This window comes from Monodon monoceros, unplaced genomic scaffold (assembly GCF_005190385.1).
Source record: "Monodon monoceros isolate NGI ecotype Baffin Bay Population unplaced genomic scaffold, NGI_Narwhal_1 Super_Scaffold_6, whole genome shotgun sequence".
Classification (NCBI taxonomy): domain Eukaryota; kingdom Metazoa; phylum Chordata; class Mammalia; order Artiodactyla; family Monodontidae; genus Monodon; species Monodon monoceros.
Window position 1 is genome coordinate 79,858,728 of NW_021703783.1, and position 52,888 is coordinate 79,911,615.

At 38.9% G+C, this 52,888-nt stretch overlaps 1 protein-coding gene across 2 annotated transcripts; it reads left to right on the forward strand.

Annotated features, from left to right (window-relative positions):
* The first annotated feature begins 8,109 nt into the window (after nucleotides 1–8,109).
* NR1H4 (nuclear receptor subfamily 1 group H member 4) lies at nucleotides 8,110–48,707 on the forward strand. 2 transcript variants are annotated; one of them, XM_029206369.1, is made up of 9 exons: nucleotides 8,110–8,240; nucleotides 13,912–14,277; nucleotides 28,685–28,825; nucleotides 30,768–30,901; nucleotides 32,401–32,499; nucleotides 32,825–32,924; nucleotides 37,942–38,088; nucleotides 45,472–45,585; nucleotides 47,543–48,707. In XM_029206369.1, exons 1-9 carry the CDS (start codon nucleotides 8,132–8,134, stop codon nucleotides 47,779–47,781), a joined length of 1,449 nt encoding a protein of 482 aa, XP_029062202.1. In that variant the 5' UTR covers nucleotides 8,110–8,131; the 3' UTR covers nucleotides 47,782–48,707. The 2 variants fall into 2 exon arrangements, with proteins under 2 accessions (XP_029062202.1, XP_029062201.1); XM_029206368.1 differs by having other exon boundaries at nucleotides 28,685–28,837; nucleotides 47,543–48,158.
* The last annotated feature ends 4,181 nt before the right edge of the window (nucleotides 48,708–52,888 follow it).

Sequence of the window (52,888 nt, forward strand, 5' to 3'; positions counted from 1 at the left end):
CACTCTATATTAATATATCAACCATGATTGATGATGCTAGTGAAAATGCAAACACTTGAAATTCACAAAATTCAATGTGTTAAGACACGATCCCCTATTTGGTTGCAGAAAGCCCTGGGAGACATTAATCAATAGCTTATACGATTACCTACCAGTCATTAGCTTTAGTGTGCAATGATTTATCAGGTCATTTCCAAGGAGGGGTCATTATTTTATTATCTATTTACATGTCTACCAGCCGCCATTCAGTATAAGAGTATCTAAGGACAGTGACTGTATTTTATTAATCCTAGTATGTACTTGATAAATAAGAATCAAATAATAAATAATAGAGGGAAGGAGAAAAGAGGTTTAGGGGAAAAAGAGATGTTTATCAGTAACTCTCAGAGAGATCAAAGGCAGTAGTTATTATTTATGCAATGCTAGTTCTCAGACATACTTGCTACATCTTATTCCTTCCAGTTGGCTTCTCTTCATCCTGTGGATACAGTCAAGGGCAGTGGGACACCTACCTCCTGTCTGGACACTTGACCATTTGCTCCTGGCCTACCCTTCTATGGGTCCTTAAAAAAATCAATGTATGGACATCTTTATAATTTGTGACCTATCCATCAGAACTCACAGGATGATTAGGACTGTAGGTGCATATCACAGAGTAAAGAAAATTACTCTTGAGATGATTTTTTTCACATATAAACTCCATTTCCTGCTCTGAAATTTTACAGCTGCATCTTAAGATCTCCAAATCTAAACTCTGGTGTCATCATTATTAAACAAATCCATTCAGCTCTAATTTGTATACACATCAAGAGGAAAGGGTAAGATCTTTCTTACAAACTAGCCCACTTTAAGCAAGCCCATCAGGTTGAACGTTGACCTCAGTTGTCAGGAGGTGAAAAGGATGTAAGTAGATAGAGAAAAAATTGTGAAGGAGCTGTCAAGTTAGAAGCATCAGAAAATGATTGCTAAGGAAGCACCGTGGTTCATGCTTTCTCTCAGTGGTGCTCTTGCCTCATCCCTCCTTTGCTGGACCACATTCTTACACAGTTTCCTAACACTTCTTTTAAGGCTTCTTAGAATATATAGCACAAGATGCATACTCTGCAATGCATAGCTGTTATTCCCAGCTGGAGCAGTTTCCTCAAATCTTCATCTGGTCCACCTCTCTTGGGAAACTAATCAGAGCCATGTGACCATTGGGACTCCTTTTCCTCTTCCCCATTAAGTTCTAGAGCCAGGTCAAAGCATTTTTTTCCCCACGCCTCTTTCCCCCAGGGGAAAACATACCTGCACTAAAGGTCCACCAAAGGGGAGGACAAAGAGTATTTTGACCCCTTTATTCCTCCTGCCCATCTTTTATGTCCTGATGACACTGATGGAGTCTATGGACCTCCTACCCTGAGCTTAGGGTACAGAGCTCCAGGGAAAGGACTGTGGTTCATGGATGAGTAGCCCACAGTGCCTAACTCACCACTCCTAGATCTTGAGATGTGCCCGAGATTCAGAAGTGTTAACCCATGGGCTCAATTAGCCAGAGAGCTGTACTCTTTTCCAGTGGCCTAAATGTAATCAAAAACAGCCATCATGTTGTTATAACAAGGGCAAGTGAGGTTTACTGTATCGCATGTGGATGGATATAATTTCTTCCAACCAAACATTGAACACTGACCATGTGCTGGATGTTAGAATAAAGCAGGGAAGAAGACAGGAAAAGAAACAGGCAAAGGAATGAGTAAATGAAATAATATCAGGTAGTGGTAAGTGCTATGGAAACAACAAAGCAGGGTGATGTCACAGTGACTGGAAGAATGAGGCTGCTCTAACCGGTGTGGTCAGGGGAGGCCTCTGGGGAGTTGACAACTGAGCTGAGAAAGACAGAGCCAAAGAGAACATTCTAGGTGGAAGAAATAGCAAATGCAAAGGCCCAACGTCTAGAATGACTTGGAAGGGCCTTGTCTTCTCATTTTTATTTAGGCAAGTCGAAAGAGTCTAGAGAACTGGCTCTGGACCCCATATTTCCATTACTCAGCACTGGTAAAAGGAGATTATTAGGCTGGGAATTCTAGGACAACCTAGAATTAGCACTTGAGTCCACAAATTGCTACAGTTTTCATGTCAGGAAGTGGTGATTTGGACCCAGTGGTACTCACCTGACATGACATGACTTTCAAGGTGGTCCTGGGCATGGTCCCCCTTCCTGCAGGTTACTCTAAATGCCATAATTAAATCCCAAGACACTGGGATTTAATTTAAGACATTGAGAAGGTGACATAAAGATTACTCAACAAATACTGATGGGCACTCACTAATGGGCAGTGGAGACACTAATGACCTCTTGAGTGAGGCCTTTCAGCTGCTTCTAGAGAGGGCTGTGGACCCCTCACTCTCTAAAGGCTTTGCTCAAGAAGGGGAAGCATCTCCACCCGTATAAATGGTTACCCTGAAAAGCAGAGTCTGAGGCAATGACTTGTGTGCAGACAGTTTATGTGAGAGGTCATCCCAGGGAGCAGAAGCAAAGGACTGGGGTGATGAGACAGGGAAGGAGGGAAAACCAAGACGAGATGAATTATGAAGATCGCTGCTGTGGGCGATTCCACTGGGAGAAGCCGAAAGAATTGTCCACTGAGGCACCGGGCATGGGGGCAGTTATTAACCGACCTCTGGCTCCCGTTGGTTGAGGGTCGCCCTTGGGGGCATTAACTTCCCTGCACTTCTGGGCTGTGCTTCTGCTGCTCCCAATGGAATCAAGCCAGCTGGTCTCCTGTGGCATTGGAGAAGCTCTGGGAAGAAAGCAAAGAGATGTGCAGCAGAGTGCCAATGTGAAGTGAGTCTGAGTTTGCACGTGATTATCTGCTACAGCTGCAGCTGAAATGAGAGGTGGGTCCAAGGATGTGCATCATCACCAGAGGGGCTGCCACACAGTATTAATGTGATTTCCCCCCAAAATCAATTGGAATGTTTAAAGGAAAGCTAAGATGGGTGGGGTGGTAGGTGAGGGGAAAAGGTGGAGATTTGCTCTATAGCTCTGTTTTCTTAGGCTGGCCCTTGTAGAAAAGAAGGAAAGAAACTTAGAATAGAATTACAGAGATGGGGCTGGAGTCACCTTGTGAGGTCCTTTAACTTATTCTGCTGCCACACATCCCTAACAAATCCAGATGGGAATCTAGTTCATTGGTAACTCAATCCACATGCAGAATGCAGGATGGAAGGACATGGTGACCTAAGAGAGACAAGTCTGCTTTCCTTTGGGAGATCCTGAGAGCCAGGAAACTTGGTCAAAGATTAATTTAGTGGGTTAATAAAGGCTTCTCTGATGAATGAAGAAGGCAGGGTCTTATGCAATTAGTGTGTAATAAAAGGTAATAATGACAAAGTCCACAGCTTCCATGGTTTAACATAGTGAATAGGTAGAATGTGGCATGTTAATTAAAATCTGTGTATCCTTTTAGCAAATTGTGGTTTAAGAACTAAAAAAAAAAAATCACAGAATTTTAAAGACTCAGTAAGTAGAAAAGCATTCTAGTAATAGCACAGAATAAGCAAGAAAAGGTACAATCTTATGTTCCCGTACCAAATGTTTCCAGTACAATGGGTCCAGTTCCTTTAGCTTGGTGATACTGGGAAACATTCAATGAATGTGAGTGGAAATAAGCAATGAAATTGAAAGAAATAAAGTCTCAGTTGCCTCTGAGACTCTCTAAACTTCAGTTTTCTCCCCTGTAAAATGGGAATAATAATGACATTCACTTCACAGTTTGTTGGAGGATTGAATGGCTGTGTGGAAAGCGTTCTGTAAATCTCAAGGCATCATAAAGCAGTATCTCTACTCCAGGGTTTGAAATGTAGTTGTTATTATTTAAGTTGTTAGAATGATAAACACCACTCTACTATTAAAGGGAGGAAGTTCTGTTAATCTTATCATTGTTGAGTGCTAAGAATTTTCAAGGAGCCAACAAAAACCAATAATATGGAACTAAATTTCTGGGTGCTCTAAGAAAAAAACACATGTTCTATCTCACCTTGGCATTACAGCATTGCTAACAACAGCTATGGAATCCACGTTTTTGTATAACTTTTATTTTTGTTTCTAGTAGTCTTTCCAAAGCCCCATTCTGAATGAGGCCTAGCAAGGGGCAGGAGGGCAGATTCTATATAATCCTATTCACTCGCGCTTCATTTCCTTTAGCTACTTCTCATAACGTTATGCTTTTCTCAGCTGTTGATGCTTATTTTCTCTGGGTAGCTTTATTTTTATTGGAATCTGGTTCTTGCCTATGTCTTTTGCTTAAATTAAAAGAATCTTTCAGATGTTACAGAATCAGCTGGATGTTTTAAAATACAATGAAAGGTCTTGAGATGCAGGGTTGTGTAATATTTCTGACATTTGATTTCAAGTCTTTTTCCATCGCACTGAGTTTAACACAAGTAAATATAGTTCTGACTTGATGGGCCAATCAAAGCCAAAAGTTTCCAGAAGATGGAAAGATACCGCTGTCTCAGACAAAATGGAACGTTGCTTTAGCATAATTTAAATATTTTGTCACTACCATTTCTTATCCATATCTCTTCCACAGATTGAAGCAGCCTCTAAGGTTTTTTACTAATTCCCTGTGGCTTTGGTTTTTGCTCTCCCAGGATTCTCAGATGTGGTGCTCTTGTTAGTGAGGTTAAGAAATGGGAGAAGGAAAAGAAATATCAGAAGAGCCTTTCCTTATGACAACATAAATTACTGCTTCTTTTAGATGGGGCATGCATAGTTTGGAAAATGCATGCAATGAGGTGCATGTTGGCCAGCTAGTGGGCAAATCCGTTGCCATCCAGAGCATGGCTCTCAACCTTGCAGGCTAAGAAACAGGTCTCAGGGGCTCTCAGAATAACCAAACTGAGAAAGGTTGACTATGAAAACAGACTGCAAATTTATACATTTACAGTGATAAAAAAAATTGGGATCATAACAGCTACCATTTCTTGAGTGCTTTCTATATGTCAGGCGTCATGCTAAGCACATTTTACATTTGTTAGTGGACTCTCATTCGATCCCATCTCTGCCATTTACTGGCATGTGGTCGTAGGCAAATTCTTTAACTTTGTGCAAGTTACTTGTCTTATTTAATAGAATTCTCAGAAGAATGCCTGGCACATTGTAAGTACTCTGTAACTATTTGCCATTAATATTAATTCTCATAACACTCCTATAAGGTAGATACCATTACTATTCCCCTTTTACTGCTGAGAAAATGGAGATTTAAAGATGTTAAAGAATCTGCTGAATTTCCATAGATAGTAAGTAGACAACCAAATTATGGTCAGGATAAGAAATCGGAATTGGATGATTACGGATTCAGGTTAAGAGAACACTCCTGTTCACCTTCTCAGTGGAGAAGGCCTTTCCAGTGAGATTGTTTCACTCAAAGTCTGTTAGCCAAGTCTATTCTCAGGGACAGTTCTCAGAAAAGCATTGCCAGCATTTGCTCTGGGACTTCCCTAATTTTTATAGCATCATATCTAACGCCCCTCCTTGCCGTGACTGACATTTTATTCACTTTGCCCCAAGTACCGTCTACAACGGTGCTGTCCAATAGAACTTCCTGTGGTGATAAAAATGTTCCAGATTTACTTTGTGTAATGCAGTAACCACTAATCACACGTGGCCACTGATCGCTTAAAATGGGACTAGTGTAACTGAGGAACTGATTCTAATTTTACATAATTTAAATTAACTTAAATTTAAGTAGCCATACATGGTTAGTGGCTACTGTTTCAAACAGCACAGACTTGTAGGAGAAAAATGTACCTTGGGAAAAAAAAATAGCACGAAGCAGTTGGTCCTCACTGCAAAAGAAGCAAAGGGATTCAATCAGCCTGATTATGAGAACATCCTGTGTGAATTTCACTCAGCAACAAGGGTCTCCTGGATCAGGTAAATTATCCTGCTCATTTCTTTTTTAGTATTGAAGTTTCTGAGGGCAACAGACAGGCTCATCTGTCTGACCAGTGAAAAACTCAGTAGAGAATTCTTGAAATATAAAATTCAGAGATAGTTTGTCCTGGTTCTTAGCCTTTGGGTAGCTCTTCCAGCTTAGAGTCCCTCAAGGCAAGTATAGCTCTTGGGTTGTGAGGAGGGGAGAACGAGGTCAGAAGTAAACTGAGGATTGAGAACAGCTTTGCAAATGGTGATTCTTGGTTGAGCAATCAAAGCTGAAATACACCTAGGAACCATCACTCTTTCCTTTTTCTTGACAATTAGGGCAAGTGTGCTTTAGTTTTTCCACCACAAGGTTTTGAGTGAGAAGACCTTGGTTAAAGCCTTTGCTTCATCCCTTAATAGCTGGGTGACTTTAGACAAATCATTTAACTTCACTGAGTTGACCTTCCATGTCTGTAAAATAGGGTAAGAGATAGTGGGCATCATAAATTATAACTTCCTCAAAGGGTGCAAGTAAGGATCAAATGAGATAATGCATGTAGAACCACCTTGTAAACCCGTAAAGGCTGTAGAAATGGCTTAGCAGTGATTATCATGTTTATATAGATCACATTTGCCTTTTAAAACTGCTTTCACACTTATTATGTGATTTTTTTCTTCACAACGGGTCCATGAAGGAAGTAGAGCAGGAATTATTATCTCTGTTTTACCATCTGTTGATGTAGACAAATGAGGTCTGCAGAAGCTGAGAGACTGTCCTAAGGTGACAGAGTGTATTTGGTTGCATTATCCCTAAGCTCAACCCTGGACCTACTGAGTCCTATTCTGAAGCCCTCCCTTCCAAAAAATACCCAACAGTCACAAGCTTGGTATCCACAAGTTATGCTGCAGAAATTATTCCTGCTCAGGAAGCAAGCCACCCTACAACAAGAGTCCAAGGCTAAATAATTATAATATCAGTATGATGATGGTGGGTAGCCACACACTCTGCTAAACATTTAATAAATATTATTTTATTTAATCCTCATAATAACTCTATGAGGTTGCATGATTATCAGTCCCATTTTACAGATGAGGAAATTGAGGCATAAAATGGTTCAGCTAGGGGCAGTACAGCAATAAAGACGCAGACATAGAGAATGGACTTGAGGACACGGGGAGGGGGAAGGGTAAGCTGAGACGAAGTGAGAGAGTGGCATGGACATATATACACTACCAAATGTAAAATAGATAACTAGTGGGAAGCAGCCGCATAGCACAGGGAGATCAGCGTGTGCTTCGTGACCACCCAGAGGGGTGGGATAGGGAGGGTGGGAGGGAGACACAGGAGGGAGGGGATATGGGGATATATGTATATGTATAGCTGATTCACTTTGTTATATAGCAGCAACTAACAGAACAGTGTAAAGCAATTATACTCCATTAAAGATGTTAAAAAAAGAAAAGAAAATGGTTCAGGAGTTCGTCCATGGTCTGCAGAGCTAGTGAGTGCCAAGGGAGCCTACATGTATTAGTTTGCTAAGGCTGCTGTAATAAAATACCACAGACTGGGTGGCTTAAATGACAGAAATGTATTGTTTTACCATTCTGGAGGCTAGAAGTCCAAAATCAAGGTGTTAGCTGGGTGGGTTCTTTCTGAAGGCTGAGAGGGATGGATCTGTTCCTGGCCTCTCTTCCTGGCTTGTAGATGACTTTTTCCTTGTGTATCTTCACATTGTCTTTTCTCTATGAGTTTCTGTCTCTGAAATACAAATTTCCCGTTTGTATAAGGACACCGGTCCTATGGGATTAGGAGGGGACACACTTCCACCCATAACACTGGATATAAACCCAGATTAGTTTACCTCACGCTGTTAAGTATTATGCTTTAATGCTTCCTGACATTACAAAATTATATCAATCTGTATCCTTTTGAGAGGAACGAATGTCAAGACGTAGAACATGGCATTTACCCCCAAATCCACTTTTAGAGCCACTGAACAAAAATCTGTCCTCTAAAAATTCCTAAATTGGAACGTGCTCCCCAAAACTGTTTATCTAAGAGCCTGGTTTCCAGCTTACTAGGCAATTTGGCATCGAGGACTTTTCTCATAAACATTTACAAATATTCTGCTCGGTAATGAAGTTAATCAGTAAACCCCACAACCTCTGGCCTCTGTCACTCCTTACCTAGTCTCATTTTCAGTTGCTGTGAGTAAGCTAAGAATGGTAATGCAGTTTCCGGAGTTAGAAAATCCAGGTCAAATTAGTCCTTGTCACAGCTGCACGTCGTTGGGATTTGCCATGGAAATGATGAGCATGAAGCCTGCTAAAGGTAGGCGGAGGTTCTCAGATGCTGGCGGTGGGGCTTCTGCCACTGGACTGAGGAAACATGGGGCACTTTTGCTTGAGATTCCAGTAACAGATCTCTGTCAAAGATGGCTCAGTCAGAACCAGAAGACTGGGGTGAGAAGCTGGGGTGGTGTGATTTCTATAGGGTTCCAGGCAGGTGTGTATTTCATTGAGACTAAATCTAAGTGTGTTTTCCCTATAATTCTTCACTGGATAGTGTGTAAAATTAGCACCACTCTTCCAAGTTAAACACTAGGCAGTTCTAGCATTAATGCCTTGGACACTTGAAAAAACCTTTTAAAGTACATGATTTCATGCAGTGTTTTTAAAATGGCAAGTCTCAGATCCCAGTGGGTCATGATATCTATTTTGTGACTTGTGACCAGCATTAAAAATTTAGAATAGAATAGAATAGGAATACAATAGAAATGTCAGAGTGCCCGTCAAGAGGTAAGGATAAGTGTTATTTCACGGAAATTTTGTTTCAATTATTTATACATATGTATAAGTGTGTATGGGGTAATGATATAAGATTTATTTCAAACTATGCATTGTGATGAGAAAAATAAAAAGAGATAAAAAACATTAATTTACTGAACTAGTTTCACAGTAGATTTCTCCCAATAGTCAATGGAAAATCAGATAAGTAAAGAGTTTACCCTTAAGCCCGCTTTGTTTTCTCTGAAGTAAAATATAGATTATAATTAAAACATAAACAGTATAATATAATGTTGTCTGTTTTAATATTTTTTTCAGAATAGAATCTTACCTTTTGAATTTCCAGCTAAAAGTGAAAGTCAAATTATTTTCATAATAATTACAATTTTGAACATATTTCTGGTTGTAGACTTGGCAGCACGTTATTTTGTTTAAATGTGTTGTTTAAAAATGATTGACACTGTATTTTTTTAAATTAATTTATTTATTGATTTTGGCTGCGTTGGGTCTTTGTTGCTGCATGCGGGCTTTCTCTAGTTGTGGCCAGCCGGGGCTACTCTTCCTTATGGTGCGTGGGCTTCTCATTGCGGTGGCTTCTCTTGTTGCAGAGCACGGGCTCTAGGCGAGCGGGCTTCAGAAGTTGTGGCATGCAGGCTCAGTAGTTGTGACTCACGGGCTCTAGAGCACCGGCCCTGTAGTTGTGGTGCACGGGCTTATTCGCTCCACGACATGTGGGATCTTCCTGGACCGGGGTTCGAACCCATGTCCCTTGCATTGGCAGGTGGATTCTTAACCACTGCACCACCAGGGAAGCCCCTGACACTGTATTTAGAGATGGAAATTAGTTGGAAGCCTGCGGAAGTAAATTTTCCATCGTTTCAATTTAATAAGCATTTATTAAAGATTTACACTGTGTCAGGCTTTTTGTAAGGTGCCAGGAATGAAGGAGAAAAGGGAATGTAATACATAGTAATCTAATGTATTCCCCAGGAGTTCACAGACTAACCACCACAACAAAAATGTATTGAGGGGCTTCCCTGGTGGCACAGTGGTTGAGAGTCCGCCTGCCGATGCAGGGGACACGGGTTCGTGCCCCGGGCCGGGAAGACCCCACATGCCGCGGAGCGGCTGGGCCCGCGAGCCATGGCCGCTGAGCCTGCGCGTCCGGAGCCTGTGCTCCGCCACGGGAGAGGCCACAGCAGTGAGAGGCCCGCGTACCGCAAAAAAAAAAAAAAAGGATTGAATGTTTATGCTTAGGCACTATGCAGTTTACATTCTTTGTCTTAGTTTATCTTTATTGCAACCTTTCACCTAGATACTATATTTTGTTTCAATTACTATATTATCCCAGCTTTTCTTTAAAAAAGTTTTATTGAAGTATAGCTGCTTTACAATGTTGTGTTAGTTTCTGCTGTACAGCAGTGAATCAGCTATAGGTGTGCATATAGCCCCTCTTTTTTGGATTTCCTTCCCATTTAGGTCACCACAGACCACTGAGTAGAGTTCCCTGTGCTGTACAGTAGGTTCTCATTAGTTATCTATTTTATACATAGTAGTGTATTATATGATCCTGGCTTTATAGAGGAAGGAACAGAAGCTTAAAGAAGTTCAATGTCTTTCCCAAGTTCACACATCTAGCAAGTTGCAGGCGAACTGAATCCAGGTTTGTCTACACAGAAGTGCTTGTAATGAGTATGTCCTACCACCTCAAATGATATAGCATGAAAGATAAGCCTGTAAACCAACAAAAATGATGGTACATGCTTCTGAGTGCTGCAGTAGAGTGTGTACAGAGGGTAGGAGAGATTAATTCTACCTAGGAAAACTGGGACAGGCCTGACAGAGGAGGTGATGGGTTGACAAACCAGGTGGGGAGAGGCACCAACATCACAAAGGCCTGGCACCAGGAACGGCACACAACTTCATAAACCAAGTCATATCGTCTGTTAAGAAACCATGGATTAGGAAATAAAGGAAAGCCGAGAAGGCAATTTTTCCATTCATGAAACATTTCAACAAACATTCATGAAACATTTACTAGAATCAGCGTTGTGCCAGGGATGAAAAACTGGATATAATCTGAACCCTTTATCGGGCTCATCAGAAACTAACTGTGGGTTTATGAAGAAGTGCCATCCTTTGTACGTGAACCTGATTCTCCCATTTGGGTACACAGTGTTCTGGTCACAAACTCCTTAGAGCTGCGCTGTCGGATATGGCAGTCATTAGCCACATGTAGCTATTTAATTTTAAATTTTAATTATTTAAAGTTACATAAAATGAAAAATTCATTTCCTCATTATTACTAGCTATGTTTCAAATGTTCAATATTCCATATGTTTAGCGGCTACCATGTTGAAACGTATAGAATGCTTGCATCTCAGAAGTTTCCCTTTGATGGTACTCCTTTAGAGAAATTATTAAATGCTGCCAAATGACCCTCTACCCAGAAAAATGTTGCTTCCCTTTACAGGGGGTCCCAGCCTCTCCTGGAGTCCATTCAAGTGTTCGCATTTAAGAACTCTTCACTAAACTCCCATGGAGAATTTCTGTTATAAAGAAATCCAAATTCTCCTATTTCTTGATAAACTGATTCTTTAAAAAATCACTCATAAATTGCATTAAAATAGAAATGAATTTACCTTTTCCGAAAGTACACTCTAAAGTTGACCTACCTTTGCCCTCTCCACATCTTATGCTCTGTCAGAAAATTCTGTATTTGCTTACTTGGTTTTATCCCAGCCCTTGACATACTCCCACCCCTCCCCACCCCAAACACACAAACAAGAGAAAGTCTGGGGCCTCTTCTATCTGTTTTCTGTCTGTCACTGTTGTGTCCTCGGAACCTAGGACAGTGTCAGGCAAATTGTAAGTGTTCAATATATTTATGAGTGAAAGAAGTATCCTATAATTTATAGCATCAAAACAGACTGATGTGTATTAATATTTACTAATTAACTATCATTACAATCAAGATTTTGCTAGGTTCTTTAGGAAACAAACATGTCTTTTTATGGCACTCCACTTATCAAAACTTTTTCTCAGAAACTGTATCTTATACTCAGAATTACCTTATGAGATAGCGAGCCTGGGTGTTAGTAGCCCCATTTTACAGAAGAAACAGAAAAATGTTAGGCAGTTGTTCAAGGTCTCACAGTCAGTTAATGGAAGCTATTCTTGTCCCACCATTTTGGAGGATGTTGTCCATGCTGGGGTTTTTTATTGTAAGTTGCCTGTATATTTATTGTCTCTACTCTGTGGAAATTTGGTGGGAACACTGTGAAATACTAGAAGTGGATGTGCTTTGAGAATAGAGGCATTATTTAATAATATTGTGTACTGATCTCATAGTCTTACCCTGTTTTGTGTTGTTTTCATATAGTAGAATTGATGTCTTTGTGAAAGCGTTCCATTTTAATTGAGATGATTCCAGATATTGATAACATGATTTGACTTGAGTTGGGACTCCATTGTGTCTCTTGACTATTAAAAGATTTTTTGAAATAATGCTCGGAGACCTTGGAATTGTCTTGTGAGGAGAAAACAACTACACATTTCCTTAGATTCTACAGAATCCAGATTCTCTCATTAATTGATTATGTGACTTCAGGCAAGTTGCTTAACTTTACTAGACCTGTAGATGGAGAGAAACTGGGGCTGGGGGTGGGGATGGGAAGTTGAGTGAGGGTAAGATGGGTCGGAGGATAAAATCTAGATGAAACGAATGATTTTAATGCTTTTAGCTCTTTTCAGTTGTATTCACTCCAGAAATTTGAACCATATTTAGTTATTAAATAGATCAAGATTTTGCTCATATTTTAGCTTCTCTTTTTTCTGTAATAATTCCATATTTTTATATTTTTCCATTTTGCAGTCATAAGACAAAGCCCCATTGACAAAATTTTTTGACTGTCAGATATACTGACTCAGTGCTGGTTTTATATGGTTAAGTTGGGCATGAAAGAAACAAAATTGATTTTGCACAGATATTGTATCCTTTGTGTTCCGTCAGTGATTTCCTGTATCAATGCAGAAAGCATTTTATTTTAAACAAACATTTAACATACATATTCTCCACTTTGCGTTGTAGAAAGGCCCTGAATTCTAATGCCCATAAACTGTTGGTCATACACTTATAGAGGTTTTAGACATAAAGAAGAACTATAACATCATGCAGCATGGAGTCTTCTCTTTACAGATAAGTAAAGGGAGGGCCATGAAGGGTAGATAAGTACTATACAACTGGGTTCAGACACCCAGGGACCTAGGTTTAGGGAAGACTTCCCAAGAGAAGCTATACTTAAAGGGAAATTTAGAGGTAAGTGGAGAATAGTGAGATAACGTTCTTGGAGGGGATGGCTGTTGAGGAAAGTTCCAGGCTCAGGAAACAGCATGTGGGAAAGGTCCTGAGTCTGGAAGCAGCAAGCCATATTTAAGGAATATGGAAGTCGGAACATGGGAAATGGCTGGAAAAGAAAGAAAGGGTAAGATCATGCAGAGTCTTGCAGGCCTAGCTATAGGTTACCTGAAAGCGGAGGCATTGAAGGGACTAACAAACTCAAGTACAGAGGGAGGAAGAGAAAAGCTTTAAAGCATCACAGATTTGAAATTATCGCAGAGAGGAGCAATTCAGCACATGGGCTTTGAAGTCAGACTCAAAGTCCAAATCTCAGCTACTTAGGTGTGTAGGAATAAAGTTGCCTAATTACTCTGTGCCTCTGACTACTCAATTTTAAGTGGGGATAATACCGTTACCCACTTTATAGGATTTTGTAAGACAGAAATGACAAAAGATAGCATTTGTATATATGCCTGTCCTTTATCTTTGTTTTCTGTGGATTGTTGAATGTTTTCCATGTTGAATAGTTTTTTTAACTTTCCTTTTTTCTTTTTCTTTTAAACATTCTTGTTTGTTTTTCTTTTCTCCATGTTGAATGTTTTCTTATTGGTTTGCAAAAGCTCTTTACATGTGAATGATATGAGTGTTTTGTCTGTCCTCTATGTGGCAGATATCTTTCTGAGCTTTTAACATTGTCATTTAATCTGTTAATAGTTCTTTTACTGTCAAAAAGTCAATTTTCTATTAAAATTTTAATGTAAATATTCAAATATTTCAATCTTCCCTTAGAGCCTATACTCCTAACCATATGCTAAACTGCCTCTCTTATTTATAGAATGATGATATTAATTCCAGTTTTGTTATCACTTTTGTTCAGGCGTACTAACAGAACAAGCAGCAGGTCCTCTGGGACAGAATCTAGAAGTGGAACCATACTCACAATACAACAACATTCAGTTTCCCCAAGTTCAACCACAGATTTCCTCATCTTCCTATTACTCCAACCTGGGTTTCTATCCCCAGCAGCCTGAAGAGTGGTACTCTCCTGGAATATATGAACTCAGGCGAATGCCTGCTGAGACTCTCTACCAGGGAGAGACTGAGGTAGTGGAGATTCCTGTGACAAAGAAGGCCCGACTGGGTACATCAGCAGGGAGAATAAAAGGAGATGAGCTATGTGTTGTTTGTGGAGACAGAGCATCTGGTTACCACTATAATGCACTGACCTGTGAGGGGTGCAAAGGTAAGCCTCTTTTGGTTGGCAGTTTTCTCCTTATTAAAGTTTTTCTCTACTGGTTGTTGAAATCCCTCAAACTGGATTCTTCCCTTCTCCCAAATAACTTCCCATTTTCTCCTCCTCTGCTCTTACTTCTTCCTACATCTTCTCCTTCATTGGGATGACATAGATTTCTAGGGAAAGCTTATTAGAGTATTTAGCTTGGATATAAGTAAACTTTTTCCTATTCACAACCTCACACATAGTTAGAAGGCATTTATGATTGTGGGTTTTGTTTGTTTGTGTTGTTTTTTAAAAGAAAGAGAAATTGCTGAACTCATCTCTTTTAAAATTAAGGTCAAGGACAATAAGATTTTATTCAATAGATATTTTAACATACATTTTCGTGTACTCTAGTTAATTGAGAAAGAGACAGAGGAAGAAAAACAAACAAAAGAAAACAAAAAGGAAGTAATGATAGCCTATATTCAACAAATATTTCACTTAGCAGGAAAATAGATCTGTGAGCAATTCTGTAGGGGAAATCAATGACATTGTAATCCATTTAGGATGGATAAGGTATAACACATGAAACATGAAGATGACTCAATATAAAGCCCTATGTGATCATTCTCCCGATAAGGACACAGATGATAAGTTTGTAAAATTTGAGAGGAAAGAACATAATGGACTAGTAGGTTCATCTATTTATTTTTGCATTTGTTCTTTCAACAAATATTCATGGGATGCCTACCATGTATTAGGCACTCTGTTAGCTTCCAGGACTTTGAAAGCTGATAAAGAACTGTCCCTGGAGCAGAATCTGTTGAATGGCGAGCCAGTTTGGTGTTCCCAGATGCCAATGATTGCCATAAAAATAAACAGAGGACCCAGCCACGTAAGAATGGCTCTAGGACATTTCAAACCTTTGAAAGTTCAAGTGATCAGATTGTCTAAAATTATATTAGTCAGCTCTTTAAAACTTGGTGTGATTTCATTAGATTTTTTAAAAACAAAGTAGTATTTATGCCCCAAATTTAAAAATTAAAACAGATCTATAAAGAAAATTTCAAAGTTCTCGTTTACGGCCTTTAAAATACCCTTATCCGTTTGTGGAGAGCCAAGTCTATATGGGTAAAAGTTACATATAAATTCTTTGAAGACATAGACTGTGTCTTCTTCAGCTCTGTTACACCTCATAGCATCTAACACAGTGTCTGGTACATAGTAAATGTGTAAATAAATAAAAGCATAGTAAATTTGGAATGCCATAATGAAAATCCATGCTCATCGCTTCCTAGCTAAGAAGGGGTGTAGCTTCAAATCTCCTGCTTCTAAATCTAACCCCAGAGACTCTATTATTAACCACCAAATGATGATTCTGCTCTCTGAGCTATTGTTCAAGGCTAATATTGACTAACTTGGTAGCCAAAGGAAGAGAATCAAGTGCTCCATTTAGGTGTCAAGGTATTGGTATTATCCAAGCCAAGGGGATAAAACCTTGAAGTTAGTAACCTGGGCCAGCTCACCTCCTTACAGGTGAACGCTGGAGTGAAACCTGGTCCTCCTGAGAATTCCGGGGCGTGGCCGAGTGAGTAGAGGGAGACCAGAGTGCCGTAGACAACCCTAAGAAACAGCGACTCAAAGACAGGCAGAGGATGAGAAGCCCATAAAGGATAGAAAATAGAAGTCAAAGCTAGGAAGCTACTAGGCAAGTGCAGGGTCAGGAGACCAGGGGACAGAAAACTGGTCTAAGGAGAACCGGTCCTCTGGGGAGCTCAGGGAGGAAAAGCTGGATCTGAACATAGGTATATTTTTAAAAGCAGAGAAAGGCAGGGCTTTTTCTTTGATTTTGATTTGAGACTTTGCCCCCATGATGACAGCAAAAGGACAAGAGTGCAAGAGCAGATGAGATACAGCCAGGCAAGGGCCCATGTTCTACATCAGGGTTTGGCAATTGTTTTCTGTAAAGAGACGGATAGTAAATATTGTAGGCTTTGCACCATAGCGGCCTTGTTGCGATTACGCAACTCTGCAAACTCAGCCACGTAAGAGTGGCTTTACTTAGCCTACAAAAATAGGCAGGACAATAAAAAACAGGCAGTGGGCCAAATTGGGCCCAGGGCCTAGCTGTAATTTGCTGACCCCTGGTCTAGACCAATAACTCTCAGAATTAACTGGAAACTATGCAGTGAGAGAGCACAGCACTCAGGGTATATATGCAAGAAAAATAACCTTTTTTGTATAATTGGATTTAATCCAATTTCAAGCCCTGGTGGAAACTTTATTTCATCAATTCAGGATGAATCTACTGAGTTTTCTGGGCCCTGGAGGTGGGGCTCTGGTTCTTGGTGCCGTTAACATACTCCAGCGTCTGTTGAGGGCTGTTCTCTCTGGTCTTCGCTCACCAGTGGGAAAGGTCTCTGAGGTGCTATCCTGGCATCCTGAGCACACCCTTGCTTCCCATCTGGCCCCACCGGCTTCCCTGCTGCTCAGATGGGTGGGCTCCTGATGCTACCGCACTGTCACCTGGAACGCCTGGCTGCCCAGGGAAACCACACGGCCACGTCATCCGTTCCTGTGCCTTGTGGGGTGCAGGGAACCCCAAGGGCCTCCCCTGACTCTCCCCAGGAAAGAGCACAAGAATCCCTCTCTTCTAGGATTTCTCAGTGATGTGGAGTTCCCATAAGCTTTCTGCAAACCCAATCCCAGGACTCAGTCTGAGGATTAGGGGGTGGGAGGGACAGAGTTCAGGACCTTCTCGTGTACTTAACACGTCTTAACTCTTTGGTTGTCTGCCTCTCCCAATTTGGGGAAATTTTGTTAGTGTCTGGGATCTTGGGGCTTAGGCTTTGGTGACTGAAAAGCCAATAATTGGCTCCTTTGTGCTTTTTAGATGTTCTCTAGAGAAAACAAATGGAAATCATTCTGGCTTAGTAAATGGGGAGGAAGTACAAGGTGCTGCCACAGCAAAACCATGATCCTGCTTGCCAGCAGAGACAACAGAAGCGCAGCTCTTTCTTCACTTCCACTTCTCAAATATCTTACAAGGGCGCCTGTTTGGCAGAGCTTAAATTGTATCTACATTTAGCAGCAAGGGAGTCTGGGAGAGATTGTGTTCAACTGTCCTGCCTTCACAGTAGAGGACGCACGAATCCAACTAGCCAACCTCAGTTGACAGAATACGTAACTTCTCTGAGCCTCCAATCTGTGAATTAGGAATAATATCTATTTTTTACAGGGTTCTTGTGAGGATTAAATTAGATTTTTTTATGTAAAGATCCTGGTAGCTCTCTTGCCTTAGGACTTCACTGCAGATCCTTCATGAATGTAATACTTTAAACACACACAGACACACTCATACATACCCACGAGAAATTTTTTCTTTTTTTTGGTTGCTCTGTGTCTTAGTTGCGGCAGGCAGGCTCCTTAGTTGCGGCTGGCAGGTTCCTTAGTTGTGGCATGCGAACTCTTACTTGAGGCGTGCATGTGGTATCTAGCTCCCTGACCAGGGATTGAACCCGCGTCCCCTGCTTTGGGAGGCGGATTCTTAACCACTGTGCCACCAGGGAAGTCCCAATTTTTTAAAACTTAAAAATAAAACAAAGACCACGGTTAAACTTCCTGATTTCACTGGTCTCTGTTTCTGTTATAAATACTTTAATTTTTCTTAAGGTTTTATTTGTTATAGGTATTTATGGCATCAATGAGATAAATTTTGATTTTTTTAAAAAAATAACAACTGCAGAACACAAGCATAATGCCAAGTGACAATGAGAGCTATTTGCTCAGCACTAGATTAAATCGAGAGCTGTCCCTCCCCCTCGGTTATCATTGTAGAGCATATGGAAATATGCTAAGGTCTGGATGAATTTTGATTCAAACCTCAAACCTCAACTGAAAAACTGATCTGCATCTGACTGGATATTTCAAGTGGCTGCACTCCCAAATAGGTCAATGTCAATGCCACTCACAACCGTCTCCATGCCAGGAAAGAATGGTAGAACATTTAAAAGGCATTTTATGAGCAAATGGGGGACTTTTCATCCTTTGGAACATATTTTTATATAAGATAGTGAACCAGCATTAGACTTAGTTCTGAAGTTTTAGAAAAGATTCTAGAATTATTGAAACAATTGTGACATGTAGGATAGATGTAGCGAGTTTCCAACAGGCCTTTGGTTTATGGGTTAGAGCTGAAGTGCCCTGACTTACTTATAAACTTACTGCAATCCTATTTGATTTTGAGGTCTGATTTTATAAAATTTAATAATGATCCCAATGAACTCTATAGGTCAAATTATCTTAGAGTGTGATTCAAGGGGTGGGGATTAAACGATTTCACTGCATTGGAAGACTTTTGTTATAAAAGTCTTGGGAAGAGTAGGACTCTGAAGGCAGATAACCTGGATTCCAACCCCAGCTGATTCTCTTCCAAGTTACTTAATGTCTCTGGGCTTCAGACTTCGTACCTGTAAAATGAGGATAATAATAAAGATGAGGAGGAGGAAGGTGAGATGATGGCAATGTGATGATGATAGACAGAGAAATAGCATACATCAAGGGATTATTTTGTGCAGGCTTTATTAGGAGACTTTACATATACTAACTCATTTCATCTTCAAGAAAACCCTTTGAGGTAGATTTAAATAAGGTAATGTGTGTAAAGTGATTATCATAGTCTTTGCCAATAGGAAACCCTCAATAAATGTCTGCTATTATTACTATTATGATTGGGTTGTCATGAAGAAAAAATGAGACATTGGTGGGGTTTTTTTTGTTGTTGTCGTTCTTTTTATTTTTTTATTTTCCTTTTTTTTTTTTCACAACTCACACACACACACTGTATTTTATTTTTACAAGAGATAAATAAACTGACACCAAGCATTGTAAAGGGATGACCACAACAAAAGCAATGATGATTGCAATTACCAAACATGAAACACATTCATACTATGTCATAATATTGACATTCAGTCCAGTAATCCACCACTCTAACAGCTTTTTTACTTTGCAGTGAAAATTGATTTGTATATTTTTGCCTCTGAGTCCTTGTGGGATTTTTTTTTTTTTATTCAAACAGAAAGTCACAAAAATTATAATCATCCTCAACAGTTCACTCAGTCCCATGTAATTAATTTTTTTTTCATCTTGATCTTTTGTTAGCACTTTTACGAATTCATCAGCTTTCCATTAGAGTTCTGAAAATGCTTATTCATTCAGTTCAGCAGTATAGTCAGTTACCAGAAACCTGTACTTGTCAGTCTTTTCCATGAATTCCTTGAAGATGAAACCCTTTTATAGGAACATTTTTGTGAAAGCTTCAGAGTATACCCAGAACTGTCTGTAAATGACAAAAGACTTAAAAATGACCACGGTTAAAGATGTGATGAAAGTTCATAATAATGCAATTGACAAGGAAATTTAGTTATTTCAGAGATACACATTTTAAAGTACTAACTAGAATTATGACTTATATTATACAAGAACATATAAGATTTTTAGAAATTTCATGTAATGTCTGAAAGATTTATATTAACATATTTCCATATAAATAACCCAAAGAAAGTTTAGTATTAGTTGTTTTTTGTTTGTTTGTTTGTTTTTTTATACTGCAGGTTCTTATTAGTCATCAATTTTATACACATCAGTGTATACATGTCAATCCCAATCGCCCAATTCAGCATACCACCATCCCCACCCCACTGTGGTTTTCCTCTCTTGGTGTCCATACGTTTGTTCTCTACATCTGTGTCTCAACTTCTGCCCTGCAAACTGGTTCATCTGTACCATTTTTCTAGGTTCCACATACATGCATTAATATACGATATTTGTTTTTCTCTTTCTGACTTACTTCACTCTGTATGACAGTCTCTAGATCCATCCACGTCTCAACAAATGACTCAATTTCATTCCTTTTTATGGCTGAGTAATATTCCATTGTATATATGTACCACCTCTTCTTTATCCATTCGTCTGTCAATGGGCATTTAGGTTGCTTCCATGACCTGGCTATTATAAATAGTGCTGCAATGAACATTGGGGTGCATGTGTCTTTTTGAATTATGGTTTTCTCTGGGTATATGCCCAGTAGTGGGATTGCTGGATCATATGGTAATTCTATTTTTAGTTTTTTAAGGAACCTCCATACTGCTCTCCATAGTGGCTATATCAATTTACATTCCCACCAACAGTGCAAGAGGGTTCCCTTTTCTCCACACCCTCTCCAGCATTTGTTGTTTGTAGATTTTCTGATGATGGCCATTCTGACTGGTGTGAGGTGATACCTCATTGTAGTTTTGATTTGCATTTCCTAATATTAGTGATGTTGAGCAGCTTTTCATGTGCTTCTTGGCCATCTGTATGTCTTCTTTGGAGAAATGTCTATTTAGGTCTTCTGCCCATTTTTGGATTGGGTTGTTTGTTTCTTTAATATTGAGCTGCATGAGCTGTTTGTATATTTTGGAGATTAATCCTTTGTCCGTTGATTCGTTTGTGAATAGAGACATTGTTTTTAAAACCTCCAGCTCTGTACCTGGCACACCTTGAGTGCTCATAAAACATTCGCTATTGTTGTTTTGTTGATGAATTCCTATTATTTTATCATCATTATTCTTCTCTTCATCCAGCCCCCTTAATTTGGATCATACACTATTTTCAAAACTATCTCTCTTCCTATTAGTTAACTAATTAAGCCTCTAGCTGCTGGGAGTTTGAATTAATTAATTCAATTTTTTTCAGTAAATATAATTAAGTACCAACTATATGCCAGCCGCTATTCTAAGCCTACATGATACAGTGGTGAACAAAACAAAATTCCTGCTCTCACTTTCACCATTTTAAAGCAAAGTAGGAAAACAGTTTACATAATTGAGCTAAAATAGAAAAAAAGAGAAACCAGTAAAACAAACAAACAAAAAAGATTAAAAATACAAAAGCAATAAAATGGTATCTAAAAGAACATATAGAAAAAGGAAACGATAGAAGGGTGATTTCCAATGAATAAAAGTTGATATATCAAATAAATATAGAGCAATGATATAAGACAAACTGAAGACAATAGAAATTAGATTTAAATAAGAAAAAATGTTTAAACTAAATATATAAGCAATATATAAATAGGAAAGTAGCGACTAGAGGCCACTAGTCAGTATAAGCCTCCAGCTCCTGGGAGTTTGCCTACCTGGGAGTTTAAACTGCTGTTAAGGGCCTGAAAATCCCAACCCCTGCAGATGTTACCCTTGCCCTCAGTCTCCCAAGGATACCCAGTAGGGGTGAGGGTGTCCACGGATTTTTGCTTTCAACTCCTTTAGACAACTTCATCACTTGAACATTTTGTCAAAGCAATGAGTACATGTCATTCGAAAGTCAAACGGTAGAAAAGCCCCTGCCCAACCATTTCTGCCCCAAGTCCTGTTCCCCAGAGGCAACCACTGATAACCACTAGGGGTTTTGTGTTTTTTGTGTTTTGCATTTTGTTGTTTGATCATTTGGATAGGCTTTATTTCCACAGAACCATCTCCCCTCCTTACAAACACAGAATTAAAGATATAGAGAAGGCATACAATTTTTAAAATAATATTCCTTTATTATACTTTTCATATCCATGGAATTAGTAGTAATGGCTCTCTTTTATTTCTGATACTAGTAATTTGTGTCTTCTCTCTCTTTCTTGGTTAGCCTTGCTAGATATTTTTCAATTTTATTGACGTTTTTGGAGAACTAGCTTTGGTTTCATTGATTTTCTCTGTTGTATTCCTATTTTCTTTCTTTTTTTTTTTTTTTGTCGTACGCGGGCCTCTCACTGCCGTGTCCTCTCCTGTCGCGGAGCACAGGCTCTGGACCCGCAGGACCAGTGACCATGGCTCAAGGGCCCAGCCGCTCCACGGCACGTGGGATCTTCCCGGACCGGGGCACGAACCCGTGTCCCCTGCATCGGCAGGCGGACTCTCAACTACTGTGCCACCAGGGAAGCCCTGTATTCCTATTTTCAATTTCACTGATCCTGCTCTAACTTTTATTACTTCTCCTCTTCAGCTTACTTTGGATTTAATTTGCTCTCTTTTCTAGTTTCCTACGGTGGAAGTTTAGATTATTGGATTTTATGTATTTCTTTTCTAACGTATTCGGTTAATGCTATGAATTTTTCCTCTGAGTACTGCTTTTGCTATATCCCCCAAATTTTGATGAGTTGTATTTTCATTTTCATTTAGTTCATTTCTACGTTTTTCCTTTGATAGCCACCTCCGTATTTTAGATGTACTTTATGTGTAGCATTTCAGAAACACCTTGTTACTGAAACAGGTAGGACTAAGTGTAAAACATATCATATTTCTCTATTTCTGTAATCAAATTTAATCTTTCCCAGGCTCATAATCCCCCTGGCTGATGAGAAATTCCACTGGGGATATATTTGGGGATGCTCTTTTCCCCAGAAACATGCACAAATCTCAGGGGTCTTACACAGGGGGGAATATTTTGGTACTGGTTGGTATGCTCCTCGTTCACCTTTGAATTGATCCCTTGAGAGTGGACAACTCAGTCACCTTTTGACATGGGTATTTTATCTCAGGGTTTCCAAGGTCATGTTATTAGTATCTTCCTGTCCTCATCTCAGAGCTATCCCATTAGAGATTTGTCACCTCTCTAGAGGCTGTTTATGGGTGCTGGTCCAATACTCAGAGAACCTGTGAGACTCATCCCATTCTCAGGCTCTGGTGAAGTTCCCCAAACCTCTTTCCAGCTAAGCTGCCTCTGCTCCCCCAACTCTAAAAGCATTGACCTCCGCCTCCATCATCTTTGATACGATGCAGTGTAACCCTTTCAATGAGGGGTTGAAAACAAAAGCCCTATCCGAGAGTTATCTTTATCTAGAGGTAAACAACTTCAGGTTTTGTCTTAGCAAGTGAACATAAAAAGATGGCTACCCTCTTGGGATGGGATAGAAAAGCAAAAGACAACAAAACAGCAACCCCAAACCCCAAAACAATAGGACCAAGTATAAATCACACATGAATCACTTGATAAATCATCCTTTACATTAAAATTCCTAAAATTGTTGAAAAATACACATTTATGGACTCAGACAAACTGGGGAAAATAATGATTCTCAGTTATGGGCTGGACAGTTTCCACTGGAGACTCTTTATTTCATTTATCCTTATAGTGGCTCCTTGAGATAGTATTATCATCTCCTTTTTCCAAATAAAAATACCAACACTCAGAAATTCGCCCAGATCTCACAGCTATGAAAGAATGCAGTAGAACTGGTACTCAAATCTGCAGGACTCTTTTGTTTGTTTGTTTGTTTTGCAGTACGTGGGCCTCTCACTGTTGTGGCCTCTCCCGTTGCAGAGCAACAGGCTCTGGACGCGCAGGCTCAGCGGCCATGGCTCACGGGCGCAGCCGCTCTGCGGCATGTGGAATCTTCCCGGACCGGGGCACGAACCCGTGTCCGCTGCATCGGCAGGCGGACTCTCAACCACTGCGCCACCAGGGAAGCCCAGACTATGTTATTTTAATGAACTTTTATTTCACAGTATTTTTTTTTTTCCTAGAGGGAGTATAGAGGTTTGATGAATGCCCTTTGACTACTAAGTTGTTTGTTGATTTGCCTACTTTGGAGTGACATTAGGCAACTTCCAAAAATAATTCAAAGTCAGTTCTTTTTAAACTTATTTAAGAAAAAAAATTAGAAATTATAGTGATAAAAGTAAGTGTTGGAAAATCAGGTAGACTTTTTTTGTGGCTCCCTAACAGATAAAGGGGGAAAAAACCTTAAAAGCAACATTAACAAGAGCTAAATAGTCAAGAATAATTTTTATCAACTGCATCTCAAAAGTTTGAGAGTTTTTTGCTTTTTCAAAAACAACGACCTAAAACAGCTCCTGCCGGGCGATCAGGAGTCTATTACTGAGTTCTAAAAATTTCAGCGAACAACTCAAAGAGAGGAATTGAGATCCTAAAGCCCAAGAAACTGTGTGATGGAGACCAAAGCTTACCTGGTTCAGTATGGGCAGCTGTTCTGTCTAGTTTGTGCTACTTTGCAGTTTTCTACCAGCGAGACAGAGGTGGAGCAGACATCTGGAGTGGGGAGGGAGAACAGGATGTTTCTGAAGAAGCTTTGGAGATAGGGATGAAACTGTGGAGCACTTCACGTGCAAAATGGGATTTGGGGAGATTAATGTCAAAAGACAATTTTTAGGAATGTAATCTCCTAACTAGAAGGACAGCATAATATAGTGGTTAAGAGCATAGAGTATGGAACTGAGCCTATCAGCGTTCAAATCTGAGCTCTACCATTTACTATCTGTAGGACCTTGAGCAAATTACTTAATTTCTGTGTAACTCAGTCTCCTTACCTATAAGAGAGAGATAAGACTAGGTCTACCTCATAGGAGTGTTATTAGTGTTAAGTGAAACGCCATATGCAAAGTGTTTAAAAGTGCCTGCTACAAAATAAGTCCTGTACAAGTGGGTGGTGGAGTCCTTTTTATTCTATGGTCTGCTGAGGCAGAACTAAAAGCTGACTTTCTTTAGGCCATATTGGATGTTAAGATAACTAATTCCCCAGTCCTATGTGTTTGTTGCTGTTTAAAAAGTCAGGAGACCCTTAGAGGTTGAAACATCAACCAACATTTTATTGATTTCAAAGTAATGTGTGGCCTACTGTCAGTCCCTGGAGTCCAGTATGTGCATGTGTGTCTGTGTGGGCACGTATGTATGTATGAGTTGGGAGGAGGGTATGGTATGGGTTCTATCTGTATAAAGAAGCAGAAAAGCAGGATGTCCAATATTTTGCGTAACTGAGGGATCCATTTTACCATCCTATAGCTTATTCGCCTGCCACCCCAGGAAGCCCCCTAGCGCTACACACTCCCCTGAGGGCAATGCCAGCCCTGTCTATTCATCTTCGTTTACCAGGGAGCCTCTGTTCCTCAGTGAATTTCCTTTCCATTCATTTTCATATGACTTTTCTGATATGGGCATTGTTGAATATGCACTAGAGGCAGAGATATGTGTACGGATTGATTTGCATAAGTATAAATACAGTGTGTGTAGCCTTATTTAAATGATAGGATGATAACATTGTGTTGCCACCTCAGAGTGAAAGCTAATTAATTCAGCTATTGAGATGATAATGATTCCTTTCTCAGTTAATACCAGAGCAAAAACAACCTGCAGAATTGTCCTAGCACTGTTCCTTTGACTCATCCTGGAATAAGGAATTTTATTTCAGTTCATTATTGAGCTATCAATATCTATCATGGTTTTAGAGGGAACTGTGCCTGGGAGGGGCTGAAAATTAGTGGGAAGATTGACTCAAGTAAGCTAAAGTGGTCATTGAGATCAATCATTTGGTATCAGGAAAAAGTTCTTTTTTTCTTTTCTTTTCTTTCTTTCTTTTTTTGTCTGTAGTTTCTTTTGAATTACACGATGTGGTGTTTGCACTCCCAATATCAACACTGATCTGAAGCACAGTCTTTTTTTAGACTCTATGTGGTTGGATTTGACATTTAGGAAAATGGTAATACCATTCCTACTGAAAGTTATACCAGCTCACAAATTCAAAAGCAAGTCTATGACTTTTTTAACCTTCACATCTCTAACTTTTTCTTCAGCTTGTTTTCATATTGAGTTAGTTATCAAGTCCTGAATGTTCCTCTGTTTCCTGCCCCCCCACTCCCCGCCCCATATAGGTCAGGCATCAGTCACCCTCTGGCCATAACAGCCTCTTGCCTCCAGTCTCCGATCTCCCTGTCCCACCTTTCTTGACCTTGCCCCAAGGAGTCTTCCCAACACGCAGGTTAGGTTAGACCCTCCCCTGCCAAAACCCTTTAAAGGCTTCTCTCTCTCTCTACTTGATATAAAGATTCAACTTCTTTGCTTGGAATTCAACGGCATTTAACCATATTCTGTCCCACTACATGCCCTCATCCAGCTCCCACTAATTCTCCCCACACTCTACCCTCCCATCAAGATGGATTATCTACCCTTCCTTGGAATTTCCATAACTCCGTGCATTTGCTCATTTCCCAGACTGTCCTTCCTCCCTCAAAGTTCCTGTTTCAAAATCCTACTTATTCTCTGAGGTCCAGCTCAAATTCTACTTCCTTCATGAGGTCTTCTGTGATTCCCCCTACTTGGAATTAATCAGGGCCATTCCCAGCCCATATAATACCTTTTCCTCGAGACACTAGACTTTTAGCTGATGGGAAATTGTCATATTATACTTATTTTACTAGGACAATTTTTATTGCCTTCTGCTTGGAAAATTGTCATAACAAATGTGCAAATCTCCAAGTCTATGATGGAATTGCTGTCTCCCTTTAATGTGGCACATCCTTCACAAGCATTTAGTGTGGCCATGAAATGATCACTTTTTCATCAATAATTTATTACTTAATTAGCTATCCTGTCACTGTGCATTTTTATTGTGTTGTGATTTTACTTCTTTGTCTTCCCCCTAAGTTGGAAGCTCTGAGGGACAAGGAATGTTTTCTTCATCTTGGTATCTCCCTTGCATTCTCTGATGCAGCTTTCAGATAGTAGGTATTTAAGATTAAGTTATTCTACTCTCTTGTGATGCAAGGGGGGCAATTATAACATAGTGGTTAAGAGCGTGGGCTTTGGTGCATGACTGCCTGGATTTAAATCTTTTTAGTCCAATTATTAATCATGTTATCATGGCCAAAATATTTAACCTCTCTGTACCGTTTTTTTCATCTGTAACATGGGGACACATAATATTATCTTCATCATAAAATTGATATGGAGATTAAATAACTAAATGCAGGTGAAGTGGTTAGAACAACAGAGAGTGGGTGCTTAGTAAATGTCAGCTATTATTCCAACAGGCTGTTAAAATAGGAAGGACACTGCTGTCTCAATTTTGGCAAAGGTGTGAAGACAATAGATGCTACATTCCAAAGTGAGCCCATCTTGCAGTGGGTAGTTAAGAACTAGTTAAATCCCTCGCTTACTTTGAGGGTATGAAGTGAGCAGGAGTTGGAAGTTAGAGAGTGATCTTTAAAGCTTTTGGAACGTGTGATTAGTGTGCTAGGAATCCCACATTCCCATTGCAAAGGGGTGGGGTGTGGCTGTCTGCCCCTGGGGGCCACCGCTGGAAAGTATGGGACTTTTGTGAGGATTAGAAAAAGGTGTCCCCCTTCTCCAGATAAAATCTGTACACTAAGGAGGCCCTGCTGCCCCAGGCCCAATGGAAGGGTCTTCAACAGGATCACTCAAGGAGATTGACATGTATTCCCTGCAGCTGAGGGACATTGAAGATTGGCCTCTGACTTTCACCTGAGAAGTTGAAAGGGCAAGAGGGTGGGTGGCTGACTGCTCATAGGTAGGTGGGAGCAATTTTCTCTGAGTTTGTTGGAGCAGAGAAAACTGGCATGGGGTTGAGTCCATGGAGTGGAGGGACCTCAAAAGAAAGAGGATGCAGGTGAATTGCCGAATTCCAAGTTGCTGAAGAATGAGATGCAAGCCATGGGCTAGAAGAGAAACATATTTGCCCTCAACAAGGAACTGCAGAGGAAAGTATCCCAGTGATGGGAGGAGTTCTCAAAAGAACCCAAACCAAGGGAGAAAGAGTCAGTTTCCAAAACTTGCTAGATACAAACCAGCTTCTAACAACACCAGGCAAGTAAGCTCTTTCCTGTCACTTCTTCCCCTGCCTCCCCCAGCCCAATCCTTATTCACCACTCCACCTCGACTCCAGAAGTGTCAGGAACCATGGTCATCCAGGTCTATGGGTGGAGGAGGAAGAGGAGAAGCAGAAAGGAGGCCAGTCAGTCCCCTCCCCACCTCCAGGCAGCTGAACTGTAGCGGCTGTAGCTGTGGCTGTATGCTCTCCGGGGAGATGTTTATTTTAAAGCAAGGTTGGCATGTTTATTATTATACCAAGCTGCGTATATTAAGTACTGAATTGAAACCTCAATGCTCACTTCCGAGTCTGACCTCTGTATCCAGAACTGATCATTCAGTCAGCCTCTCTGCCTCAGCACAGCCCAGGAACACGGAATTTCACTAGTTCGGTTGTTTGCCTCTCTTTGTTCTCAACCAACCTGTAAACTGTAAGAGGGCAGTGATAACTTATTCACCCCTGTACCACCAGCACCTAGAGCTCATTAGTGCATAATGGTCTCCCAGTAAAGATACACTAATGAAAGTAATCTATCTTTTAAAACAAACCAAGATTTTTCCAAAGAGAGGCTATAATTCAAATGTGTCTTTATTTTTGAGAAATAAATCATTAACAACAGCAGCCATCTGGACCGTGCAGCACAGCCAAAAGTACATTTGTCATCGATATGTTCGAGGATGGTCTGGGAGCCCCACGGGGGTTCATGAGAAAAATGCTGTGGCATCTCTCAATCCAAGTGTGTTGTTTGGAGCCTCTTACTTCTTTCTGTTTCTTCCCCAGGTTTCTTCAGGAGAAGCATTACCAAAAATGCCGTGTACAAGTGTAAAAACGGGGGCAACTGTGTGATGGACATGTACATGCGAAGGAAGTGCCAAGAGTGTCGACTAAGGAAATGCAAAGAGATGGGAATGTTGGCTGAATGTATGTATACAGGTATTCGCAACAAGCAATTAAATTCCACTAAAAATCTCTTAAGGAGGCAGATGTCAGGTAACTCACATGATTAGAATTGTACGTCACATATTAAAGAAGAGACTTACTAAGCCGTCTAAGTTCTTGAAAAGGGTAATGAACCACTGAAATTGTCTAAACTGTCAGCTAAAGAGCATCTTATGCACCTGAAAGAAACAGCTGTGTTTTGGTGTCCATTGTTGCCATGAATTATATGTGAAGTGAAATGGCATTAACATACAGTCAAAGTAACATGTTTTAATAAGCTACAAAGAATGACAGTCTAAATGTTTCCTCCAAATATGATTTAATATCCTTCTTATTTATTGTTTAATCAGCATAAAAATTCACAGTTGTGGGAAAAATTAAGAATGTTCTATAAGGTGTAACTGCCTCTGAATTGTCTAAATAGAGTTTTAAACCTAGTCATTTTATTAAGACTCCTTTTTCTCTTAGTGCAGCTTTGAACCAATTTGTATAAGTTTACACAGGAAATTACTCCGAGTTTTAATATAATTCGGTCCTTCAATCAGATAAAGAGACACTGTATTAACTGCTGGCTTTGTGAGAAACCATAATCTTCATCAAAATTTGGAATGCATGCTCGTACATAACATATTAATTTTTCATTCTGCAAATTCTACAGACCACTCAGATTCTGAGATATGTCCTATTCCTGCTCAAAACACAAATAGACAAACAAACGTCACCAAGGGGATGATAACATTCAGAGAGGGAATGCCACATGAAATAAAAGCCTTTGGAAGGTGACTCCAGTTCTATTGTTCCCCAACTGCAGGCAACTGGGATGGACCCAAAGAAATAACGCGTGCAGGAGGGGGGTAAAAATAGGTCAGTGTAAATAATCCAGCTCTGGATGGATGAAAATTTTATAGTGCCCGATCACAATCTCTTCTTAGCGTATATGAAACAAGAGACTGCAGTAGGGGCTGTGGCTGGAATCCAATCTTGCAGTGGAAAGACTTACTTCGATCCTGGGTGGTTCATGTTCCTCATCACTTAAATATGAACCTGTTCCAGCAAAGTCCTGAGGACATTTTTCATGACTCCACCTACAAGAGTCTATAATGTTATTTACGAAAACACAAACTTATCTAGTAACAGATATAAGAGCTTTTGTATGATCCTATAAAATAAATACCCTGGACAAAGAAACTCTTGGAACTTCGTTTCATTAACATTGAGAGAATAAGGAAGTTAAATAGGAACATGGGAGATTGTTCTTCATTATTTTACTAGTTCTGTTTAAGTGTAAATTTATGGTGATATTGTATGATTATTCAAAAGAAAATTTCAAAGTCCCCTGGAGATATTTTCATCTGTATCTATATTCTTAATAATTTATACAGTTCTGAAAATTAACAGGACTTTAAAATTTTTCCCTAAAGGATGTTGACATCATTTTACTCAACACATTTACTTTTGTGTTTAATGTGAAATTGGATCTACTTCTTACAGTACAGTTATGTAAACATCGATGGAAAACAATATTAATCCTATGTTTTGAAACACTAGCTTTCAAGGCCCCCTAGGCCAGGAAGAGGGTGAGTGTCATTCACCTTTTTTATTGAATACCTTACATTTGTACAATGCTCTGGTGTTACAGATTCTTTGCAGAAAGCTCATTTAAAAAAATGACCTAATGATATTTAATCTACAGATAACTCTGTGGGTTAAATATTATTCTCATTTTACCAAGGAAGAAACTGAGGCTCTCAGGAGATACATTTATTTTTCAAGACCAAGTCTTAAAGTGTCAGTAGGGCTAGAATTAGCTCTGTGCTAAATGGCAAAGGAGACCTTTTGAGCGGACCACACCTCAGCTGCCTTGGGACCACAAACCCAACAGGACTTTCCTTGGATGGCCAAGACTCTCTGTTTATGTTTTCAGGCTTGTTAACTGACATTCAGTGCAAATCTAAAAGACTGAGGAAAAACGTGAAGCAGCACGCAGATCAGACCATTAACGAAGACAGTGAAGGACGTGACTTGCGACAAGTGACCTCGACAACTAAGTCATGCAGGGTAATGACGGGCCAGTGCGTCCACCATAGCCGGTGGCCACTGAGCTTCTAGGATGTTGTGACTTGGGTGGGGAGCTTTCACACCAGGGCCACAGCCACAAGCAGAATTTCATTTCAAGTGTGCATCAAAAGCTTTTTAGTCAAGAGAGTAATACATGCTTCCATGTAAAAATTCAAAGGATAGCAGTTACGTAAACATGGATGAAGTAAAATCAGTGAAAGTTCTCCATCTCCCTGATCCCATTCTCCTCCTGCTTCCCAGAGGTAACCGGTGGGAATGGTTTGGGCTTTAAAACAAGTGTCGATGACATTTCTTTCCCTGTCAGTGAGAAGGGAGGCTGAGACTGGAAAGGATGTGGACTCAACAGGGGTCTGTGGATTAGTCCTTATCGAGGGGTAAAACAGGGTGAATACACATCTGTGGGTAAATAGAGAAAGGCCCTTCTCCCTGAGGTCACAAATTACTCAAGAAATTCTTTGAGTGACTCAGGACAAAATAGAGGAACAGCATCTTGGATGCTTAGCCAAACATGTTGTGATAATTCACAGAACATTTGGAGGAATTTTAATTTGCCATTAGTTGAAAAACCTATAATCCATGATTGATTAAGTCACACCCTTCTCAATATTTATTATACTACTGACAAAGAAAATTTCATCCATGTTTAGTTTTGCAAATACGTTATTTTGTGTTCATTTCATAAAAAATAATTTTATGTAAAAAGTACAGTTGACCTTTGAACAACTTGGGGGGGTAGTTAGGGATGTCCACCCTCGGGCAGTCGAAAATCCACATATAATTTCACAGTCTGGCCCTCCCGTAACCTCAGTTCTGCCCCTGTGAATTCAACCAACCACAGATTCTGTAGTGCAGTAGAACATGTTTAGTAAAAGAAATCTGTGTATAAGTAGACCCATGCAGTTCAAACCTTGTGTTGTTCAAGGGTCAGCTGTATTACTTTGTCATAGTGCTTCACCAATAACACTTTGGTAAAGGAAGCAACAAGTCGACACTATTATTCACACTCATCAAAAGATGCTAATCAGGGGGAAAGAGGTGTTTGTGGTCTGAATTGTCCAGATTGATGACTCACTACTTTGGGGGTTGGCAACAGTTCTGTAAAGGGCCAGATATTTTAGGCCTTGGCCACATGGTCTCTGTGAGAACTACTCAACTCTGCTATGGTAGTAGGCCTGATAGGCTTCATATCCTGATTATTATTTATTCACAAGAAATACATGAAAGGAATATTTTGTTATCCCTGTTTTATAGATAGGAAAATTACCCACTTGGGACAAATTTAGTGAAATGTGATGTGGCTTGCCCAAGGAACTAGAGAAAGCAATTACACCTTATAACAGAGTGCATGCACAGTTTCTGCCGTATTTAGGGCTTTTTTCAACAATTTCTGCTAGTGGTTTACTCCAGATGAGGGTACACATGGGAAACGTGCCTTATAACTAGCTTCCCTGACACCTTTCATTTTTTTGCCAGTGTAGGAGAAAACTGAACTCACCCCAGATCAACAGAATCTTCTTCATTATATTATGGATTCATACAGCAAGCAGAGGATGCCTCAGGAAATAACAAATAAAATTGTATGTACAGTATCTGAAGATACATGGGTTTAAAGTTAATATTTTCTGGAGCTTTTACTACCTTGGGGGTCAAATTCATATATGAATATGTTATTTAAAATGATGAGGGCTTAGAATTTAAGTTGTACATTTAAACTTTTTGCAGCATTAAACAAAGAGTAAGAAGTCTCATACCTAGCTTGATAATAGTAATTGTTCTCCAAGGATCTGAAAAATTTGAGCTGGGTCTTAAAATTTATTATCTAAATATGGTTCTATAGTGTAACAATATTATATTGATTTCTCCTTCTATCTACTTATTGTTTGCTTTCTTCTTAAAATTTAGTTAAAAGAAGAATTCAGTGCAGAAGAAAATTTTCTCATTTTAACTGAAATGGCTACCAGTCATGTACAGATTCTCGTAGAATTCACAAAAAAACTTCCAGGTATTTTTACATGTAGTTACTTTTCTACTACACTGTACAATATTCTTGTGACATTGAGAGGCAGGTCAGTTCATTGTAAAAAGGGAGTAATGCCACATCTGCTTTATAGCTTTTTATTTATTTACTTATTTTTAAAATTTTATTTATTTATTTATTTTATTTTTGGCTGCATTGGGTCTTTGTTACCGTGCGCGGGCTTTCTCTAGCTGTGGTGGTCCCGGGCTACTCTTCCGTGCGGTGCACGGGCTTCTCATTGCCATGGCTTCTCTTGTTGCGGAGCATGGGCTCTAGGAGCGTGGGCTTCAGTAGTTGTGGTACGTGGGCTCAGTAGTTGTGGTGCACAGATTTAGTTGTTCCATGGCATGTGGGATCTTCCCGGACCAGGGCTTGAACCCGTGTCCTCTGCATTGGCAGGTGGATTCTTAACCACTGTGCCACCAGGGAAGTCTCCCACATCTGCTTTGAATTAATGTGTCTAATTACTATAGACAAAAAATATTAGAGCCAGATAGGATATTTTAAATTATAATAATTCTCCAAATCAATAGATTAAAAAATTGAGACTTTCCAAAGTTGTCGTTCATCCATTTATTCATTTAATAAGCATTTTTTTGAAATGTACTCTATGCTAAGTACCTAGCAATTACCATCAAGGAGAGTGATTAAAGGCTAAAATTTTAAAAAACCCAAAAAAAAAACATGTATACAAAGTGCTGTTGAACAGAGAGAAAATGATTCCTAATTGTATCTGAGAAAGACAGGGAGACTTCAGAAAGAATCATATTTGAGTGTAAAAGAAAAAATGGTTTTTCCCGGTGGTATGAAAGAGAAGGGGCATTCCAAGTCGAGAGATCTGCTTGTGAAAAGGTAATGAGGCATGAACAAGAATAGGATTATTAGAAATAGAAGAGAAGATTCAGTGTAGCTATAGAATAATGTCTGTGGTGAGCTCCTTGGCTAGACATAAGGCAAGTTGGTACCAGACTGATAAGGATGCCCTGGATGGTAAGAAGTTTTTGGTGGCTTTTTTTTTTTTCTTTTTGAGAGGAACATAATGAGATTTATGTTATAGATATATGGCTTTATTGGGTTTGTGTAAGATGGATTTGAATGAGGAGGGACTGCAGGCAGGGAGGATCGGTTAGTATGCTACTGCACCAGTCCAGGTAGAGGGCTTGAAATAAAGCAATAGCAGTGGGAGAGAGAAGAGGAAACAAAATGAAGAGAGACTCAAAGATTGGTAGGGCTTGATGAACAAGGGTGTGAATGGGATGAGGGAAAGGGAGTTATCCATAGTCATTTAGATGGTGCCAGTACAGAAAGTGAAATTCAAGGTTCTTGTCTCCCAGTGCCACTCCTCCCCCATTCTTTCAGCCACATTATCAATGCTCTATAAGCCAATAGGTTTAAGTTGTTTCAGTGTTTTTAAAATATTTTAGTACATTAGAATCCATGGTCTAGTAGAGTATAATAAATATCTTGCATAGCGACATAACACTGTAATATTAAATTACAGAAGGTGACTTCTGATGTAGGATTTTAATTAGACAGTTTAATTTGCTTTCTTTTGTCAGCATTATGCTATTATTTTATTAAATGTGTCATGGATAGACATAAGCTTATATAAAAGTCATAAGATGTGGGGAGAAAGTTCTTGTTATCATTGAAACATTAATATTCTCTCATTTATTAACAATGAAAGAGAAACTTAATTGTTATATGCTAATTTGGCTGAAGGCAATCATGATTAAAAAAAAGATTACACGAGAGTGATAACTGTGAGGGGAGAACTGGGAAAGGGAGAATATGATGTTCTTTGTTGTTTATGGGAAAAGGTTTTTCAGTTCAAATGGTCAGTTGGTATTGAATCAGGAAATAATTGAAGGCGAAAAAGTATCTTATTCATAGGAAGGTAACTTATCTGAAAGCAATGGCAATATCTTACACACTTCTTCATTTCCAGTGCCTAATCTATTTCCTGAGGGAGAGAAAGAGTACAATTAATGCATGTTTAACGAGTAAAGTAGAAGGAAAAAAATTTAAATGCAGCAGGAAATAAAAGGCAAGAAAACCTTGAGAAAGAAAAAAATGTCTTTTAACAATAATTATAGAAATGACAACATTATTATATATAGTAATAATAGTGATATATAATACCAATAGGAAAGTGTGTTTTGTGAAAGACCCAGCTGAGTCACTCCTTTCAGCAGTTCATTGAGCATAACCTGTGCCAGGCACTGTCCAGGGTGCTGGAGACTCAGCATGGCTCCTGCCCTCAAAGGAGCTCTTAGGTTCTCTAAAGTAGTGACTTTTTGAAGAGTCCTAAAAAAAGACTCAAGTTCTCAGAACAGGGGAAGGTTATTCATTATCAGCAGGAAAAGAGATGGTCAATGCAGAGCTGCTACTTAGAGAAGATGTTCTGCTGCTCTCATTGATCAGGCATTTGTGACACTGAGGTGAAAATGAGACTTAGGACTGATTTAAGTTTCTAGGTTATATTTTAGGAAGAGAAACAAAGGGACATACCTTCTAAGAGAGTGATTCAGAATCTTGGGTAGAGGGAGACAGGGAGTATAGATTGAAAAAGCCTGTTCTTTACTCTCACGACCTGATTTTACACTTGGGGAAAAATGCAAATTATAGAAAGGGACTTAAATATTTGCTTATCAACATAGGGGTTGAATTTAGAAGATCAATGGACTTTGATAAAAAGTCCTACCAGATACTGCTGAACTGAATGAATAAGCATTTTCAGAACTCTAATGGAAAACTGATGAATTCATAAAAGTGCTCACAAAAGATCAAGATGAAAAAAATTAATTACACGGGACTGAGTGAACTGATGAGGATGATTATAATTTTTGTGACTTTCTGTTTGAATTAAAAAAAAAAAAAAGTCCTACCGGAGACCTTTCCAAACATCCTTAAAATCATGCCTCGGAGAGCTGGACCATCTCGGAAGGCAGGCTCAGCAGGCAGGAAAAGAAGGACATTTCCACCCCATTTTTAAAGTTTTGTATACAAAAACTCCAAATAGATTGGTACCCATTGTAAGTAATTCAATCATGCAATTCAAACAATGCAGAAATTTATGGACCAGAAAGTTAAAGTCCCCTTCACAGCCATCCGTATCATCTTTATTATAGGCAACTATTGACAGAAGTCTGGTTTGATTTCTTTCATATATTTTAACCTATACACACATACACATACATAGGTTGTTGTTTTTAAACATGTAAGTGAGATTATATAGTACATATTTGTTTTGGGGTATCGTTTTTTCTTTAACATCTTCCCATATATGTATACCAGCCTCATGCTTTTAACAGTTGTATAGTATTCCATTGTAATAATAATAGTTAACATTATTTAAGTATTTGCTGCATGTCAAGAATTGTACTAAGCATTTAATATGATTGCCTCATTAATACTTCTGCCAGTCCTAAGGGGTGGGTGCTTTTATAATCCCTATTTTGGAGATGAGGAAACTGAGACACTAAGAGATTGAGTACATTTCCCAAGACCACAAAGATAGTAAGCGTCAGAGACAGAATTTTATTCTAGGCAATCTGATTTTAGAGACCTTATTTTATACTGCCCTCCTATGGATCTACCATAATTTATTTAAGTAATCACCATTAATGGACTCCTGCTATGTTTTCAGTTCTTCAATTCATTCATTTATTCATTGAGCAAGTATTTTTGAATGCCTACCATCAAGGTAGTGACTTTTAATCCTTAGCATTACTCTCTTCTCTGAACTCCTTTGTTATTTAATGTTTTTCTAGGGCATTTAGACCCTGATGGCATTAGTTTATCTCTATTTGTGTTTTGTGTGTCTATGTGTCTGTGTGTACATATATGCATGTAAATTTGTGTTTGTTTCCATTTCATTCATTTAGTCATTATTAACTTGCTGAATAGTCACTATTCAACAAAAAATTCTTGGATACCTATTATATGCCAGGCACTTGGGATACAAAAGTGAATAAAACAGGCAAAGTCTCTGTCCCCAAGAAGTTTATACTCCAGGAGAGGTGGCAGATAATTAACAAATAAGCAAATAAACTTATAATATCATGTCAGGCAGTAGTAAGTTTTATGAATGAAAATAAAGCAGGGAGGGACTAGTGAGTGCTGGGGAGTACTATTTTAGGTAGGGTCACCTTGAAGCAGAGGCCTGCATACACTGAGGGAGTGGGGCATGGGGATAGCTGGGGAAGAGCATACACCCTGAGGCAAAATCAGACTTGTATATTCACCACAGAGCCAGAGGTCTGTGTGGCTGGAGCACAACAACTGAGGAGGAGGTGATAAAGGAGAAAGTGAGGTCAGAGAGGCCACTGGGGACTATAGCATATAAGCCTGCATAAGGACTTTGGATTTTCTGGGCAGTGTTATATTTCTTCAGGTCATCAGTTTTTTCCCATATGTCTCTGATTTTCCCTACCCCACATGTGCAGTGCTGAGCTCAGAGCAGATACCTCAGCATGGCCCTGATTGGTTTTTTGGCGGGCGGGGTGGAATGCTACCCATTCTTCACATTGATTAAAGACTCAACGAGTTGGCCAAATATTCATTTAAACCTCTGAATACATGTAAAATGTTTTCTGGCTTGTGGATGCTTCCATTCTGCAGAGTTGACCCTCTCTGACCCTCTCTGATGTGACAAGATATGACTAAAATAATGGCTCAAAGAGAATCTACTTTATCTCCAATATTTCATCTAAATCAGCCTGTCTCTTCCATAGTATATAAGTATACATATTTGGTATGGACTTGATATCCTCTTTAGTCTGGACTTGTTAAATAAATCCTGCTCAATGAAGATAAAAGTCAGCTTCTATTTGGGGGAGTACAATAGATACTTATTGACTCAGTTTAGCTGCTCAATCTTAAAACAATTACAAAATCACTTTATGGAAAGGTTTTATCAATGGGGATGATGGTGATGATGAAATACTGTTATACAACATTCACAATTTTTGATACTGATTTGATTATCATCTTCACTCAGGGTTTCAGACATTGGACCATGAAGATCAGATTGCTTTGCTGAAAGGGTCTGCAGTTGAAGCTATGTTTCTCCGTTCAGCTGAGATTTTCAGTAAGAAACTTCCAGCTGGACATGCTGACCTATTGGAAGAGAGAATTCGAAAGAGCGGTAAGTAATTTGGCTAATGGTAAAAAATTTGTTCCTGCAAGTAAGAATTTGTACATCCCATGAAGGCAGGCCTCTTGCCTATCTTATGCAGTTATATGCCCACTGTGACTAGCATAGAGAACGATACTAAAAAGAATAGATGAGAATTTAGTGACTTGGTTCAAAAATTCTTGTTGTAATAGCAAAATACCAAAAATACTCTTTTCACTGCATTAAGATGAAGGACCAAAGGAGAAATTTTTTAAAGATTGGAATATTAGTCTGATTTTTAAAATAGCCTAAAGGAGCTGGGATTATTCAGTCTAGAAAAAGGTTCATTTATTCAAAATCTTCAGGTATGAATGACTATGTATCAAACTATTATCCATCTCGATGCAAAGCAAAATAAGAAATAATACTAATAGCAACACTTATACATAATTTATTAGGTTTCAGACACTGTTCTGAATACTTTATATGTATTGGTTCATCAAATCCTCATAAAAATCCTATAAGTTCTGGTATTATTCCCATTTTATAGATGAGAAAACTGAGACAGAGAGTGGTTAAATAACTTTTCCAGAGACAGACATGAAGCCTGACTTCAGAAGCCATATATATTAACCACTATACTCTACTGCCTCTCAAGAGATGAAAATGAAATAATAATGAATAACACAATTTAACTTACTATGGAGGAATACTGTGACAGGGAGGGTATGGAGATGACAATGTATGGTCTTTGTCCTCCAGGAACTCACAGACTAGTGGGGAAGGTGTACAAGCAAGTGATTCTAAATCAATGTGCAGTGTAATAGGGACTATAAGGAATGTGTATATAAAATGAAATTGAAGCGTAAAGATGTGCCTGCCTTCCTGTGAATCTACTTGGTGAGTCACAAAAGGCATACAAAGTTGACAATTGAACAATGGAACTTGTCAAGAACAAGTTAAGAACTTGTCAAGCCACAAAAGTCTGAGAAAGGCATTCCAAGAGATATAGCCATTATAACATAATAATATAGAAATTGCAGGTACAAAGATGTGGAGAAATGAGAGAGCATCTGTGTATAGGACTCACAAATACCTTGATATTGCTGGAAAATAATATTTGTGGAGCTGAAAATGTAGTGAGTACTAGATTATTAAAGATGGCAAATACCACAAAAGGAGCTTTAGTTCTTATATAATGGGGATTCTTGGTAATATTCTGAGCAACTATGATACGACCATAGCAGTACTGTGGAAGATCTTTCTAGCAGTAATTTGAAGGAAGGTTTGGAGGAATTGAGACAAGAGGCACGTCTCTATAAAGAGACCAATGCAATAACTAGGTGAGAAAACATGAGGGTCTTGCAGGTTAAAAATATGTAGTGATCAAAAAGAAAAAACCTTGCTTGAGAACATAAGTTTCAGAACTTGTGATACTGCAAGTTTCAGAAGAGTTCAAGAATGAAGTTTTCCAGAACACAATCTGTATGAATAAAATGCATGCCTCCAGCTCATAATAAGATAATTTACCCAAACCTCAACCACATATTGTGACAATAAAAACCATCCAAACTCACATGCTGCTTCGTATTTTATTATCTATAATGATGCTTCCATTTATTAATATTTATGAATTTGCTTCTCCCAGTGGATTTTCAGAACATTGCCTCTTCCCCACACCACAGAAAAACCTGATCTTGCAAGATGACCTTTCAGAATAACTTTTTATTTTTATATAACACATTCTTATTTCTACTGTACATTTAATTCCAGAATAACATAACATTTCAAAGTTACCCTGTTTAAGCCTATAGAACTCTTTAAAGAACATCATGTGAAATTTCTTTTCTTGTTCTTCAAATTCATACTCTTTTGTTTGCTTTTATCAAATCCCATCATATATACAAAGATACTGTCTCCTGAGACACATTTACTTAGTGAGGGTTACAGGGTTTATTTATATTAATTGAGGCTTCAGAACACATATCTGATACAACCTGTGGCTGAGTTGTCTCTACATAATTCTAGTGCATCAATTTCTTTATTCCTAATGTGGTATTATGCAAAATTCATTTATAAGCTGGAAGTTTTAATAAATATAGGAATAATCATATGATACCATAAAAATATGATAGAACTGAAAAGGGCTTTCTAACACTGAATGAGTTTACATTTTAGCATTAAGGAAATTAGCAATAACTTCTCACAGACTTAACAGAACAACTTGTTCTATGTTCACTTCAAATACAAATAACCTCTGAAATTTATAGTATTTTTCGGCCTTTTTTGATTCCCCGCAACAGACATGAGTGAAATATTCAATTCAGTAAGTGTTTATCAGGATGAAAGCATACGTTGTGATTTTACAATGGTTTGCTTTTACATGCATCCTCTCCTTAGTACTTCCAATAGCCCCTAAATGTGAGTGCTGTGTTCCTATTTTATAGATGGGGAAACAGGCTTAGATAGGCTAGGTGACCTGCCCAAGGTCATACAGCTAATCAGTAGACTGACAGGAGGTGAACACAGGTGTTCTACTCAAAGTCCAGTACCATTTCTACACATTGAACCTGTCACTCGCTAAGATATAATATTTGCCCAACTGTCAGCTGGTAGGGAATATTAAGACCCAGTAAGACATGGTTCCTGCCTTTTGGTTGAGTGAGAAAGCATAAGCAGCAGCTAGCAATTTGAAATTGCTTTTAAGCAAATGATAAAACGAATAAAGACAATGAGGTCAGAGGAAGGAGAGATGCCTATTAGAGTAATGAAGTTGTAGTAGATAGTAAAATATACTGTACGTAGTATATTGTGCTTATTTTTTCTGCTCTTTAAATATATATAATTTTGCTGCTTTAACCTTGGCAACTTGTGCAAAATGAAAACAATAAGAACTAAATTCTCTGATGAAGCCCATATAAGCTGATTATCAGTTCATAGACAGTCTTGGAAAGAAAGGTTGGAAATGTACAGAAACAAATGACAATATTTATGAGAAAGTTTAATTTAAGAGTTAGAATTCTTACCAACTCTCATGTTGCTTTTTAAAGTTGTCACACAGTAATTTTGGCATGGACAAATTTGGGAGTCAAATTATAGGAAGAAACCTCTTCAAAGTAAAAGAGATTATTAAAGTAATAAAAGCGTCAGTATTTCCATTGCCCCTCAGCAGTATTCACCAAGCCTTCTGTACTTGCCCAGTTTAGGACATTATGTATTTATTTATGTATCTGCCTCCTCCATTAATCTGTAAACTGAGGACTATTTCCAGCACCATGACAGTGCCTGACACAGATGAGGCACACAAAAATTGGTGAATTTGGTTGAGATGAATCTGAAACTTGACAGTCCAAATCCTGGCAACTCTTAAGCATCGTTATCCTAAGATAAATTTTAGCCAGTAGGACTACTGGAAAGTATGTTATTTATTAAATATCTTAAATATTTTACATTGAAACAGTTATTTTTTGAATTGCTAATGTGACGGCAGCTTTTTACTCAAGGCCAACAGTATGGTACAAGTGACTCACTGAGTGGAGGTTAGCAATTGAAACAGAGGCCAAGGTCCAATCTCTTAGCACCAAGAGAATGTTTCCATTGTCTGAGTGGCATCCTTTCCCCTAGCACATCTCACAGCTATGTAACCTTCACTGCTAGGCACAAACAAAACATAATATTGCCTAATTTAACAAGCATTTATTAATCTCCTACTCTGTCTCCAGCAGGACCCTAGTTACTAAGGATACAGAGAGGAATAAGAAACATCTTTATTGGTTAGGCAGTCTGCCAGGCATTGGGAATACCGCAGTTGACTCCTGCTCTCATAAACTGTATATGGTATTTCACACTCTAATGGGAGGGAGAGATATGAATTGTGAGAGGTGCAATAGAATTGAACATAGAGAAGGGAGCAACTAATTCTGCTTTACCGTGACAGGTAAAGCTCCACAGAGATAGCAAAATTTGAACTTGGCCCTGAAACATGGGTAGGGTGTCCTAGCCGAACAAGGATGCCTTGTATATGTGCACTTGTGTATAACACACACACATACACACCTTGGCTTTATTTTTGTCTCCAATGAAAATAACTTAAAAGAGCATAGTGTTAATTCTATCACATGGTTATTCTCTCAGAGAATATTTCTTATCACTGGACAATTAATTTATCAATCACAGACCTCTTTTTTTTTTTAAGGCAAACAAGAAACAAAGGAGCAGAAACAATGGTTTTTTACAACTGAACATTTCCATGGTAGTCTTTGTGATTAAGTTAGAAAATAGCCCCCTCTTGTGACCAAAAATCAACTAATTGGACTTGAGTAAGTTTCAGAAAGGAGGAGTCAACAGGAAAACAGGAAAAGACTGCCCCTTCAGGACGATGCTATTGTTACATTTCTTAGGTTAGAAATTGCTGGCTCATAAACACTTAAAACACCCTTCGTTTATGTTGGTGTGATTAATTCTGATTATTGACTCTAATTCCAAAAGCAGGTTTATATTTTATCTATCCTGTAGGAAAAATTTTTTAAACTCTTCTATTATTTATTTTCTACATTTTCTCTATATTCACTGTTGTTCTTTACAAGGTGCACAAGATAAACAGTTGTAATAAACATTTTAACCTGTTTTTTTTTTTTCCAAAAATTATCAATTGCAATTAGATAGCTAATGGAGGTATCATTTTTGGAGGGTGAGAGAGGATTTCGAAAAACAAATAAAATAGAAAATTAGGTAGTCAAAGATGATTTCATAAATATTTTCAAATCTGTTGCCTTTAATCTTATCTCCAAGCCCTTATATACTATTTAAAATAATGACACAGTCGTGAATTATTATTTTAGGTAACCACAATTAACGGGTGTAATACCCAACTATTGAAGACTGCCATCTTTTGAAGATGAAAAAGAACAGCTTTATTAACAAATACAGATCTTAGCTTAGCTTTAATACTTAGAAAAATACTAGGGCAAATCACTGATCAGCCAATTTGTATTCATCCCTAGCAAACTGCAGAATGCAAAAACAAAACAAAAACAAAAATGTAGCTTTGTAAACACAAAAGTACATGAGCTTAATCAAAGGTTAAGATGGAACTAATGTGTTGACCCAATTCTCCTGAATAACAACATTAACAGTTCTTTTTATGATTATTTGCTCTAACATTTATTGAGGGTTTACTATGAGCCAGGCTTGGTGCTAAGAACTCTACATATATTATCTCATATAATACTATTGATATAACTCACATTTCACAGATGAGGAAACTGAGGCTTAAAGAGTTTAAGTAATGTGCCCGAGATCAAGTCATAGGTCAGCTTTTAAACTCAGGCTTACTACCTCTTAACCACTATGTTTGTTGGAAACCGGGACTAGTAGTCCCAGCCTCACATACTCCAACCCTCTGCATTTTAAGTTGTATCTAGTTTGGTCATGGGTATTCAGTTCAGTCTGTAACAGCTGGATAGAGGGCAATCTTCCACATGGTGTCATCCCCAAGTTGCTCAACAAAGACACTGTCGTTAAGAGAGCCAACTGGTGTTGATTAAACGTCAAAGGAGAAGAAAGTGTGCTACTTTGACTAAAGACAGAAAGGCCAAGGATTCTGTTTGAGAAGATTCTTTAGATTCATCTAAAGGTGAGGATTCAGGCTTTCTGATCCTGTGAAGTATAATATTAGATGATAATTACACTCTTTAGCATCTGGAATCCAACTTTATTCTGGTGTGTTTCAACTGAAGCTCTAAGGCTTTTAGGTCGGGTTTGGGATGGAATAGAGTAGTCTATTCTAGTGTGGACCAATTCTGGGAAACTCATCTTAATTCATCCATAAGTCACAACACACCTTTTTTTTTTTTTTTTTTTTTTTTCTGTCTGCACAATTCCCCAGTCAAAGCTTTTCTGGAGTGGAGCCATGCACAGAACAGGCACCAAACTAATAGCTGTTGAATGATTGGAGGAAGTGGCACAAAGGAATCTTAAATTATGAAGAGGAGTAAGTTATAAAGGAGAAGGAAGATATTCCAAGTAGAGAGAACATGTACAAAACTGGGCAATAAGAATTGTTTAGGGAACTCCGAGTGCCTGAACATGGCTGGAGTATAGGCTGTGTGATAGAAAGATAGTACCCCTTAGTCACAACTAAGAGCCAGCACTCTGAAGCCTACTAGCTTTGGTTTGAATCCTGGTTCCACTTCTCACCAGCTGTGTGTCTTTGGTCAAGTTACATAACCTCTCTGTACCTATCTCATGGGGTGTTAGAAAGAGTAAATGAGTTCTAGCATAAGAAGTGCTTAGAACAGTGCCTAGTACATAATGAGTACTCAGTAAATGTGAACTCCTATTGCTATCATGTGGGTGAGTATTGGGTGGTGGGAGAGGCAGGGGACGGGTCCAGGAGTTTCCTATGCAAAAAGGAAGAACATTTATGCCAAAAGCCATGGAGAGTTTTTGAAGGTTTGTAAGAATTGGGGAGACAGGGTGTGGTTTGAATTTTAGAAAGGTGATTCTAGAATGGTTTAAAGAAGACCACACTGAAGACAGGAAGACCAGTAAGGAGGCAATTGGAGTGATCCAGATGAAAAGAAAGGAAGACTTAAACTAGGTCAACCAGATGCAGTGAAGAGGGGAGAGAGCACCAAGTGAGAGTTAGCTGGTCAAATACGCAGGACTTGACTCAATCCAGGCACTGGACTGAGTTAGAGGAAGGCTGAATCTTGGTTGTCAGGTGGCGACAATTGGATGGGTGAGGATACCAATCACTGAAAATGGGAACATCAGGAAAGGAGTGGATTTGGAGGAAGATGGGGAATTTAGTTCTATACATGGTGTCTTTGATTTTGGACACACTGAGTTTGAAGAGAAGGGCCAAGTACCATTGCCTACTAGGCAATGGATAAACAGCTTTGGTACTTCAGAGAGAGATCAGAACTCTGATAAGAATTCTAGCCAATGTATTAAGTAGAGTTTATATTTCTGGACTGAAGAACAATAATTTTTTGTTGGTTAAGATGCTGTCTATGTCTTGATTATAGATAGTAATGTTAAAAAGATTAACTAAAGCCCATCGAGAGCATGGTGAAGTTCAGAGATTCTTTTGGCAATTCGAGAACATTATCATTTATCGTTACACAGTAGTGACTAAAACAAAGGCACTGCCAAAATCAAAGACATACAAATCACTGATTAGGTTATATTTTGAGGATTTTAACTGATCTTCTTTGCAATGCCTCACCTTTGGCTGGGACATTTAATATATAGTCATTATTTAAATGTGGCTGGGACGTTTATCAAATGTCTGCATATGGGTATATTAACATGTATGTGTATATATATATATAATGTTTGTAATTTTACACTTTTCAGTCATTCAAAAATTTTACTATGCCTCTGCAATTTTTCACCTTTCCCCCATAGGTATCTCTGATGAATATATAACACCTATGTTTAGCTTTTATAAAAGTGTTGCAGAATTGAAAATGACTCAAGAAGAGTATGCTCTGCTTACAGCAATTGTTATTCTCTCTCCAGGTAATTTCAATGTTACATTTTTATTTTTATGCCGTTTGTTGGTTTTCCCCTCAAGTATAGTAGTAATATTAAAGAAAATCTTGGATAAAAAACATAAAGAGAAAGTAAAATGGCATATAATTCCACCAGTCAAATGGAACCATTGTTAACATTTCAGTGTAGTTGTTCTCAGCCTTTTTCTAAACATCATACTCATTCAGTAATTTCATTCTGAACACCTTATATGCACTAAACATGTTTCTAGACATTGTGGGATATAGCAGCAAAGAAACAGGCAGGATACAGCTACATGGAGCTTACATTCTAGTAGGGTGAGAAAGACAGTAAATAAAGAAATGAATACAAATAATTTTCAGGAGGTGGTAATACTACAAAAAATATAAAGATGTGGGTATAAGGAAAGAAAGCAGCAGCAAAATGCTGTTTTAATCAGTGGTCAGGGAAGGCTTTTTTAAGGGGTTGAAGTTTGAGCAAGGACATAAATTATATACTTTTAACATAATAAAGAACATACTGTCTTTAAGTGTACTTTTCCCATGTCATTAAATAATTATATTGGTAAAAGCTTGTTGTAATACATACATCATATTCTATTGTATGATGTACAGTCATTTACTCAGTTTTACCATGTTTTGATATTCAGGATGTTTCCAGATTTGTTGTTGCTGTTGTTTTAAACAACGTTGAAATGAACACCTTTGTACATAAAATTTGTCTATATTTTTGATTAATTATTTGGGAGTAAGTGATGCCATGTTCTTGATTTGTAAAGCTTAATTACAATGATAGCCTTAAACCACTTTTTTTTTTTTTTTTTTTTCGGTACGTGGTCCTCTCACTGTTGTGGCCTCTCCCGTTGCGGAGCACAGGCTCCGGACGTGCAGGCTCAGCGGCCATGGCTCACGGGCCCAGCCGCTCCGCGGCATGCGGGATCTTCCCGGACCGGGGCACGAACCCGTGTCCCCTGCATTGGCAGGCGGACTCTCAACCACTGCGCCACCAGGGAAGCCCTTAAACCACTTTTATACATGATACTGAGGCAGAAGCTAGTTGTTAGTTTGTTTTACCATAAGAAATTATAATTTAAAAAAGAAAAACTTTTCAGCGGTACATACTAAAGTTACACATATTTATACCCTATAACGCAGCAATTCCAGAATATACCCACCAGAAATGATACTTATGCCCATCATAGAGTTTACCTTGAGTGCGTTTATTACCTAGTCCAACCTCGTACTGCTCCCTGCATGATGGGCCAATAAATCAAGGGACGAGGTGTTGGGACAAGGAATAGCAACTTTATTTGGAAAGCCAGCAGACTAAGAAGATGGTGGACTAGTGTCCCAAAGAAGCATCTTACCCGAGTTAGAATTCAGGCTTCTTTTCTACTAAAAGGGGAGAGGGTATGGCTGGTTGCTGCAAACTTCTTGATGCTGGAATCCTTTGTTCTTGCAGCTGTCCACGTATGTGCCGTCACAGTGTTCCTATAAACCTCCAACAAGATAAATGTTATTCTCTGTTCTGCAACTTTTTATCTCTATATGAATGGAAAAGTGTTATACCTTTAAAGGTCAGAACCTTGAGAATGGGATATCGTGTATATTTCAGGCTCTAGGCAACATTCTTTCACAAAAGGCACAGAGCCAGCATGACTAAGCACAAGCAACAGAGCACAAGGGTTAGAGCTAAAGGAATAGATTCAGTATGGAGTCTTTCTGGTACCCATTGATTGGAAGGAGAATTTAGGGAGGCCTCTGGGGGGCAGTAAAGGTCTTATAGCTTGATCTAGTTGTGATTACATGAGTCTAAATACGTGTGTGTAAAAATTCATCAATTTGAATACTTAATTTGTACAGTTTAAGTGTACATTTATAACTTACACTTCAAAAACGTTAACATTACTGTAATTATGCCAAATTATTACTTTTTTGTCATTTTATTTTAAACTTCTAAACAGACAGACAATACATAAAGGACAGAGAGGCAGTAGAGAAGCTTCAGGAACCACTGCTTGATGTGCTACAAAAGTTGTGTAAGATTCATCAGCCAGAAAACCCTCAACATTTTGCCTGTCTTCTGGGTCGCCTGACTGAGTTGCGGACATTCAACCATCACCACGCAGAGATGCTTATGTCATGGAGAGTGAACGACCACAAGTTTACCCCGCTTCTCTGTGAAATCTGGGATGTGCAGTGATGGGCATTGCAGGGGCAGGGTCTAGCTCTTCATTTTCCTCATAATATAAATCCTATATATAACTTTCCTTTATTTCATTTGTACCTGGTTTTATGCAAGAATTCTCATCAATATTTATGTGGTAGTTATATAACCTCCACAATTGTAAATGGGGGGCTAGGTTGAAATACTTTCTCTACATTGTATTCTACAAGGCTTCAGGGAATCTTTCACTCAAATTGGTATGCCCTGTTTGCCTAATTAAATTAATCATTACTTCAAGTCTATCTGTTGAAATAGGGAAAATTTCATTTTGCTCTTCATCTTACCTTACTGCATATATTTTATTAAAAGGCTGTGTTCAATTTGGGCAATAAACTGAACATAATGGCAACAGGCTTTTCTTTGGGAACAAAATTTGAAAAATATACAACTTATTTCTTTAAATGATGAATAGCATCCTATCAAATCTGAGGGGGTAATTTCCAAAAAGGTAAACTCTTAGGACATAAATTGTGCTTTTCTCATCCCTGGAAGCCCTGGTGAATATTCATTCATTTTCCATAGCCCCCTGATCATTTCATATTCTTTGAAGTTCAAAGAGAATAGCATACAGAAAAGTTAATTATTCTCACATAAAACATTCCCTCAAGCAATCTCTTTCCTTAGTTAGGGTCTTGAGGCAGCATTTACAAATTCAGAGTACCCAGATAACTCCAGTGATGGGACATTCCATTTAGTCTCTTAAAAGTGCTCACTATTGGCTTTAGTGCATATAATTAATCATTTTTCGTTTGTTTGTTTTGTTTTTGGAAAACACTCCTTCAGCAGGGTGCACAGCTGTGGTATACTTCCCCCAAGGCAGGAATTAGTTCATTTCCTTCCTTCATTGTTATACTGTTGCATTCTTCTCCCCATTTTCCTTTGGTGAATACAATAAAACACCTATAAGTAATGGACTTATATGTCCCTTTCTCCTGAAATCAGCCAAAACGGAGCTTGCTTAGCAAGCAAAGAGGTTTTCGTATTAAAATATTAGGGCAACCCTGAAGTCCTAAAAATGGCTAGTCAGTAGAAAATGGAGTGAGTTGGGGCTAACATTAGTTGGATTCCATTTGCTACAACAAAAAAGACTTGAGTCCCCACTAGGTTAGATATTGTTGCTAATCTCCATAGGAGATACAAAGATGATTAAGACACAGTAACTGCCTGGAGGGGCTTACAAAGAGCAAAGTGCTGTGGGGCTCACCTGGGAAAACCTCAAGGAGGAGGTGGCATTTCCCCTGGGCTTGGAAGGATAGTCAGGACTCCATAGGTCAGGGTAGGAGGGGAGGGGATTCAAGGTGAAAGGGGTGGCAGGAGCAAAAGAAGGGAGAAAAGGGAGTTGTGCAGATGTTAAAAGACCACAAGTAACCTGGGCCAGAGAGGGAGGGTGCACAGTACCGTTGTAAGCCACAGTTTCACCACTGCAAAATGAAGATCTCAGTACCCACCAACTAAAGGGATTTAGCTGATGAATGAAGAGCAAATGGGAAATTGCAGACCCACCAGGGAAGAGGGGGGTAAGGAAAGGACATTTAAGACAGAGAAGTAAATTTCTGAATGCCTGAGGGAGTAGGTCCAGTTTGGGGAATTGAGTGTATTTTGGGGTTTCCAGATCATAAGGCATCTGTGGGGAAGGTGGTGGGAAATGAGTGGGAACTAAGGGGGCACTGCAGACAGAGCTAGGAGTTAATCCTCTAGGTCTGGATTTATGCAAGTGGTTAAGACCTTATAATAGCAAGTAATAATGCTTCTTATGTGGAAAATGAATTGTGATATAATGAGAAATATATATTTGGTCTTTGTCCCCAGTTTCTGACAGAGAGCTTCTAAAACGCTTGGCATTAGGAGCATCTTTCATTATTCATAACAAGACCCTTTCAACCACACCTGAGTTTATGCTAATAAGGTGACTCTTGGGAATTCCCTGGTGGTCCAGTGGTTAGGGCTCTGCGTTTCCACTGCAGGGGGCATGGGTTTGATCCCTGGTTGGGGAGCTAAGATACCACATGCCACTTAGCGCGGCTGGAAAAAAAAAAGTGACTCCTGGTGGGCCCCTAGATGCTTCAGGATGGGGGATGTCTGCCAGAGGAACCAACCATGTGATTAGAGGGTTAGAACTCTCAGTCCCATTTCTCAACCTCCAGAGAGGGGAGAGGGACCCAGAGATGGAGGTCAATTAGCAATGACTGATGATTTAATCATTCATGTCTATGTAATGGAACTTCCAATTAAAAAAAAAAACAAACCCTAAATGATGAGATTTGGAGAGCTTCTGGGTTCGTGAACACATCGAGGTACTAGGAGGGTGGTGTGCCAGAGCATGGAAGCTCCATGCCCCCCCCCATGCCCTATGTCTCTTCCATTTGACTGTTCCTGAGATGTAACCTTTATAATAAACTGGTAATGGTAAGTGAACTGCTTTCCTGAGTTCTGTGAGCCACACTAGCAAATTAACAAACCTGAAGAGGGAATCATCTGCAAGTATCTCATTTCCAAATAAGGGCACATTCTGAGGTTCCAGGTGTACGTGAAATTTGGAAGGAACACGATTCAACTCACTATATAGATATGATATTTTAGTATTGATCACAACTGTTGTTATCATACAATTTTATATCATTGAATTACAGGTATTTGTTAATGTAAATCAATAACATTCCTTTATAATAGAACTTAGTCTTGTTTTTAATGTAGTTGGCTCTCAGACCATCTGCTGAATGAGTAGTTTGTGAATGAATCAAGATCTCTATTGTCCCAAAATTTCATCCAGCAGTTCATGCAAGGCACAATCTCTAGATTGATAGTCAATAATGCCAAAGCATTAAAAACAACAGCAGAAACTACAAAATGCAGAACAAAACAACTAATAAACCAATAAAAAGAAAAAAAATTCTCCAACAACTACAGTAAACTTCGAGCAATAGAGAATTATTGATGAGCTGTGGGGAAAAAAATCATATTTCAATATTCAAAGGTTATATAAGAGACTCTTCTGTATTTGGTAGAGATGTTTAGTCAGATGAACGAATATCTCTAATGTAATAACTTGAAAATTTAGATCTCCACGCATGGTGCTTTCTTAAAGCGGGCACATAATCACAATCTCGGGAAAGTCAGAACTAAAATACTTTATTATCCTATGGAAGCAAACTGGTGAGTCTTGCCTTGCATGTTACAACCATGTCAATTTCAAGTGAGAACATCTAAAACATTGCTATTAACCTAACCACCAATTAGAAATGTACACATGAAAGTAGATTGCAGCTCATTAGGTAAAACCCTCAATTACTAATTGCAGTGTTAAAATCAAGGTAGGTAAGATGGTGAGCGTGCTTAGGGGGCAGGGCACTAACTGGGAATTCATGTAAAAGTGAGGTTGAGGGAGCAACAAGGAGAACTTTTCTCTTTTTCACACATAAGGGAAAAGCAACAAGAATCAAAAGAATCTAGAAGGGAACTCCTTACCCAATCCCCACATTTAACCAGGAAGTTAAATGTGGAAGTTAAATGTGAGGAAGATGGGCTTAGAGAAGTGATTTGCACATATTTCCTGACTTCGGATTCACTTTCCATCACAATGTCCTGTGTCGTTTAGAGGAGTTACTAAGACAAACCGAACAGACAATGAAAATAAAAAGAAAGCAACCATAAAAATACCCTGCTGCCAAACTTTCAGCAAATGGCTTAGAGAAATGTTAAGCGGTGTGTGTGTGTATTTGAATGAGAATGTGTACATACTTCAAATAGCATAGTTTCCATTTTTAATAAGGGGTATTCAAATGTTTAGTTACATAGTATGTATGTAAGAAAAAATAAATGTTAACTACTGGCTCATCAAACAAGATCCATGTGACACAATTTACTTATTCTTAAGGTTCTGTAGAGAAGTGTACATATTTTGATATTAGGGCTCAACGAATCCAATTTAAAACCATAACTCCACTTGAAATTTGGCTAAATGAAATGGTATGGAAAATTGCCCTTTAGTTTTTGTGTGTGTGTTTTTTTTTTTTTTTAATAACTTTTGGCTGCGTTGTGTCTTTGTTGCTGTGTGAGCTTTCTCTAGTTGTGGCGAGTGGGGGCTACTCTTCATTGCGGTGCATGGGCTTCTCATTGTGGTGGATTCTCTTGTTGCAGAGCACGGGCTCTAGGCGTGCGGGCTCAGTAGTTGTGGCACGCGGGCTTAGTAGCTCCGCGGCATGTGGGATCTTCTCGGACCAGGGCTTGAACCCATGTCCCCTGCATTGGCAGGTGGATTCTTAACCACTGCACCACCAGGGAAGTCCTGCCCTTTAGTTTTAAATAGAAACACTATAAAACATAGGTTGATTTGAACAACAGGTCCTGTGAAAATGAATCTATAGCAGTCATGGGCAGCAAAGGGTTCTGGGATAGACATCAGTAAAAAAATGGAGCAACCACTCTTGGGCATCAGGTTCAATGACCACTTAAATGTCAACTTTTGGATGACCATCTTCACCTGCTTAACCCATAAGGTAAGGTCTGTGAGAGCAGGACCCCAGTGCTTAGGATGGAGTCTGGTGCAGAGAAAGTGCTTAACAGTATTTGTTGAATTGACTTCTCAAATCTGTATCTCTTTCACAAACTAATTTAACCAGCTTCAGACCTAACTTTCCAACCATCTTCTGAACACCTCAACCTGCACGTTCCTCTCACATTTCAAAGTGAACACAACCCCACACCAAAATGCATTATTCTTCCCCCACAGTTGTTTTCCCTGTGTTCCTTAGAGCAGCATAGCTGTCACATGATACCAAGTCCAGATAAATCAGCCTCTTGAATATCTCCAGACACCTCTTTCTCACCCTCCCTTCTGCGCTAGTTTATGTAATTATCATCTTTTAATTTTTACAATTGCTGCCAGTCTTACTCCTTTCTTCAAAAATCCTCAAAAATGAATTTTTTTTCTTTTCCTGAAACACAAAATCAATCACAATTGCCTGCAAGAAAGGATCTAAATTCCTTAGTACCTATGAGGGTTTTCATCTGTGCTTATTCCTCCAGCCTGATCTACCTCCGAATCCCCAAACTTTAATCATTCAGAACTACTATTCCCAGAACA

Excerpts from the sequence above, each read along its gene's own strand:
- NR1H4 (XM_029206368.1), top strand. The coding sequence starts at position 8,132 with ATGGTAATGCAGTTTCCGGAGTTAGAAAATCCAGGTCAAATTAGTCCT. Across the intron at positions 32,500-32,824 it reads AGGAAATAACAAATAAAATT|TTAAAAGAAGAATTCAGTGC; the intron begins GTATGTACAGTA and ends CTTAAAATTTAG. Across the intron at positions 45,586-47,542 it reads AATTGTTATTCTCTCTCCAG|ACAGACAATACATAAAGGAC; the intron begins GTAATTTCAATG and ends ACTTCTAAACAG.